This window comes from Ascaphus truei, chromosome 1 (genome assembly GCF_040206685.1).
Source record: "Ascaphus truei isolate aAscTru1 chromosome 1, aAscTru1.hap1, whole genome shotgun sequence".
In the NCBI taxonomy this organism is placed as follows: Eukaryota; Metazoa; Chordata; class Amphibia; order Anura; family Ascaphidae; genus Ascaphus; species Ascaphus truei.
The window spans coordinates 411479553-411551641 of NC_134483.1; the positions used below are offsets into that span (position 1 = coordinate 411479553).

At 41.3% G+C, this 72089-nt stretch overlaps 1 protein-coding gene across 1 annotated transcript; it reads right to left on the bottom strand.

Annotated features, from left to right (window-relative positions):
- Nucleotides 1–23871: 23871 nt before the first annotated feature.
- LOC142501587 (uncharacterized) lies at nucleotides 23872–47811 on the bottom strand. The gene is made up of 4 exons (XM_075611696.1): nucleotides 47802–47811; nucleotides 42536–42613; nucleotides 41239–42170; nucleotides 23872–24054 (listed from the first exon to the last, which is right to left on the bottom strand). The coding sequence occupies exons 1-4, from the start codon at nucleotides 47809–47811 to the stop codon at nucleotides 23872–23874; spliced, it is 1203 nt and encodes a 400-aa protein (XP_075467811.1).
- Between the last annotated feature and the right edge of the window lie 24278 nt (nucleotides 47812–72089).

Below are 72089 nucleotides of genomic sequence, written 5' to 3' on the forward strand. Positions count from 1 at the left end.
GCGGGGAAAGGCAGAGTACCAGGTCTGGAGATCAATGGCAGTCCTCCAGGATGCCACTTGTTCTGCCAGACCTGGTGAAGCCTGCCTACTGGGTGGCATTGAGATAGCCAGGGAGAGAGGTGGCAGGCTTGTGCATGTCTCTTGGCTATTTCAGATTTCCCACTGACCCGGATTTTCTAGCCAGCTTGGCTCTGATTGGCTGCTTGGGAAAGTTCCCACGCGTTGATTGGCTGCTCAGTTTTGTGAATGAAACTGAAAATACTATAAGAATCGATGAGACAATCAGATTCGCTCTCCCCGGTAGTAAGAGCACGGGCGGGCTTTTCAAAGTTACTTCTGTGCGAATAGCAGAGCAACTGGCTTTGATTTTGAGTCTGAAATGCCTGCCCGCCAGAGACTAAGTCCAGCATTTTGTGACCAAGTTTTCAGAATCGAACGTACAGTAGCGGTCGCGGCTGGGATTTATGCCGATTTGAGTTCCAGAAGATTTAGACTAACTTGCGGTCAGGAGGGACCAAGTTCTCAGAAAAGAACGTAGCGGTGGCGCATGGCATTTCATGCCGATTTGAGTTCCAGGAGATTCCGGGCAAAACTTTCCCACAGAGTTCCTTGAACCTAGGAAAGTTTACTTTTTGACACCAGTGCCAAAGTAAGTGTGTCTTTTTGTCTGTATTTTGTGTATCTGTAAGGATCCGGGAACCGCGCCCCCCTCGGCGCGCTCCCCGTTTACCCCAACCCACAACCAGGTGCTCCCCTTTCTCCGTCTCCTTCAGCACGTCATGTGTGCAAGTACTGCATCATCTGTCCTCATCAGGGATTCTCCCCACACCTGTCTCTTGCATCTAAACAGCCTACCACATTCAGCCTTACTGACGTGTCTCCTCATTGCCTGCAGCTCTCATTGGTCATTGCTTCCTATATATGCTCAGACTGCCCTCTGGCAAATTTGCTGAGCAAAACCTTTGTTGTTTCGAATTGTTCACTGCTACCCTTGCCTCCACAGTCTTGTCTTGCTCCTTGGTTCCTAGCTCTCTGTTCTTGACTTCGGCTATCTCTCTGGACTCTGCTCTTCCATATTCCTGACTCCAGCTACCAACGACGATCCGTATCTCTCCAACCCCGACCTCGGCAAAGTACCACGACGATCGGCACCTCTCTAATCCTGACCTCGGCTATAGTACCTGCAACGATCCGCACCTCTCCAACCCCTGAACTCAGCAAGTATCTTTGACAATCCTTACTTCTCCAAACCCAACCCAGCTACCTCGACCAATCTACACTCGAAATGCGGCTGTGGGTGGCATTATATATCTATCCCCCCTCAGCCCCGCGGTCATGCCTTCTTTGTGGTGAGCACTCAGTTACAGTATCATTGTGTGTAAGCGAATTGTTGCCAAATAAACTACATAACCTGGTCTCCTGTGACAATATCTTCCTACCACAACATACTGTGCAAGAGGGTGCATGAGTGAGATTAATTTAAGTGATGAGGGAGTATCAGAACTGGGTCCTTCTAGCTTCCAGGAGAACAATGATTAACACACTTTATTGTGTTGTTTCCACAAATATAATGTTCTTATTAAAATGAGAAGAGGTGGTAAAAGTGACTTGATATTAAGTGATCAAATATAAGGGTAAAGAAAAATACAACCCATTTGTTAAATGTGAGGTGCTGCTCCAAAAGAAAACTTTACAGGGTCAAAAAAACAGAATAAAGAACAAAACAGGAGCGCAGATCTCGTGAAATATGTGGAGAGAAGAAACACAAAATAGTGCAACACAATATAACAAAATGTATTGGAGATCAATTACTCAGCGTCAAATGCGCTTCACATTCTTTGAAGCATTAGGAACCAATGGTGTGTAACCCCTCTCCTTACCCGCTCAAAAGGAAGGTGTTGCACAGTAAGGTAGTGTTTGTGGAAGTGCAGGTGTGGTGCTACTCACTGTGCACGCCTCCTACCTTGAGAAAGCATGAGTCCCGAGTGCGAAACGTACGTCGGGCATGACGTCATCACGCTGACGTCTTGGAGGTTTCGGGTGAGGTCGTTCCTGTTTTGTTTGTAGCAGATAGCAGTGTGAGAGCAGCTTGAGGATAGGAAACTATACATGAGGTCTATCTAGTATTAGTATACAGGCAATCATGATACCAACTCATTGCACTATGTATATTTAACTGCACACATACCCTACCTCAGACCATTGGGTCTGTAGCAGCTATTGGTATACCTAATCACTCGCTGATATATAGTGTGTAACTTATCCACCAAGCGATCTTATTGTGGTTAGACAGGGAACATGTGGTATTAACCATAGATAGTAATCCTGTATGACCATAGCATATTTGTAGGGTGCTAAGTTAATTGCCTCATATTCTCCTCTTGCAATGCAATGTATATAATAACCATAGACATGGTATTATGCGGTTCTTGAACTTGATAAAGGAATTGTGTCTCAATTGACCATGAGACTCGTGATAATAGTGTTCTACTAGACACCTTGGCTATTTACCATTAGTCACATACAAGTAACTATTTCATTCCCACTGCATACCTACTCTAGGTGTTCCCTCACAGACAGAACGACAGAGGAATCACTTTGAGGAACCCAATAATTAATTGAATTACCTATTCCAGGTCCTCTTAGGTGTATTACCACCCCCTTTTTAATTGTTTAATTTATTTGAGTGTAATATTTGTGTTGCGTTGCCATTTTTGTTATATTAAAGCTTATTTATTTTTGAGCCATTGGGGCTTTTTATTGGTAATTGCCATTCCACAGTGTTGGGAGCGGTTACTTTATGTACGTATATTAGCCATTTGGACTATTAGGTTTGGGAGTAATTTACCCCCAACATTATCTAACAGCCCTTGAGTGCAGTTAATTGGGATCTTGGGGAGATCTTGTGATCTCCCCCTTCTTTGTGTTTGTGGTGCACTGGACTCTGTTACCTTTGATCTTAGGGCTGGTGTCCGGCTGGCTTATTATAGTAAGCTTGACTGTTGTTGGTAATGGGGAAAAAGGGCACCAGAGACTTTTAGTTGACAGACACAATAGACATACTTTATTCTTCATAACAGGATAGGTTTTCAGACATCATTGTTGCTTCCTTTGATCCCACACAGTGTTTATTCAGGGAGGTCCACATGGCTTTTGTCATCACAGCATTTCTTCTTGGCAAGGAACATCATTGACCATTTCAGTTACAAGGAGGGTACACCTCATTCAGGGCCCTCACTACCCATCATCCTATGCATACATCCCACCAGGCTCTTACGTATTAAGTAGTCTGCAGTGCTTGATATGAATGGCATGGTATAGGCACATCCAAATATGACTTGGCACACACTGTTCCCTCACACCTAGAGAGGGCACAGACTGTTCCTTATAATAGTGGGCCTATTTCTAATAGGAGCACTTTCCCTAATGTATAAAACAACAAAAGATGACTTCAGGCAATCACATAGAACAAGTTACATATTTACACATGGGACAAAGAGAGACCCTGCCTTCTTTTACCTTGATGTCATTAGGCTCCCCCTGGGGTCTGAGGCCTTGAGGCCCCAACCCCAATATGTAAAGGCCATGGTAACATCATAAATCACCATGGTAACCTGGACGGTAACTTGGACCCTTTTAACAAACACCCACTCTGGATGACACATATAGTTACATAGTTACATAGTTACATAGTAGATGAGGTTGAAAAAAGACGTACGTCCATCAAGTTCAACCTATGCTAAATTTAGACAACAGATACTTTATTCTATATCTATACTTACTTATTGATCCAGAGGAAGGCAAACAAAAAACCCCATTAAGGGGAAAAATTAATTCCTTCCTGACTCCAAGAATTGGCAATCGGATTAATCCCTAGATCAACATCCTTCCCATGTATACTTATTTGGTATATCCCTGTATACCTTTCCCATCTAAAAAGATGTCCAACCTTTTTTTGAACAAATATATTGTGTCTGCCATCACAGTCTCCATGGGTAATGAATTCCACATTTTAACTGCCCTTAAAGAACCCTTTCCTTTGTTGCTGGTGAAATTTCCTTTCCTCCAACCTTAAGGGATGGCCCGAGTCCTTTGTACTGCCCGTGGGATGAATAGTTCTTTTGAAAGCTCCTTGTATTGTCCCTGAATATATTTGTATATAGTTATCATATCCCCTCTTAGACGCCTCTTTTCTAATGTAAATAAATCTAATTTAGCTAGCCTCTCCTCATAAGTTAGAATGTCCATCCCCTTTATTAATTTGGTGGCTCTTCTCTGCACTCTCTCTAGTTCCATAATGTCTTTTCTTACGATTGGTGCCCAAAATTGTACTCCATATTCAAGGTGTGGTCTTACTAATGCTTTGTAAATGGGCATAATTATGTTTACTTCCCTTCCATCCATTGCCCGTCTGATGCAAGATAAGATCTTGTTTGCCTTTGCAGCTACTGCATGACATTGGGCACTATTGCTAAGCCTCCTAAATCCTTCTCCATCAAGGATTCCCCCAATATATCTCCATTTAATATGTAAGTCGCCTTTTTATTCTTGCATCCCAAATGCATAACCTTACATTTATCTGTATTAAACCTCATTTGCCATTTACCTGCCCACGTTTCCAGTCTCTCCAAGTCCTTCTGAAGAGAAATTACATCCTGCTCTGATTCTATTACCTTACACAATTTAGTATCATCAGCAAAGATGGAGACTTTGCTCTCGATCCCAACCTCAAGGTTATTAATAAACAAGTTAAAAAGCAGGGGTCCCAGTACCGATCCTTGAGGTACTCCACTCACGACTTTAGCCCAACCTGAAAAAGTTCCATTTATGACAACCGTCTGTTGTCTGTCCTTTAACCAGTTTTCAATCCAGGTGCATATATTATTACTGAGTCCAATTTTCTTTATTTTGTACACCAACCTCTTGTGTGAAACCGTATCAGAAGCCTTTGCAAAATCTAAGTAGACCACATCAACTGCATTAGCCTGGTCTAAATTCCTACTTACCTCCTCAAAGAAACAAATAAGGTTAGTTTGGCAAGATCTATCCTTCATAAATCCATGCTGACTATTACTAATAATTTTGTTTTCCATTAGGTATTCCTGAATATTATCCCGTATTAAACCTTCAAGTAGTTTCCCTACTATTGAAGTCAGGCTTACAGGTCTGTAATTCCCCGGGTGTGATCTAGCTCCCTTTTTAAATATAGGCACCACATCTGCTTTTCGCCAATCTTGTGGTACTGAGCCTGTGGAAATGGAGTCCTTGAATATTAAATATAATGGTTTTGCTATTACTGCGCTTAACTCCGTGAGAACTCTTGAATATATGCCATCGGGGCCAGGTGCCTTATTTACTTTAATTTTTTCAAGTCGCTTATGAACTTCTTCCTCAGTTAACCAATTGGTCATTAATATGGAGGTTGTGGCTTCCTCCTGTGGCGCTACTATTGAACTTGATTCTTCCCTGGTAAAGACAGAGGCAAAGAATTTGTTTAATACCTTTGCTTTTTCCTTATCTCCAATAATCTGCCTACTCATCTCACACTGAAAGGGTCCTATATTTTCTTTTCTCATTTTTTTGTTATTAAGGTACTTAAAGAACTTTTTAGGGTTGACCTTACTTTCTATTGCAATCCTTTTTTCATTATCCATTTTTGCTAATTTAATTGCCCTTTTGCAATTTTTGTTACATTCCTTATAATTCTGATACGATGTCTCTGTCTCTTCTGACTTAAAGAATCTAAACGCCTTCCTCTTCTTGTCCATTTCCTACCCTACCTGTTTATTTAGCCACATTGGTTTTGACTTAATTCTTTTATACTTATTACCCAAGGGTATACACTGATAAGTGTGATTTTCTAACAATGTTTTAAAGACTGACCATTTATCTTCTACATTTTTCCCTGCAAAAACATCATCCCATTGTATTACTACTAGATTAGACCTCAGTTTATTAAAATCTGCCTTTCTAAAGTTTAAAGTCTTTGTTGAACCCAAGTAATCGTTTTTTTGATCATTTATTTCAACTGAGACCATGTTATGATCACTGTTACCCAAATGTTCCAGGACTTGAATATTTGTTATTATTTCTACATTGTTTGATATGACCAAATCCAGAACTGCCCCTCTCCTGGTTGGTTCCTCAATAATTTGGGTCATATAATTATCTTTAAGCACCCCCAAAAACCTGTTTCCTTTTGTTGTAACGCTAATCTCATTGCCCCAGTCTATGTCTGGATAATTAAAATCCCCCATTATGCAAACATGACCCAGTTTTGATGCCTTCTCCATTTGCAAATGTATTTTAGCTTCCTCAATCTCACAGATATTTGGTGGTTTATAGCATATTCCCACAAACATTTTCTTTATACTTTTACCTCCACTGCTAATTTCTATCCACAAGGTCTCTACATTTTCATCATTCCCTTCATAGACATCATCCCTTATAATAGGTTTTAGATCTGGTTTAACATATAGACATACTCCACCTCCCCTTCTATTTGTTCGATCCTTCTGAAAAAGAGAATACCCCTTTAAATGAACTGTCCAGTCATGAGTTTAATCCCACCATGTTTCAGTAATGCCTATGATATCATACTGCTCCCTTGTAGCTATTAATTCAAGCTCCCCCATTTTATCTGTCAGGCTTCTTGCATTAGCAAGCATGCTGGGTGTCTCACTGCTTGTCAAACTTGCCCTTGCCCCCATTCTACCTCCATACCATCTTGTATCCTCATCTATTGCATTTAGTTCATTATCTGTATCATTCCCCTCCCCCCTCCATCCTAGTTTAAAATCTCCTCCAACCTTTTTAGCATTCTCCCCCCTAGCACAGAAGATCCCTCTGCATTGAGGTGCAATCCGTCCCTAGAATATAGATGGCACCTCTGAGAAAAGGAGTCCCTGTGCTCTAAAAACCCAAACCCCTCCTTCCTACACCACTTTCTTAGCCATGCATTAACCTCCCTGATCTCTGACTGTCTCCCTGCGGTAGCGCATGGCACTGGTAGTATTTCTGAAAAGCTTGCACAGGACACAGTTGGTCCTTTCTGGAAGGGGGGCAGAACCAGACTGGCAGTTGCTGAACTGCAACATTAATCAGAAGGTTATATGACTTACTTTAATAACAACAAACATAACCCTTGATCTCCCAAATAGAAAGCCCAACAGTGGGGTTTACAGGTAGAATACAGGATGATTGTCTGTGTATAGGCTAGGATCAAGATGTAGCTCAAAGATAACTCAGATATGAAAAAGACAGAATGCCAACATAGCATAATTCTGTAACACAGCTTTATAGACAGAATGAATAAAATCAATGTACTCACACACTGCACATTGGAATAAAGTGTTCTGAGTTCACAGGATCCACCAGCAGCAAATGCACAGATAATCTCCCCACTCAGCAGCCTCCAGCGAAGAATCAAGCAGGCAGGCACTGGAACAAATCTCAGGGGATGTGGATGCAGGCTGGACAGGGTCCTCTCAGGCTCTGAAGCACAAAAATTGCCACTCTATGCATTTCATTGGTAACCAGCTTCCTCGGGGGCTCATTAAAATGACAATTTCTGTTTAAGACATGAACAAAAAAATCAGAACTTTTAAATGTTAAAATGTTTAGAGTTTTGAAACCACGGCTATTATTAAGCCATTGGCACGTCTAAATAAGTGTCCATGTTTAAAGGCACTGTGCACAAGGTTTTGTTATGTGAATTAATAGGATCTGTAAACCTTACTGAATATAGCATTATATACATGTAACCCCCATTCCCCGGCTGTGAAAGGTGTCACATCAGATTAGTCTATAAAACAAAAAAGCTTAGTATCTCAGCCATATAGATGGTGCGTGGGTAAGTGTTGGTAGGCGTGGTTGAAAGTGCAGTATTGAAATGTGTAGTAAAAATTTAGTGTGTGAAAAGCGCTAGTTAAATTATGTTACAAATATATATATATATATTTTTTTTACTCACCATAACTTAACTCAGTATTATGGTATAGCCTATCCCATAGCCTCTTATGCATATCCAGTTAAAATCAACCCCACACTGATGAGACCCATCAAGGTCGAAACAGCTGTCTGTGGGTGGTTTTCTGGATATGCACCTTAACCCTGGCTGTGCTCAAAGCTGTGACCATGCAGCAAGCTTAAGCCTATAGGGAACCATGTTAAAAATGGTTTTTGAGGCAAAAAGTGACACTGTGTGCTCATTTGCATGTCATTTCCCAGAATCCCTTGCTGCAGTGGAAGTGCTGTATGCTGGGTGATAATGGGGAAAGGCGGGGTTGCAGACCTGCCTAAGACATGCAGATGAGCATACAGTTGTATTTGCATATTTGCTTTCCTGTGGAGGGGTTTTGTCACTTTTTTTACTCACCATAACTTAACTCAGTATTATGGTATAGCCTATCCCATAGCCTCTTATGCATATCCAGTTAAAATCAACCCCACACTGATGAGACCCATCAAGGTCGAAACAGCTGTCTGTGGGTGGTTTTCTGGATATGCACCTTAACCCTGTCTGTGCTCAAAGCTGTGACCATGCAGCAAGCTTAAGCCTATAGGGAACCATGTTAAAAATGGTTTTTGAGGCAAAAAGTGACACTGTGTGCTCATTTGCATGTAATTTCCCAGAATCCCTTGCTGCAGTAGAAGTGCTGTATGCTGGGTGATAATGGGGAAAGGCGGGGTTGCAGACCTGCCTAAGACATGCAGATGAGCATACAGTTGTATTTGCATATTTGCTTTCCTGTGGAGGGTTTTTGTCACTTTTTTTACTCACTATAACTTAACTCAGTCTTATTATATATATATATATATATACATATATATACATACATATATATATACATATATATATATATATATACTTCAATTAAGTGTAATAAACAGTGAATAAACAATATAATACAGTGTTAAAATAACAATAAATCACATAAGTCATTGATCAGCCTAAAAAGTCTAACTGGTTTTCTTCAGAAACCAGAACATGTGATAGAAAACAAAAATACTTCTATGGCGCTAGGACCAGTTAAGATAAACCATAAATGAATGAGATCAAACCCTTTCTTTCTTGTATCTCCAAGGGTTAATTCACTTGGAATTCCACTTCGGTTCCAATCAGCTCTGTTACAGGTGACTTTGCAAGCCTGCAGATGTAGTAGATGTCACTAGGTCATGCACCTGGTACATTGTAGTCTTTGCTCAAGTAGTCCCCACTCACTCCGGCAATCGCAGAACCCGTGTTGATACCGCCATCTGGCTCTGCTCTGCGGTCTGCTGCCTCCAGCTCATCAGCTTCTTAGCTTCCCCGGGTGACGTCACGGCTCTCTCAGCTTTTGGTGCTGTGCCAGGAAACACAGGATCCGCTCCTCCATGTGCTCCGTGTGCTCCGTGTGGCTCTCTGCCTGCTGCCGTTTCTCATCAGACCCAGTGCTTGGCTTCAATAGTAGCTGCTGTGTGGAATTACACCAGGGCACTGCGTCCTGCTCCTTCAAGTTAACCCTACGTGTTTCAAGACTGAAAACGTCTCTTCTTCAGGCATGTGCCAGGAAATTTATAAAAAGAAAAGGGTGTTTATTGAACAGGCGTCCAACAACAGTTCACATTGATAGTCACTTTACAATACATGTATCAAAGTAGAAGAGCTCAGGGAAATCATCCTCCACTAGGTTCCAGTCCGAGCAGACATAGGTACGTACGAAGTACGTAGGTTTATTTCCCATTGCAGAAAGTACTTAGTGAATAGCTTCCAGAGAGACACTGATGCAAGAGACGGACAGGCTAATTGGGCTAATCCAATAGGAGCATGGATTACAGTAGGGCAACCCTGTGAGGACAGTATGTCATCCTTTTCCTGCTAACTTAGACTTCCTGATCCTTTAACAGGCACTTATTGAATATCAGGGTACGTTACTTAACTGGAAGATAATAAATAGTGACAATAGACAAACTAGCTGTACACTAGACATATATAAACTATGTACACGACTTTCTTTGAGGACCCGAGTCAGAATTCTGAAAAACCTGCTTTCAGAACCAAGGGTGGAGCTACTGTATATATAACCACAGCCATGGCTGGTCCAGCTATATTTCTGCACCTCCTGTCACGTAAAGTAATTTCCAGTAGATACAGGCAGTGATAGGCTATCCTATGGGTTTTAACCCCCCCCCTTTCATGCTGACTTCATGAGTGACAGGAGTGGAAGTGACACAGGAATCTGTGTGCAGCCAATACTGGTTCAGACCCTGTGCCCACCTTTTCTGAATCTCAGGAAGGAAGTGTCCAAATTGTAGCTTGAAGTTCAGCCCCTTAGGGGTGATACCTTCAGTTCGACCTTCCCCTCTGTGGGGTGAGGAAGTGCTTCTCCAACTCCTCCTGGAGCTGGGGAGGGAAGCAAGATCCGTGCAGAAGCACATGGCCTCAATTATTAACTGCTGGCCAAGCACCATCCAAGGGCCAGAAACCTTTCTCCACGAAAGGCAACGCTGTTATTCCATCATGCAATGCTGCTATAATAAAGACCTCATTTATATACTCCTGGCTGAGTTTCAGTCTATTAGCCAGAGGTATTGGAGCAATAAGAACTGTCATGGTAGGGACTGCCTGAAGCTTCGCTGTAGCCTACCATGTCTGGAGGCGCTGTACCACCCTGAAGAGAACGTAAGGATCATGTAAGCCTGTCCTGGTCCCCACCCCATCGCGGACTGTCATCTCTCCTGAACCCTCGCAGGTATGCATGCACCATGTCATCAGTAGTAGCAACAATATGTTTCCAGAGAGGAGTTGGGACAGGTTACATACCCTTTGTGCTTCCTATGGTGACATCACTGGTCACGGGGTAGAAAGAGGATGGGCAAACCCTGAGTGATCCCACCCAGTTAATCCCTTGATGCATACAGTAAATACAATTTTTAAAGGTTTGTGCTTTCCTGTGATCTTACTGTATGGTTCACATTGGAAGGAAATATTTATTTTTCTGAAAAGTGAATTTTAAATAAGTATTATACGTGGAAAACATATTCGTTGTACTGGAGTGTACATCTAAACTAATATCTGAACTGGGGTCCTAATGAAGAATTAAGGAAAACAATTAAAAAAACACATTGCTTCACGAAAACCATGCATGTTCAACTAAACATTTCTTTTTAAATTATAAATTGGCTTCCAAGAGTTATTGTGCAAATTGGATTATGTCCATGGCAAGAGATGAAGGATGATTCATCTTTCTTTTTGTAAAATGACAATATTGTCGCCTTAAATGCAGCATTGAATGGATTAGGGTGTTTTTATGTTTTCCAAGTTAAATAAGTTAGAGAAAAAGTGTATTTATTCAATGCTTTCTTATTTAATTAATTCCACACATTTTCATTATAATATATTGCCTTGTCTTTTATACATACATATGAAGTTGTTTAGTGTTGATGGCATTGTTTTTCTGAAAGATGAAAACTTGGTGGAATACCCAGTCTTACTCTCTGTGTATTAAAAGAACATGTCACCCTCATTTTTTTTTTACAGGATTGACATTGCAGGGTCTTTTAGGGCTGAGCTGCACTATTTTCAGCACTGGACCTCCTGGTTCCCGAGATAATTACTAATAACGTTTCTGTTATCACATCCTAGTTTTAAAAGGAGATTTAAGTGGCCATCCAATAGGAAGCCCCCATGGATGATGTTGCAGCTTCCTTTTAACTAGATATTCTGATCTATTTTGTTTTTGATTTAAACACAGTAACTTTACTGATATGTATCTTGGGAAATGGGGGGTTCCGGTGCTGAAAATAGTGGTGTTTGACACAAGTGGAGCCCCTGTCCCTTCCCTGTTAAAAAAATGAGGGTAAAAAAAACAGTAAAAGGAACTGCATCTTTAACTTAGATAACCCCTTGACAAATGATATATGCTTAGCTAGATGTACTGTCGGTGCTAAATAATTAAGAACTGTCAGGCGCTGAGCCATACTTTTGTTTTGCTCTTTATATTTTACTGCCAGTGTATTTGATTTTGATTGTGATTTTATTGCCTTATTAAAATGTGTACCTATGGATTCTAAATCTAGAAAGAACTTCATTGAATTTGTTATTGGTCAGATAACTGCATCTGTTAATACCTGTAGACTGTTTTTCCATAAATGTCCTAATGAATGGGTCTTCAATTTTTTCCTTGAAATAAAGGTCTTTAACGTAGTAGTATATTACGCTTTTACAACACTTGGATTATGTAAGAAAATGGTCATGCTGTATAAAAAAGGTGCCTAATGTATTCTTTCTAGCTTTTTTCCTGCTGACACGGTTTTTTTAAACTGGGTATTTATACCTAAAAAAAAGTCTCAATGAACATGGATGCTTAGCACCTCTAATTTAGAGACTCAGCACTTTAAAGAATGTTACCTGAAAGTATTAAGCTAAAACAGATAGCTTCTCTATAAAGATGTAACTCCTAGTTGAGAGAATAAACAGCACCAGGTTACCAAGTAAACACTCTCCTGCAACCTATGGGCTTTTAAAATACAGATTCCAATAAAATCAAAAACAGCTAGGAAAAAATTACAAATAAAGTTTGGTAACCTTCTCTTAAGGGTATCTCATTAAGCTCGCTGCTCTTTTATTAATAATCTCAGATCTTGTATGTACAGTACATGGTAACACAAAACTGGAGCAAAACTAGAGCAAAATAACATCCACCAGATTTATATAATGTGCTTGCTTTGAATTGGATTCCTTTTGGTTGATAGATCTAGAGCTGTGTTTCCTTTCAGCTTTACCCAGGTTTTGAAGCCTGAAGTCTTTGATAGGTAAACCCTCAGATGTATTGCTTTTAAGGGGCAGCACCCCAGTTTTGCAACCTGAGAAACGAATACATCTGTCTATGTATCAATGTAGAGAAGCGTGTGTTTAGATGCACTGCTTTGTTTGTAAGAACAGTTTCTGATTCACTTCAGATATGGAGATTTTTTGGGGAGCCAATACAAGGCCAAAAGAGTGGCGCAGAGATATGATGACTGATGGATCTGACAAAATGTGTGTGTAATTGTATTTCCCCCACCCGGTGGGAGATTTGGCCATTACTGACCATGTATGGTGCATACAGGCAGTCCTCGGTTATCCGACACAATGCGTTACTCAAAATGGTGTTGGATAGCGAAACGTTGTAAAGCTAAACACGTTTTCCCATAGAAACACTGTTTAAATGAAAGGTTCCATTCCTGAAAGCATTTTGAACACTAAAATACACCAAATATTTTACACAGGCAATAAGATATGCAGCACACACATACATTATATAGTGTATATACTGTATTATATATATAATATAACATAAATAATATATTATATAGTATAATATTATATATATATATATATATATATATATATATATATATATATTTATATATATATATATACGCTCTTACGACGCTTTGCAGCGTTGTTTATAGACATATATATATACAGATGCAGCAACGAGTATTAGAACTTTGCCTGGGTAGATTCTGGGGCAGTCTCACAGTAAATGCCTCAACATTGCTGCTACATTGCCTCAACATTTCTGTGAGATTCTTAATGGCCCATCGGATTAACACAGCAGGGGGTCCCTGCAAACTGAATGGGACTGTAGGGACCCCCTGCTGTGTTAATCCGATGGGTCATTAAGAATTTTACAGAAATGTTGAGGCATTTACTGTGGGACTGCCCCAGAATCTCCCAGGAATTTCTCAGGTACGTGTTCTAATACTGGTAGCTGCATCAGTACATAAACAACGTTGCAAAGCGTCCTAAGAGCGTTGGATAAGCCGTTTTGGCATTGTATAAATGAACATAGGTATGCATTGCATAGCGTTGGATAAGCCATTCGTTGTAAAACTAAGCATTGTAAAACGAGGACTGTCTGTATACCTGCTGGTAACAGGAAGGCTGAGTCGTCTGTCGATGGTAGTGGGGACACAGGACCAGGCTTCTGGGGTTCATACCCACATATCGCTTTAGCAGTGCAGCGCCTCCATCTGCCGTAGGCTCCAGTAACTGAAGGTGATCTCCCACGGTAGAACTATTACCTCTACACCCCAGTAAGGTCACGCACCAGGCAGGAGGTATATAATAACAGGAACGGTTTATTGTCTTCTGTACAGCACAGTTACACGGCAGGCTTCTGCCCGATGCAGTGCTCTCACTGAAGGATGGTCCCTGGACCGTCACTACAGGCCAAGGGCACCCACAGCCATCCTAGCTCTTCCCCACGTCCCTAGCAGAGGCAGAGGTATGGTCCACACTCACTCTCCCCTGGAGGGAGAGCACAAGAGAAGGCCCCAATCTCAGGCTCCCAGTTGTGTGACCTGCCTTCTCAGTGGTGGAAGGACACTACTAAATTTAGGGTGGTCCTGCCTTTAAGTACTGCCAGGAGGAGGGCACCAGGTCTGGCTCATGATTGGTCATGCCCAGGCCTGATGTCACTGCCTCCCGCTGTCACTCAAGTGCAGCTCCTCGGAGGAGGAAAAACCAATATTAACTACTGGCAACCTGATTGTACCAGGGTTTACTGCCAGGAGTAGGGCAGACTAGTAGCAATCAGGTGACATGGCTACACTCTCCCTCTGGTGGAACCCAAACGTCCATGCTTGGGTCTAAATTTTCGGGTACCATTTTTGAAGGTAACCTGAAAACAGCATTATAACATTTGACATATTAATATCACATTACTATGCATGATATATTCAGTGAACACAAAGCATACAGTTTTATTGGCATGTATCACCCAACGTCTATATGTGCATACAAAAAGTCCCTCCCAACATGGATAACTCTTTATGTAATAGTGCTCAGGTTCTGGCTTTCTTACTAGTGCTCCAGTACTCTCGGACACTGTTACTGAAAATACCCTCTTATGGTGGTCTGCACACAGCATGATCCACCTGGCTCAAAGCAAGAGTATAACGATATTCGTGGTAGCATACTGAACACCCACAACCAGGCAATACTTGAGGCATGGATGCTATGGGTCTGGGAGTGTCATACCAGGACAATTCTTTAAAGCATTTCCCTGGGCTGTCATCCCCTCCTTCTGCACTATACCAATTCTCGTCAGAGACCTCAGAATCCCAGTTCTCTCTAGAACTATTGGACCCCCAATTTTCCTCAGAACTATCAATATCCCACCCAGGAATCGTGTGAAGCATCTCATCCCATTCCCATGTAGACAGAGTAGGCAATCCCCCTAATCCCTCATAGGACTGGTACTCCACCATGATCTCACTGTCCCAGGGCAGTTTGGGCATAGGCCTATGGGACATTACATATTCCTGATACCGGGCCAGAAAAGCAGAAGTCGGAACATCCGGCCACCCTGAGGGACTATCTGTCTCAGTGGAAAAGGCTGCGGCTGCTTGTTTACAAGCCAAATGTTAATTCATGGATTGGATAAAGGCAACAGTTCCTTTCACTGGAGCTATATTGGTACTCACCGGAGCAGGGATCGAAGGCTTCTCATCCGCTCCAATGGTCGCTAGTAGTTCAGCTTCATCGTTGGAAGGTCTTGCAGGATCCTGGTATAGATTCAGGTCCCGCAGTGCGTCTACATCCGGTGAAACCATGGGTGTGTCGGCCTCAAGGTCGTCCCCCGCATGGAAGTCGGTACCGGAAGGCACCTTTTCGACTGAATTCTCCACTGGTTCCTGCTGGGAGTAAGGATCAGGTTTCTTACCACTCTTCGGTTTTGCCGGAACTTGGGGACTCAATGGATGAATAGCTAGGCCTTCCACCGGGATCCGGGAAGCTCCACCATAGGGATGCTCATCCGTCGCTCAGGTCGCATTATTGCAGTCATCTGAACCGGACTCTGCCGTCTCAGCATCGTAGGTGTAACCCTTTTACCACACACCCCCCTAAGTGAGATTGGGGGTATGCTCTTTTCTGGCTACTCTTAGGTGGTTGGGCTGTTACCTGTTGGTGAACAGGAGGGCTGAGGGCTCCGCGGTGGTGTGGGGAGAGCTAGGACAGGAACAGGAGGAACAGGTTACCTTGATCTTTCTCATGTTGGTACTGCACCTCCAGCCAGCAAGTATCCCCTGTGGATATTCAGGGGATGGACCCCCACTGACACTCCTTCATTCATGGAGACAGGAACACACACAGCTTTGTCTTTTCTGTTGCTTTATTTATAGGCAGCTCCAGGACAGAGAATGGCAGATTTCATATCCTCCCCAACATCATCTGCTGCTTACCCTATCTCTCTTTATCAGAGCCCTGACTTGACCAGCATGACTTTCCTTCCCTCCCTGCCCAACATGGGGGGAAGGGAGAGACGGTTCTCTCTGCTATCTCCTTCTTCCAGAACTCACTCTCAACTCACTAACTGACAATTTAGGAGGATATCCCAATTTTAATATCTTTGGGGAGGACTCTGACTCTGACTCATAGCAAGCCAGAGCCGGATACAGATTGGCCCACACATACCAGAGGGCGTTCCAACCAATATCCACCACTCAGATTGACATCCTCATTGTTACTAGGCCTGCCCTTGAATACTGACACATTATTCAAGGCTGAAATACACACACACAGGCCTAAGAAAGGAATTAAGCTCTCCACTGCCTGCACTAACAGGTCTGACAGAGGAAAGGCCCAGAAAAAGAAGTAACTGCCGGCAGGCTATGTTACATAGGTATATTTCTCCTCCTCAGCTCTGGTAGTCATACCCTGCAGCGGCCAGAACACCACTGTGGACCGTCGGCTGCTGGCACAGGATGATGGATGGGACACCTCCGTCATCTCTTGCGCTGGTCCCAGTTCACTAACTGTCTTTGTTCCTTTGCGGGGACCGGGTCTTGAACATCTCAGCTTGCTCTGTGGTAAAAAGCAGGGGTCCCAGTACCAATCCCTGAGGTACTCCACTCACGACTTTAGCCCAACCTGACAAAGTTCCATTTATGACAACCCTCTGTCTATCCTTCAACCAGTTTTCAATCCAGGTGTATACATTATTACTGAGTCCAATTTGCTTTATTTTGTACACCAACCTCTTGTGTGGAACTGTATCAAAAGCTTTTGCAAATTCTAAGTAGACCACATCAACTGCATTACCCTGGTCTAAATTCCTACTTACCTCCTCAAAGAAACAAATACAAGTTACTAATGATTTTGTTTTCCATTAGGTATTCCTGAATATTATCCCGTATTAAACCTTCAAGTAGTTTCCCTACTATAGGCATACCCCGGTTTAAGGACACTCACTTTAAGTACACTCGCGAGTAAGGACATATCGCCCAATAGGCAAACGGCAGCTCGCGCATGCGCCTGTCAGCACGTCCTGCACAGCAATACCGGCTCCCTACCTGTACCGAAGCTGTGCGCAAGCGGGGATACTATAAATGCGTTATTTACATCAGTTAGGCCTATATATGACGATTGCAGTACAGTACATGTATCGATAAGTGGGGAAAAGGTAGTGCTTCACTTTAAGTACATTTTCACTTTACATACATGCTCCGGTCCCAATGCGTACGTTAATGTGGGGTATGCCTGTATTGAAGTCAGTCTGTGAACTAGCTCCCTTTTTAAATACAGGCACCACATCTGCTTTACACCAATCTTGTGGTACTGAGTCTGTGGAAATGGAGTCCTTGAATATTAAATATAATGGTTTGGCTATTACTGAACTTAACTCCTTGAGAACTCTTGGGTGTATACAGTACCGTCAGGGCCAGGTGCCTTATTTACTTTATTTTTTTCAAGCCGCTTATGAACTTCTTCCTCAGTTAAACAATTGTTCATTAATATGTAGGTTGTGGCTTCCTCCTGCGGCACTACTATTGAAATTGATTCTTCCCTGGTAAACACAGAGGCAAAGAATGTGTTTAATACCTCTGCTTTTTCCTTATCTCCAATAATCTGCCTGCCCATCTCATACTGAAAAGGTCCTATATTTTCTTTTCTCATTTTTTTGTTATTAAGGTACTTAAAGAACTTTTTAGGGTTGATCTTACTTTCTATTGCAATCCTTTTTTCATTATCCATTTTTGCTAATTTGATTGCCCTTTTGCAAATTTTGTTACATTCCTTATAATTCTGATACGATGCCTTTGTCCCTTCTGACTTAAAGACTTAAACGCCTTCCTTTTCTTGTCCATTTCTTCCCCTACCTGTTTATTTAGCCACATTGGTTTTGACTTATTTCTTTTATACTTATTACCCCAGGTACACTGATGAGTGTGCTTTTCTAACAATGTTTATAGACTGCCCATTTATCTTCTACATTTTTACCTGCAAAAACATCATCCCAATGTATTACTTGTAGATTAGCCCTTAATTTATTCAAATCTGCTTTTCTAAAGTTTATGGTCTTTGTTTTACCCAAGTAATCTGTTTTTTGATCATTTATTTCAAATGACTGTTACCCAAATGTTCCAGGTCTTGAATATTTGTTATTACTTCAATATTGTTTGATATTACCAAATCCAGTATTGCCCCTCTCCTGGTTGGTTCCTCAATAATTTGGGTCATATAATTGTCTTTAAGCACCCCAAAAAACCTTTTTCCTTTTGTTGTAATGCTAATCTTATTGCCCCAGTCTATGTCTGGATAATTAAAATTACCCATTATGCATCATGCAACATGACCCAGTTTTGATGCCTTCTCCATTTGCAAAAGTATTTTAGCTTCCTCAATCTCACCGATATTTGGTGGTTTATATCATATCCCTACAAACATTTTCTTTACACTTTTACCTCCACTGCTAATTTCTATCCACAAGGTCTCTACATTTTCATCATTCCCTTTGTAAACATCTTCCTTTATTATAGGCTTTTGATCCGGTTTAACATATAAACATACTCCTCCTCTAGTTAGATTTTTATTTTTTTTATTCATGGTTTTGTTGTTTTAATTGTTTGTTCTAGTCTTTATTTTGGATTTGATTGATTGATTAGTGGTAATTTTTTTCTGTTAACTTCTTCATTTGTTTTTAATTTGGGATTGTTTGGAATGCATTGAATGTTGTTTGTGATTGTTTATTTTTAGGTTGACCATTGACTGGCATAATGTTAAATCATGCCCATATAATATGTACCAATGAATGGGTGAAGGGTGGGGGTAGTTGCGTGGGGAGGGTGCTTAGGCCTCCTGGGTGGGTAGTGGGAGAGGATCAGTTAACCCCTTAATTACTATAGCGGTTACAAGCCGATAAGGGGTTAGGGGACATTATATTGTCTTTGTTTGATTGTTCGTATTGTTTGTGGCAACGGAGGACATGGACGGTGATGAGGATTAGGACGGCCTTCATTGTGGCAGCCTGGCAGGGGTGAGTGCAAGATTTATTTACTTTATTTATGCTGCTTAATGTATTTTAAATGGCCAAATGCACTATTATCCATATGTGGATAATAGTAATTTTGCCCATGATTGTACTGTATGTGTTAGGGGGGGGGGTGTATTTATTTCCCTTTTTTTTTTAAAGCACAGGATTGGTACCGCAGGCCAGCGGGGACCCCCGGACACCAGTGAGGACCTCCCGAGGGCCCCTACAGGCCTATAGTAACATTCCTATGCTTTAAAAAAAACAACAAATGTAATGTATGTTAGGGGGTATAGGGGTTGTTGTATCCCACTGCAGGATTTAAATCCCCCGGTCACGTGATGCGGGAGCTTTAAAAGCACAGGGGATACCGACACCCCATAACGGGGCCTGTATCTCATGAAGTAGGGGGTCCCCGAGGCTGAAACCAAAGCGGTTCAGCTCTGGAGACCCCCTTCTCATGTACACTAGTATTAAAATCTATATGTTTACAGTACGATCGCCTGTAACAGCTGTGCATGAAGACGCAGCATCTCCATGCAGCTCTGACAGGCTGCTTTTTTTCTATCAGCTATCTTGCTTTACAAGTTTAAGCATGATAGAAGGGGAAAAAAACAGCTTGCGCGATACAGCAGGTTTGTGATCGGCATTACCAAAATGCAAGGGAGGAAATAGAAAAGGAGGTTGAATTGAGAAAGATGTCAGGCCAATTTGACTCCCCCCCCCCATAAGCAATCTTAGGGTGTCCCTGTTTGGGGTGGTCCCTATGAGACCCCCTAACCATTTTCTTCGAGTTACAATGGAATTCCGGAAGGATTTGGCGGTGGCTCGAATTTCTGCAGACATACAATGGTAGGACATTGTGGCGGGGCCCCTAGCCCAAAACGCTGACCTGCAGCTCTTCACAGACGCGTCAGGATCAGTGGGCTTTGGCGCATATTTTAACGGGTCTTAGTGCGCAGAAGGTGGCCTTTTGGTGACCATTTTTTTGCATTTACCAGGCTCAAAAAACGTGAAGGCAGACGTTCTCTCTCGCCAATTTTTTGTGGAAGACAAGGCTGAGGTCCGAGAAGAAACCATACTTCCCCCATCTTGTATAATCTCTGCCAACACTTTTTATGCTTTAGAAGACATCACGCAAAGCCAGTCTGATATTCCGGAGGGTCTCGAGGTTCCAGATGATGCCTCTACACCGCACCAGCGTATCACAGAAAGGTGCTGAAATGGGGTCACTCATCTAAAAGCACCGGACACCAAGGTACTAGGAGAACTATCGACCTCCTAGAACGGACCTTTTGGTGGCCCGGGATACGTAAGGACATGAAGGAATTTGTCACTGCATATCTGACATGTGTCCAAAACAAGACTCTCCGTAACAGGCCATCAGGGTTACTTCAACTCTTCCCAATTCCGGAGTGCCCTTTGACGCATCTTTCCATGGATTTCATGAATTACTCGTATTCAAAGACAGGAATACCATTCTGGTGGTGGTCGACCGGTTTTCCAAGCAGGCTCATTTCATTCCCCTCAAGGGTCTACCCAAAGCCCACAAATTATCGTAAATTTTCGTCAAGCAGGTCTTCAGCCTTCATGGGGTTCCCCAAGTTGTGTCGGATCGAGGATCTCAATTTATATTTAAATTTTTGCGGGCCTTCTGCAAACAACTATGGATTTCTCTTCATTTTTCTTCAGGCTATCATCCTCAGATTAATGGTCAGACAGAGGGGACCAACCAATCACTTGAACAGTTCATCCACTGCTTCATTTCGGATACCCAGGACCACTGGACTGATCTCTTGCCTTGGGCCGAATTCTCCCACAACAATCTCCGTAATGAGTCGACCCAAGTCTCAACGTTCTGTACCAACTTCGGCTTCCATCCCTCGGCTCTCCCTACCGCAGGACCTAGATCCGGGGTACTAGCAGCAAATAATAGGATTCTGCATCTGCGAGCCTCTTGGGAAAGGATTCAACAAAATCTCAGAAAGGCAGTCTTGTGGCAGAAGAAACAGACTGACCGACATCGTCGTGAGACACCAACCTACATTCCTGGGCAAAATCTATGGCTGTCCATGAAAAATATTCAGCTGAAGGTTCCTTCTGCAAAACTGGCATCCAGGTTTATTGGCCCATTTCCCGTTTTCGAGAAGGCCAATCCGGTGGCTGCAGTTGCCAGCATCAATGAAGATTCATTCGGAATTCCATACTTCCTACTCAAGCCCTTCATCCAGGTTCCCCAGTTCCCTGCTTCAACGTCTCCTCCTGAGCCTCTCCTGGTTGAAGACCAGCAGAAATTTGAGGTTCAGACCATCCTGGACTCCAGTTTAACAGAGGAAAACTCTAATACCTGGTCCATTGGAGGGGCTTCGGTCCTGAGGAGCGCTCCTGGATCCCCTGGGACCAACTTCATCCCCAAGGCTCATTCGGGCCTTCTACCATAGGTTTCCCTCCAAGCCATCCCTAGACACCCGTAGTTCGCCCCTAGGGAGGGGGATACTATAATGATTGGGCGTCGGTCCCACCTCCATAATGTGACCCGTGACGAGACAGGTGATGCACCTCGCACTGAGGTTCTGCACAGGTGCCACGTGCCCTAGTGTGAAGTCACCACATGGATCAGATCCTTTGTGCACCTACGCGCAGGCGCCGTTTTGCCAGGGACACGCAAGGGGTTAACACGATTACCTCCAATTACTCCACACCTGCGGTACACTCTGCCCCTGCTTACCAGTGGACAGAATTATTAATCCCTCAAAGCCTGGTGCAGCCCTGCACCAGGCTGTCACTCCCTTATATGCTTAGCCAGCCCTCCTCCAAGTTGGCTGAGCATAACCTTAGTTTGTGACTCGTGCTTGCCTCAAGCAACCTGCTGTTTACCTTGCCTTGTTTCCTGCCTGCTGCTTTTCATTGTACCTGACCCTTGCTTGTTCCTGGACCTCTGCTTCTCTGACCCTTGACCTCGGCTTGTATTTGGACTCCGACCTTCTATATTCCTGGACCCTGGCAATGCACTACAACCATCTGACTTCTCCAACCCCAAACTACGACAAGTACCACGACCATCCGACTTCTCCAACACCAGACCATGGCAAATATCACGACCATCCTAACCACTCCTACCCTGACCCGGCTACACGACTACGACTCTGCAATCCGGACGCGGTTGTTAGTCGGTGTATTCAAACATCCCCACTCAGCCTTGCGGTCCCGTCCTGTTTGTGGTGAGCAACCATTACACCTTACTATCCCTTACCTGCTTCGACCCCAGAACTGTACCTGACTATCCCTGCATCCCAGGCCTCTGATCCCAGGCCAAGGTCGGTTTTACTCCCTACCTCTGCCCTGCGGGTCTGTATCCTGTCTTGCAGTCAGCAACGTTACACCAGTAGACTCTCCAAAGAGTTTGAGTCCGCCTTCCTCCTCTGCGTAGAAGAGGATCAGGATAGCCTCTTTCTCGAAATTTGTCACGCATTGCATTACTGGGGGATTGCTGATGATGCGTTTAGCTCTTAGAAATTGACTGTAAGTAAAACCCCTAATGGTCACTGGCGGATTATGACTGCTGAAATGGATTTGGTTGTTCCTATCTGTCGGTTTAGTGTAGATGTCAGATTCTAATTTCCTGTGTTGTATTGTGATTGTTGTGTCCAAAAATGAATAGCCTGGTTGCTAACAGCTGAAGTGAAACCAATTGTTACCATCGCACTGTTCAGGTCACCTATAGAGTGGTTAAGTAACTCTTCTGTACCAGCCCATATGAGGAAAATATCATCGATGTACCGCACCCATATACTCCCATATGCCATGAATAGTCGATGATGGACAATAAAGTCTGTTTCAAACTTGGTCATGAAGATGTTGGCGTATGTGGGTGCGATTTTGGAACCCATAGCTATACCTTGCTTTTGGATATACAGTAGTAAATATCTTCAAACAAGAAGAAATGTTCTCTCAAAATCACAGACAGTGTGTCCAGTACAAACATCCTTTCCTTAGGTGTAAGGGAACCATCTCTGTTGCGTGCCAATCTTACCACCTCAATATCGTCGTTATGGGGTATAGACGTATGCAAGCTATTTACGGCTAAAGTGACTAGAAACATATCATCTGCAAAGTCTGTGAAATCCTCTATCTTCTGTAAAAAAAGAGTGGTATCTTGGATGTATGAAGTTGAAGATGTGACTAATGGTAGCAACAATTTATCGAGGAACACTTCAAGAGGTTGCCTGGCCTTCTCTGCTCTAGAAAAGAGGCTGCTCCTGTGGACGAGTCGTTTCGGTCATGTCGTTCTGATTGGGTAGGCGTGCACTTCGGGTAAACGTCTTTGTGCTCTCCACTGTTGATCTCTCCTGTTTGAATCTCTCCATTACCAGGAGTAAACTCGCCCTTGCGTGTAGTCTTTGGCATCTATCAAGAATTTTGTTCTCTAACAACCCTCAATTTCCCTGCTTTATGTTGCTATGCACTCATCTAGCTGTGTCTTGAAATTAGCTATGTCATCTGGCTGGAGTTTCGTTTTTAAGGTCCCTTGTAGCATAGTGATTTGTAGATTAGTTTCCACTAAATCTTTCTGAATGTATTAGATTGATCATTCCCATCTCTCCCACAGACCATTCGATTTGGAGACTGTGCCATTGTCCGTGACCACGGAAGGGTGCTCCCGAGGTTTTCCCCCACCGCGCTCTCCGGTCAAAATGTTGCATCTAGTCAGAGATCCTTCCTTGACCTTTGAGATCTTCACCCACTTCTGCCCTTCTCTCAGCGTTTGGACCTACAATGTACCAATTTGGTGATAATTTTCTTCATTAAAACTTTATTTGACTATCATTCCAACACTGTAGTGTGCGTTTTTTTTTATACCCCCTATTTAGTAAGTTTTGTTTTCACACCCCTGATGCTCTGGGTTACACTTGGTTTAAACTATAGTTTGCTCTGTAAGGTTTGGTTGATTATCCTTGGTCACCATAGGGTTAACTCTGTATGGGGGGCCCTGTATAAGTTCCATCTAATACTGCATCTTCGTTGTGTGGTCCCTCTTATTATGCCATCCTCACTAAGGGCCTTATTCAGAGAGGGTTCATTAAAAAAATCACCAGGGAATTTAAAATGACTGTTTTTTGGGCGTTGCTATCACGGTATTCAGAAAGGTTCGATTACCAGTGATAGCAAAATGCCCAAAACGGGCGAGTTGCTGCCAGCGAGAGCATCGAGCCTCTGAAAAGGCCTAAACCAGCGATTCATTTCTGCTGCAGAGAGAGCTGCTCTGAGAGAGCCGCCTCTCCCAGCTGAAATGTCGCCTGAAAATTATTTATTTAAATATACATTTCTTTAATAGTGTAGAGGTGCAGGGGGTCTCCGGAGCTGAACCACGTTGGTTTTATGTCCGGGGACCCCCTGCTTCCCGAGATACAGGCCTCTTTATGGGGTGCCGGTATCTCCTATGCAAGGAAATGTCCCGGTCACGTGACGCGGGACATTTGAATGCAGAGGGATACCGGCACCCCATAAAGAGTTCTGTATCTCGGAAAGCAGGGGGTCCCCGGACATAAAACCAACGTGGTTCAGCTCCGGAGACCCCCTGCACATCTACACTATGAAAGAAATGTATATTAATAAATATTTTAAAAAACATCAATACAGGCCTCTTTATGGGGTGCCGGTATCTCCTATGCAAGGAAATGTCCCGGTCACGTGACGCGGGACATTTGAATGCAGAGGGATACCGGCACCCCATAAAGAGTTCTGTATCTCGGAAAGCAGGGGGTCCCCGGACATAAAACCAACGTGGTTCAGCTCCGGAGACCCCCTGCACATCTACACTATGAAAGAAATGTATATTAATAAATATTTTAAAAAACATCAATACATGCCCCCTCCCCACCTCCGCCCAAATCCATACAGTACAGTAATGGGCAACATAACTATTATCCAGATATGGATAATAGATTATTTGCCCATTATTAAACACTGCATTAGCAAACATAAATAAAGTAAATAAATAAAGTTATAATTACAACAACAGCAGGTCCCTCTGTCCTCCGTTGCCAGAAAGCATATATACAAAATAAATACATTGTAATGGCCCGTAACCCCTTAATCACCTTAGCGGTTAATAACCGCTATAGTCATTAAGGGGTTAACCCACCCTGACCCGATTCCAACCCGGGAGGCCTAAGCACCCACCCTGACTGACTATACCCACCCTATTCCCATTGAGTAGTATAGTGGTACATCATACCCATATAATAATAATATGGGCATGATACGCCTCTATAGCACTCAATGGGCACCCTAATGACAATACAGTAAAACACAAGACACACAATAATAAATGTAACTAACCTCCAAAAAATCACACGTCACTAAATACAAACAGTAGCCAGCTAATCCCATCAATACAATCAATAGCAACATCAACAATGAATTAATTAAACCATTAACCAATCTAAACAATTAATTCCGAAACCAACTCAAAATGAATAGTAACACTAATCAATGTAAACAATGAATTACTCCAACATTAATGAATTTAAACAGTTACTGTAAATAGAAAGAAAGAAATTCTAACAATCTCTGAAGTAACCATAAAACACATTAGCTAACATAATATAACATTAAATACAAACAAACACCAATCGCAAACCTTTAATGACATTAAGCATGAAAAAACAAACAATGACATCCACATAATACATGAAATGCCAAAAAGCAACACCAATACCAAGCGAGAAATGCCCCCAAATATTGTCATAATAATGTATTAATCTGTACCCTAAAGAGGTACCGATTAATATATTATCAGTCAATGTGCCTCCCCCCAAAAAAATCAAAAAACACATCCAAAGATTAAACCTGTAAAATGAGACATTTACAAACATTGAATATATTACTTACCATTAGAAGCGGTGTATTAAGTATTAAGAGAGTTTTGCAACATAGTGTAATTCTATCAAAAACTATGAGAGAATAAAATTAGTGCATTCACAAACTGTACACTGTGTAACTACAATATTTGTGATCTTGTGTAAAAGTTTTGCATATCTTTAATAGCAAGTGGGCTCTGGCCTTCTAAATTCATCCCAGCAGAGCCATCATACAGTACTATACATAATTCCATCATAAACTTTTTCCTGCAAGTTCATATACTGTACATGGGCAATAGGAATATTTCAGTACAAGCCTTGTATTATTTAGTTTGATTATGCACTATCCCCAAGAAAGTTACAGAAATGTAGGCTGTAATTCTGGGTGTTGCCAAGCAATCACAGAATGCTGCAATGACGATGGAGATCTTAGAGGTGAGAGTTGGAAAGACATGCAGAAGACAAGCAGAAGCTGAGCAAACTTTAGTTTTCTCATCTCTTTGTACAGTAAGTGCCTCTGTGCCCTGACTACTACCTGATAAGCTAAACTAGGGGTGCACAAACATTTGTTGCTGTGCCCCCCTGCCTGCTCTCCGGTGATCGCGCTCCCCCCCTTACCTTAGTGCAGCATTAAATGATGCTGCGGGGTCACGTGACGTCACGTCACATGGCCCTACAGCGTCATTTGTTGCCATGGAGACGCGTCCCGAAGCCGACTGAATCTCGGTAAGTTGAGTTGCAGAGGCCTCGCGTGGTCCCCCGGCATTTAATTTAAATGCCTTGGGGAAGTGTGTTGGGCCTCTGCAATCGCCGCGCCCCCCCAGAAAATTCTCACGCCCCCCGTTTGCGCACCCCTGAGCTACACCATGGAGATCTCACAAGTGTAATGTAATTAAGTAAATAAACATATATTGAACTGAAATCTTTGTTCTTAATGTCAATTGTTCCTGAATTGTGAATAATAATAAAATGCATCACATCAATGTAATTCAAGCAACTATATGGAATTTCTTATTTTTCATTTGATCATCTTAAAGTCCTTATTTAAAATAAATAAAAGCCGTCAAATGTCTTTTATCACTCAAGGAAAGAAATGATGAAAAGTAAAAAGCCTGCACCAAAGTACTTTATGTAGTCATAAATGTCATCAGACTGACAACAGATGACTTAAACATATATTCTCTAGAAATTACCTCAACCTGAAGTTATATGAAAGTGTTCACTTTGAAATTCTGCAAGAACATTTATCATTTCATTTTTGATCTTGATCTGCTCTGAAATGACGTATCCCCTTCCTTTGTTCCTGAATGATGCTATTTATTCAGTCATCTTTATAACATGTAAGTAGACAGGCCTACAACAATTATCAAAGCTGACAGTCTAAACGAATGTCACAGGAATCACAGGCAGGCGACTAATACATAGAAGCGGAAATGTATAAAGCCATGTGTATACAGATACAGCAAGACTTGCTGTCCTCGACTGACAAAGCAGGAAGTCTGGGGGGCACACGGGACAGTGTCTGTCTCGATGGACCTGCGGGGGGTCTATGTTCCTGAATGGAACTCCCGCAGCGTTAATCATTGGGTGTTGTGACCACGTGTGGAAGCGTAAAAAAAAAACAGTAAGGGGCCGATTCACAAAGCAGGGGTAAAAATCAGTGCATTTGCATCTGACTATGGGGCATATGCCCTAAGCGCCCAAAAGAAAAATGGGCTGTTTAAATAGCCAGCTCTGACAGCGTTGCTATCACGGTATGCAGAAAGCCCAGAATACCTACGATAGCAACAATTGCAAAACTGGCGATTAGCCGGTGACGTGATGATCGCATCTCTGAAAAGGCCTTACCCGGCGATTTCTTTCAGCTGCAGAGAGAGCTGCTCAGAAAGATCCAAAAAAAGGGGGGAAGTAGCACTACTCACTATCCTAAAATTATTAAATAAACAATAAAAAGTCAAGTGTAAATACAACCCAAATGTGTAAATAGAGAAAGATTAAAGAGTCCAATATACTGTACTGTAGGTATACTTAAGTCCAGCAGCCAGAGTCCAGGAGGGAGTTCCACGTCCCTCCAAATGTGAGTGGAGACGCGTTGTTCGTTGCGCGTTGACTCAGGTTTAGTTCTTGAAGATAGTCCAGATAAATGCAAAAGAACACAACATTATATCAATAAAGGTTATATACTTAATAAAGTACTTATAATAAAGTACGTGCACTTACAAATTAAATGTGGCTTGTACTGATAATTTTCATCCCATCCAGAATAGTAGGGGTTAATCAGGAAAGGCTTGCAAAGTTAGATATGGCCTGTACTGATCATTTTCTCGCCACACGGAGTAGCAGGGGTTAATCAAGACAGGACATTAAATGTGACTTAAACTGATCATTTTCATCCCATCCGGAGTAGCAAGGGTTAATCAGGAAAGGCTAGGTCTCCAATATATTCAGAGTATGCAATGGAAAGAAGAGAAAAGAGAGAAAAGAGAGAAAAGATCATGGCACAATAAATGTATTAACAAGAGATTGGTTAGAACAATATTTCACTTACTGTACAGCCAATATGTATTAAAACAGCGTTTTGGATAGCTTCCCAGCTTGTAGTAGTTGGCTTCTCCGCTGTGATGGTAATACTGCTCACACCAGATCTTATGGAGTCCACAACCCCCTTCAGTGATGTGTCAGCTGTGTCCGTCACCTCAGTTTTTAATGTGGTGAGATACTTTGCCTCTCTTGCTCCCTTGTGCCTTGCGCACGGTCAGGAGTGCCTGGAGGAGATGTTACAGCAGTGTCTCGGGAGCATCCGCATCCACACACAAGTATCCACGGAACAAACAGCCAGGAGCTTTAGCAAAGGGGAATCCACACGTCATACGTCACAGGGAGCTACAGTGGCTAACTAGTTTCGCTACTGCTTCATCAGAGGTATCAGAGAGAGACGCTTCTCCCTGTGCAAATCTCATCCAAAATTAATGTTTTTTTAATATCCATTTTATTACTAGTGTAGATGAGCAGGGGGTCTCTGGATCAAAACTGTGTAGATTTCAGGTCCGGGGACCCCCTGCTTCCCGAGATACAGGCCCCCTTACGGGGTGCCGGTATCTCCTATGCATTTAATTTCCACTGTCACGTGCAGTGGGACATTTAAATGCATAGGAGATACCAGCACCTCATAAAGGGGTTTGACCTCAAATTAACGCGGTTCTGCTCCGGAGACACCCTGCTCATCTACACTAGTAATAACATTTATATTAAAAAAGCTGCTACCGACAATAAACATTAAAAACACAAAAACACTAATAACCACCTTCTTTACCCCCACATGATTGATACCAGAGGCTGCGGGTGTCCGGGGGTCCTCGGGTGGTCCCCATGGGTGTGTGGGGGCCCTTAGGTTGTCCCTGTGGGTGTCTAGGGGCCCTGAGGTGGTCCCTGCGGGTGTCCGGGGGGCCTCAGGTGGTCCTGCTGGTGTCTTGGGGCCCTCGGGTGGTCCCGTGGGTGTCTGAGGGCCATCAGGTGGTCCCCGCAGGTGTGCGAGGGTCCTCAGGTGGTTCCCATTGATTATTGTTTTTTAGTTTTCTGTTTATTGTTTGGTTTAAATTATTTATCATTTGGATGGCTTGTTTTTATTTCATTTTCCGACTGTTTAGTGTTTTTAATTAATTATTTATTTTGTTGACTACTGGTTTTAATTGATGTGTTGGCTAGTGGTTTTATTAATTAATTGATTTGTTGGCAAGTGATTAAAATTAATTAAATATTTTGTTGGTTAGTGCTTTTATTTATTCAATTGATTGGTTGGTTATTGCTTGTATTTATTTAATCGATTGGTTGGTTAGTGCTTTTATTTATTTTACAGATTGGTTGGCTAGTGCTTTTATTTATGTATATATGTGGTTGGCTAGTGCTTTTATTTTTTTAATTGGTTGGCTAGTGCTTTTATTTCTTGAATTGGGATATTTCAGTGCTTGTGTATATCTTTTATTATTGTGTATTTTTGGTCTTCATGCTTTTTTATTAGAGTGACCATTGACTGCTATAGTGGCTTATCATGCCCATATTATATGTGTATGATGTACCACTATGCCAATCAATAGGTAAAGGGTGGGTATAGTGGTCCCGGGGTGGGTGGTTAGGCCTCTCGGGTGGGTAGCAGGAAAGGGTGGGGTAGCCCCTTAATCACTATATCTTTTATTAACCGTTACGGTGATTAAGGGGTTAGGGGCCATTAGATTGAATTTGTTAATAATAATAATAATAATAGCATGTTCTTGTATAGCGCTGCTAGATTTGTGCAGCGTTTTACAGAGACGTTTTGCAGGCACAGGTCCCTGACTCGTGGCGCTTACAATCTATGTTTTTGGTGGCTGAAGCAAAAGGAGATAAAGTGACTTGCCCAAATTCACAAGGAGCCGACACCAGGAATTGAACCAGGCTCCTCTGCTTCAAACTCTCAGAGCCAGTCAGTGTCATTACTCACTGAGCCACTCTCTCTCCCTTGTTCATTTATTCTTGCTGGCATTGGAGGACATGGACCTGCAGTATGCTGATGAGGACACCCTTCATGATTGCAGAGGTAAGTTGGAAGGTTTATTTACTTTATTTATGCTGGCTGGCTAATGTTTTATTTTATAATGGGCAAATAAGCTATTATCCATAACTGGATAAAAGTTATTTTGCCCATTACAGTACTGTATTTGTTGCGGGGGTTGGAGGGGGGGGTGTTTATTTCAATGTATTGGGTTAAAAAATTTGCCCACAGGATTGGTACCGCAGGCCAGCGGGGACCATGGGGACCACCCGAGGGCTCCCAGACAACTACGGGGACAACCCGAGGACCCAGGACACCCACAGGGACCACCCGAGTGCCCCAAGAGAGCCTTTGGGAAAACCCGAGGACCCTCAGACACCCGTGGGGACCACCCTACGGACACCATACACCTGCACGGACCTCTCAAAGACCCCCAGACATCCTCGGGGACCATCCAAGGGCCTCCAGACACACGTGGAGACCACCCAGAGTCCCCAGGACACCCGCGGTGCCACCCGTAGACCCCAGCTGGTCTCTTGTATTAAAGCTGTGCAGAAAAAAAATGTTTTCCTATTTTCAGCCTTTAGATGGTGAAAAGAAATGGTGAGCTTTTATGGTATGATTCAGTTATCACTGCTTTGTGAATAGCGCTTACTGGCAAAAAAATGGCGGGTTTGTACCCTACCCTACCGTACGACTTTTTTTTTATCTCTGACTGTTTATTGGTGATAAAAAGCCATTATAGCGCGTGACTGCACTGTTATCACTGCTTTGTGAATCGCACAGCAGTCAGTATCGCACTATAAAGGCATTTATCTCACTTAAAACCACTTATCACTGCTTTGTGAATTGGCCCCTAAGTCTCTCTACATTTACGTCTCTTTAGTAAGGGGGAAAGAGGGCTACATTAGCATTACAGGTAGAATACAGTAAGACATAGTCACTTTAAATACTTTTCCTGGGGGAAATTACTTACATTTAGGAAGGACCAATGAACTACAAAATGCATTTAGATGTGCATATAGTATACATATGAATGGTATCCCTTAAATTTGGTCTGGTGGTGGTTCAACAGGCTTGAGTATGACTGTATTCTTTAATCTAGCTGCAAGAGATTCTATTCGCACTGGAATATACATACATACTGTACAGTACTAAACCTAATGCACAGAAGGAAATAGAGAGTGTAACAAAAAAGTCATACAAAAGATGGCAACTCAGGTAGAGGTGCTTCAAGTTGCCATATTTGCACTTGTGTGTACCCCAGCAACCTAAAATTAATTTAGAAATATCTGACTTACATTGAAGGAAATATTATACTTAGGGGCAGATTCACAGAGCTCTATTAAGCTATTTAATTTAACGTTAACCGAGATTATCGTAACGCTACTCCTAACAACTATCCATCAAGGTAATTAATGGTACAGTATGTTGACTTTGAGTTAACCAGTAAAATATCATATCGTTAAGTTTAGACGGACGTTAGGCTTACTCATGTATAAATTAGATGCTAATGGGCTGTTAACCTAACATCACATATTCACGAACATCCGTTAATCTTAGCGCACAGAAATAACGATAAATGGGTTACATCAAAACTAGCTGTTTCTAGAGTTGCCAGGTGTCCAGTATTGAACCGGACTGTCCTGTATTTGGACACTCTGTCCAGTAAACAAATGAGAGGTAATACTGGACATGTATGTGTCCAGTATTACCTCTCTGGACATAGTGACCTAACTGGCTTGGGGGTCTGCGGGATTACCCCAAGCAGTGCAGTTATTAGGGGGTGGGGCAGTTTCCTCCATTCTGATTGGCTGCATTACCCAGCAGCAGCCAATCAGGGGGAGGTGTCAGGAGCCTGGGTGTGGGGCCAAGGAGAGGAGGAAATAGCATGGAGCAGAGAGAGGTGTGTGTCTGTGTCTCGATCGCGTCACATCTTTCACCATTGTGTCCAGTATTTTTGGTGATGCCACCTGGCCACCCTAGCTGTTACTCACAGCAAGACCATGATTATCATATTATTTCAGGGAATAGCCTACAATGAACATAAGTTTGACACATCTGGAGCTACTAAGAAACGCGACTTTCTGCACTGAAGTCCTGTGTTTTTCATAATACTACACATACAGTACTGTATATACAACAAGAGACAGTATTGTATGATCACAAATCAAGCCTCGTGTAAATCCAACTAGAGCGGTGCTTGGATAAATGCCAGACTTCACAGACTTCACACGTAGATACTGTGCAAACAGAGGCCACAAAGGCAATGAGGTTAGTGGGATAAACATGAATACATAACAGGTCTAGTAAAAACTATTTTATCAAATTAAATAGATATCCATCACATGGATAAAAATGTTAAGGGAAGCCAGATTAACTAAAAATATATTGTATTGCAAATAACTGACCCAGGATTTATATGCTATTTTTCTGCGCTTTTCTTAATTTTCCTAGTATTTATTTTCACAATGTGTGTATTTAAACTTTGCAATGCAATTTAAATCCCATTCCTACTAATGTCTGCTCTGTAAAGTGCTATAAACAAGGTTTCCACATAAATAAAAATATACATACATATTTAATTTCATAAAGAATTCAAAGTGCAGCCCAACATACTCAGTGAACAATTCTGCACATTTTGTATGCATTTTGTCTTTACATTATATTTTGGGATAGACACAAAAGTATATAAAAACAAGAATCTATTTTTTTTAAGCACATACTGTAGGAAAAGGGGCAGTTTGAGAGAACCAAGCTCTGCTGTCTTTGTCTAGATTTCTGTATTTTTTGGCGAGACAAAATATACCTTTAACTCACCTGCACTTTCTGTTCTTTTCTACTTCTACTGTCTACAATATATCCATTGGAGACTCATAGGTTTTTCAACACGACCACACTTAAATTGAGGCACAAGAAAACCTCTTCTATAAATACACTTTGGGCCTCATGCAGTAAGCGTTGATAAGGGAATTATCACCATTTTATAGCCAAAATTGGGTTTGAGATTCAGTAAGCGCCGATAAGTGCTTGATTTCGCCAGGTTTCGGAGCCGATTATTTTGTTATGGCCAGTCGGCTGCCGATAAGCCTGTTTTCGACACTGATCGCCACTTTTTTAAATCGGCTGGATTCAACAAAAAAAAACAGCTTATCGGGCCTGATCGGCACTACGAAATTGAGATGTTATGGCCGATTTCTCCCGCCAACTAAAGTTGGCAGTTTGGACGGGAGAACGATCGCTAAGGCTGCCGGAACGGCACTTAGAAAAAAAAAATCTTCTGTACATCAATGGAGTCAATGGAGCGGGGACGTATAACAGTATAGTACTGTTTACGTTTCATTGCTCACAATACAAACGTCATTTGCATTACAGTGTGGGGGGCATTCCCTGCATTGTGTCACGGCTGACGTGTATTATTTGCATAACATTATACTTTTACATGTTTGCAGCATTTGCGGGTCACATTACTCATCATGTGATGATGTGGCAAGGGAAAATACTATACTCAACTCTTAAAGGAGAACCTCACATCATAGCACACATTTTACTGCATTGATCGACAATTGTTTACATGATGTTACACATGTCACACATGTCACACATACACCGTATATTCATGTTCCTTTACATTACACAATGCTTGTAATGTGTCACGCATCTTTAAACGTTCATGTACATCTAAATTCTCATGTTTACATCTACGTTTGGTCCTCCCTATTTTCATGACGTCACTTATTGGACACGCAATCACATTGCATATTTACATTATAACCGTAGCATTACAAGCACTTCAACCTAACTTATACACACATGTACAGTAATTCAGCATTGGGACACCTTGTTAACTCATTCTATACCAACTATCCTCCTTACAGAAATGCATGCATATGCACACGACTATTCATTGTTGGCAACATGTCACAATAACATGGCTAATTACACATGTTACACAAAACTTTTCCCACATCAATCTCAGCCTTTTTGTCTCATTACATGACTGACTCTTGCGTTCACAAGTTTTACATGCATTGCACATGCAACTATTTATTTGCAAGCAATGTTTCTACAAAGCATCACGTCACATCATTGGCAAATATCATCATTCCCTGCAGAATACACACAACAACTGCACACAGCTTGCCACACAAGTACTTTATTATGTTCATGTAAAACCTTGCATTTTACTATGTCACCTGACATCATTATACCTATTTAAAGGACGCCCATTACCTGCTCATTCACAGCTACTCATTTCAAAATGTTGAGATTGTTTAGGAGACGGAGGAACATTCTTTTCTATGACATGCTTGATGATGAAGACAATCATATAGGGCAAGGGAGGGACACACCGAGGGACAGTGACAGGGACAGTGACGCGGATACGACAGGGACAGGGAGAGGGACAGGCCGAGGGACAGGGAGAGGGACAGGAGATCAGAGGAGAAGACAGAGGAGACAAGTTGTGCCTCGTCCGCGTCTGTACAGGGAGAGAACCCTGTTAGATGGGATGAGTGAGGAGGAGATTGTAAGTCGCTATCGTTTGAGTTCAGCAGCAATCTTAGCTCTTTATCAGGAGATAAGGGGAGATTTAGATTTTTTCACAGCCAGAGGTCGTGCAGTCCCTGGGCTTGTTAAAATGCTGTGCTCATTACATTATCTTGCTTCCGCGTCATACCAGACAACTGTGGGCATAGTGGGCGGGGTCTCGCAATCTACATTCTCGCGGGCCTTGACCCAGTTTCTCTATGCACTCAATAGACGCGCTAGGAATTATATTCATTTTCCTACAGAGGCGACAGAGTGGCTGGAAGTCAGGACTGGCTTTTATAATATAGCAGGGATACCATGTGTGCTGGGTGCAATCGATTGCACACATGTTGCTTTGATTGCACCTAGTCAGAGTGAGCATGTGTACCGCAATCGGAAGCACTACCATTCACTCAATGTACAGGTGGTATGTGATGCCACGATGAGGATAATGCATGTGGTACCCAAATTCCCTGGTTCCAGTCACGATTCCTCTATCCTGAGGAACTCTTCAGTCTTCCATGCGTTCGAAGAGGGACATTTTGAATATGGTTGGCTGCTGGGTGAGTACACATTTACATGTTATAACACAAAACACATTTTTATTTAGGAATGTTGGCATTGTAGAATTGGATCACTAATGTCAGCTTATGTGTGCTCCATTCATTATAGGTGACTCAGGATACGGAATTAGGCCGTGGCTCTTGACTCCGGTGCTAAACCCTCAAACTGAAGCAGAGGAGAGGTACAATGCAGCCCATATATCTACAAGATCTGTTATAGAGAGGACATTTGGCCTACTCAAGACCAGATTTAGGTGTCTGGACAGAACTGGTGGGGCTCTTCTATACAAGCCTCAAAAAGTCTCTGATATTATCCTTGCCTGTTGCATTTTGCACAATGTTGCACTCAGGCACAATGTACAATCAGACCTAGCTGAGCCTTTGGTAGACGAGCATCCCACCCATGTAGCTGCTGAAAATGAACAAACAGCCAGTGGTGGCCAGACACGCCAGAATCTCATCAATTCATTTTTTTCTTGTAAGTAAAAACAGATATGTTCCAAGTTCTACTTTTATACTTACATTATGTTATCTTAACAATAATTTTTTTTTATATAACCTTCTGTTAGGACACAGATGAATATGGGTTGCACACCTTTCTTTTCTCTGCTGTGTGCACAAAGGGATGTGGCACCGGTATGTTATTGTTGCACAGGTTATATAATCCCTCTTCAATTGTACTTTAGTTGTGTGTATGTGAATACAACTGGGGTAACAAAGCACTAATATTTTAGCATTGTGTTGTTCCTTATGCTAACACAATACACATATTATGCCCATACTCATTCATGCTTCTAGTATCCTTACATACAATGTTATTGGTGCAGTGTAACATGTACATCCATATGATGTGTACACCAGCCTGATTTACATTTTGAATGTCATGAAATATACATGGTGTTGCACATTTAACACCAAATACACACTTTGCTGTGTTGTTTACGGTACTGAAGATGGCATGTCAATGTTTGCAATTTATATATTGTTCCTTTGCATTATAGGTATATTTGCAGTATGACTGATCATGGTATGTATATTTGCTGACATCTCTCATAAGATGTGGCTACCTCAATCTTTCTATAATTATTTGAACTAAAAACCCAACATATTGGTTTACACACAAATGTTACATATATGTACTTTCTGTATCATGTATATGCATTTAGCTACTCTTGAGGTTTCATGTGCATTGTATTACAAAATGATTACTCACATTTCATCACATTTTATGTATGTTTCCTTATAATTTCCATTAATGTAATATAGAGGTGTTTGGAGAAAAGGGGATAACTGTACTTATTTGTTTACTTACGGGAGCACATTCATCACTAGCATAGACACACTTTTTAAGACAACTGTTTGTGTCTCTATCAATTGGTGTAGGATCCATGTATAACACCGACAAATGATAACACCAGCTTTATTATGGTAGCTTATATCATCATATTGACTATACTATGTATTTTTAAACGATTAATAAACACCGTAAACTATAGTTAGTTAGGTTAATGAAATATACACAGAAACGTACTTCATAACATGATGGTGATGTCATATTCAGAACATCATGCATTGGAGGGGACCATAACATCTGGCCAGTAACATTATTTGCTACAGTCCCAAACCATTTTATCTACATACCCATGTAACAAGAGATTTTAAATATAAATGGCTACTTGGTTGTAAGTGTCCTTTACATTGGGAGAAGGAGTGGCTCAGTGAGTAAAGACACACACTGGCACTGAGAGTTTGAAGCAGGGGAGTCTGGTTCAATTCCCGGTGTGGGCTCCTTGTGACCTTGGCCAAGTCACTTTATCTCCCTGTGCCTCATGCGACAAAAAAACATTTGTACGTTCCACGGGCCAGGGACCTCAGGCTGAAACATGTGTCTGTAAATCGCTGCGTACAACTAGCAGCCCTATACATGAACATGCTCATATTATTATTATTATTATTATTGTTACATAGTTTCGACAGTCATACGTTCCATTACACAATAGAATACACAAATGTGTTAGCAGAGTGGGAATGGTTGTTATATAAAAAACACACCATGTCATAAAATGTTAGTAGTCATTAAAGAACACTCAAGAAAAATTCAAGAGGCACTATTTTGCAACATCATTATGTTAATTAAGTGCTTATGCAATATAGGCATAAGGGTATCACTTTTTTAATTGTTTGTTAATAAGCGCTGCAAGCAATATAAAATTAGTTCCATATGTAGTATAGTAGTCGGTGGCTCCTCCTCACAATCATCTCATATAAAGGTAGACTCTTCTGAAATCATACATTGATCCGATTGTATCTTCCCCGACATCTCTGAAATACAGCAAACACATGATGGTCAAAGATGGCACCTTACTATATATGTATCCGTGACAACGCGTTACACAGCTCTATATGATTGTGTACATACACACGTCACTCATGTATATGTTACAACTACAAGTGTACATCAGAATGTAATTTTTATTATCATTTGTAGCAGCCATAACTATGTATATGAAGTGAACGTTGCCTGTATACTGAAAAATGTGCGCGCACATCTTAGTGTGCGCACGCACTTCACGCTTGGCTCCACTAACTGTTAGCGCATGCGCAAAACAAAGCGAACGTTGTGCGTTCAATACATGTAGAAAATACCAGTAAACATCACATCTTTATTTCAAATACAATGAAGATGAAACTAAAATCATTCTAAACGAGTACATCTGTATTCTTTTAAACCAGACGTGTTTGGACAGAAAGGACGGCCGATAACACAATGCGCAAATGCAATACGTGTGACGTCATGTTAAGCCAGCGTGAAACGCACGCTAACACTCCTCCCACTCAATTAACATTCGGCTAACGCCCAGGGTACGCCTACAAACACTGAGCCGCACGCATCACACACTGCAGTTACCGTTACTATAACAAAACATGACAGCCAATAGGCTTTGAGGCGCGCACGTCGCTTGGGGGCGGGACTTACATCCGTAATCCTTTTTAAGGACGCCTTGGCCCATGACAAGGGTCCCACGTCATACGTGGTGGACCCGGTTTTCAATGTTGTAGATGTTGCATGATAACAAAACAGGTATGTGTTAGAGTTATGGAAAAATGTTGCTAATATGTTTAAAGGGATAGGAAAGTACGTATATGTATACCGTCAGCAATGTGTACTACTCTTTCAGGTTCTACTATATTGTATTAGGAAACAATTTGTTTGTGATCGCTACATGTTATGCAGTCTGCAATGTTACGCTGTATCCACGCATTGAAAGTGAAAATGGTGGTTACAAAAAAAAAAAAAACGCAGAGTCAACGCATAACGATTGTTATATTTACCATTCTTCTAGAATTAACTCTTCGCCTGGCTGCAACTGGTCGCTCCAGAAATGCAAGGCATTTTCATCCACGCTTGACCCAACCGTATGACACATATCTCCTCCAGGATGCGCTCATAGGAATCGCCACTGCTTTCTTCAAATAATTGGTCGGGAGGTAGGTTCATTTCTTCGTGTTCCCATTCCAATGCATTTTCAGCTGAAAGGCTTGTTACATAATCATAGTACTTTTGTTCTTGTACAATGTGGGTTTCAGGAATGGAGGCTGCAGATATTGCAGCACGTATCGATTCAAACGGATCAGTAGTAGCGGATACATTGCTATTGCCATTAGGAATAAATATGCCTTTCACGACAATATAAGTGCCGTCTTTCAGGAGAAATTGTTTTTCCGGGGCAATCTTCCAGAAACCATAGGTGTGTTGTAGCTTATCCTGGTCACGTTCAAAAAAGTCATTACTTGATAAAGTGAATCTTATTGAGGAATTAAAATTCCGTGCATGCTTACGGTCTTGGTAATAAGGATATTTTGCTCGAATGAAATCATCGATTTGGCGTGTGCTTGCTTTCTGTCCGCGACTGTTCAAGATGGCTTCACAGATCATGTACTTATACCCTAAAAGGGGATTAATATTGGTAACGAATTCATCAGCCATGTCTGAGTAGCACAAAAGCTGTGTGCAGGTCTGTGTTATTTGCTCATCAAAATGAATGTGCTGAATGGCTAACAAACTCCTGTTTTTCCTTGTCAAGGTCAACAAAACTAACTACTTTGACTCCTTATTTCAAACGCCAATTGGATTTGTTTGTCTAATTGGGTTAACAGTTGTGGTTCGTGATATGGGACTGTGGGAGAAACATTTCTCCTTCTTTTATCTCGTTTGTGAAAAACATCCCTAGACTTTCAATGCGTTCACATAGTGTTTTTTTGACAACTAACAAAGAACACTGCGTGAAAATATTTCTTAGCCAGGCATATCAGTACAAACACACACCTGCAAAAAGAAATGTTTTTTCCCCGCTTACATTTCTGTGTGTATGTGAAAGTCTGGTTAACTCCCTGTCTGCATGAGTTTAAATACGTGTGTATATATATATATCTAAATATATCTCTCTTATAAAAATATATATATTTATATATTATATTTTATTTTTTTTAATATTGCAGGAGTACACACAACATTGATGGCAGTAAGTATACCTTGTATGAAACCTATTTAAATGGTGAGAAACATGATTGAATGAAGTAATAAACATTTGTTTAAGCACAATACTGTTAGAGTCTCATACTTAGGATATTTCTCAAACATTATGCCTGTATTATTAAAATAGTGTGCTTTCACAAGGAAGCATGAAGTGTATTAGTTTGTAAAATACATGTATACCAGTTTATATAGTACTATATATATATATATATATATATATATATATATATATATATATACACTCACACTCACACTCACACTCACACTCACACACACACTCAGTGAGTGTGTGTGTATATATATTTTTATACATTCTGAGATGTTATTGAAACAAGAACACACAAATGATTAAAGGACAAAATTAGAATGCCCAAGCAAGGCAAAGGTAAATAATAATTTACACATAATCCTGCTGTACACGTACAAGAAAGATGTTTGCAGTTACTTAGGTGTTTTTATAAATGCATGTGACTAATATGCATATGCAATTCTTACATCAATTAACACACCCAAATGCAATGTTTTGCTGCAAAGTCAATGGCAGCTTCTCTAAACTTTGCAACTGGTTCCAGGTGGACCATTACTGAACAGACGATTAATACATAAATATTTATAACACTATTCATTAATTGAGTGTTAACATTTCCAAAACTTCACGTGTACAAGAACATACTTGAAAGTTTGGAAACAACACAGTCTTCAGCATACATACAATAGTAATTAGATAATGTGAAGTCAACAAAACAAGGCCAAAGACATATTTTCTGAATTATAACATTTATTTTTTTTGTTCCTTTTGCGAGCGAGTAACAGGCCTGCTTGTTGTCTCTTGAATTTTCCTTTTTCTTTTGCCACCAACTTTAGGCACAGCAGAGCCACTTTGAGTGGCCTCTGGCACTTCACGGGCAGGGCTTGTGGGCAGTGACTCACCTACAGGGCTTTTGGGCAGTGACTGTTCACCTACGGGGCTTGTGGCCAGTGACTCACCTACAGGGCTTGTGGCCAGTGATTCACCTACAGGGCTTTTGGGCAGTGATTCACCTACAGGGCTTTTGGGCAGTGATTCACCTACAGGGCTTTTGGGCAGTGATTCACCTACAGGGCTTTTGGGCAGTGATTCACCTACAGGGCTTTTGGGCAGTGATTCACCTACAGGGCTTTTGGGCAGTGATTCACCTACAGGGCTTTTGGGTAGTGACTGTGAGCAAGTTGGTAGACACTGCACAAGTGATGGTTGGTCTGTTTCATGTGTGTCTTTTGTTGTTTTTGACCAAAAACTGGTCAGTAGTAACTGCTTGTATTTTGTTTTTGTGGGCTCCTTTGTAGGTGTCAGCTGCTGATTTTGTACAGATGGCAGTGGTAGTATGTCGTCAGGAACCTGCACAGCAATCTCTGCTACTTGACCGGTAACATTTGGGCCTGGTGAATGAATATCAGATGAATGTGGTGAAAACTGACCTGCATGAACAGATCCTGGCTGGGAGGTGTTGAATTGTGGTACATTAGTCATTCTCCAGTAATTAGCTTGTGTTTGCTGAACAACTAATGCTTCGAATGAGGTGTTGATTTTTTGCAACTGTTTCGGCACTTCAGTGAAGACTCTGTGGAGATGTGCCAATTGTGAAACTGTTTCTTCCTGCAGTGCAATCATCCTTTCCAGCACTGTCATGAAGTCAGAATGGCGACGATTTTCTGCTTCCACAATTTTTCCCTCAGAAGCTACAATTGCATCGTATGTCGTATTTGCTGGACGATTTGGCGGTAAAACAGTTTCAATTGGAACGTCTTCATGGTCACTTGCTTCTATTTGTGTGTGTATGGCGGTGGCGTCATCATCATCATCATCATAATCCTCTTCATCATGTTCTACAAATAAATGTACAAATTATTAAATGTCATGTTAATCTCTGCTGTGTTACTATGTAATTGTACTGTGTCATAAGTAACAACTAACATGTTTCCATACGTTTTATAACCTCACATTAAAAACTACCTTGACTTAAGAATAATGTTTGGACTCAGAATGAAATATGAGTGAATGAAAACTTGCTGTAAACTCCCAACTCCTACATGATAGTTAACATCACTAACACAATACAAGTTGCCTTACACTTCATTTTCACTGACACTAAGTAATCCTATTTAAAGAAGATGTGCAAAACAAATAATGAACATGACAACATAACATATAGAAGAGCACATATTATATGGCCACCAACTGATACACTCACCTTCTAGGTGTGTTGAGCTGGCTGACCCAGGTGAAGACACTTGTTCAGTCTCAGGTGACACATGTCCTTCAGGGACAACTATATATAACAATAACATAAGTTTTACATTTACATGTGTAAATATTGAACAAACAGTTATTGTATGTTCTGTATTTCTGAGTACCTAACAGCATCATTTCCTTAACCCAAAATGTGTGTGTGAAAGTGAACATAAATAGTTGTAATAACAATGTACATGCCTGTGTACTTAGAAGTTTTGAGTTCCCTAACATACAACATACTATGGTTCTGCAGTAATGCGTGAGGATAAATAGATAAAATTTGTACATAAAAATCATATGTTGTGTAGTGATATCAGTATCATAATGTACATAACTATCATGAGATGACCATTCACAATGGTTATCATGAAGGTGGTCATATTGCAAAAAGTGTTGCTTTTGGTAGAGGATATGTGTGGTACATTAATATAAGATGTGGCACACATGAATGTGGCTGTGACTAAACAAGACAACACATGCAGTGTGTGATAATGTGTCGTTGATAGTAGTTCAACTATAGATATGAGTGAACTAATGTGTGACGTACGGTTTGATAAGTAATGAGTTTTTGGGGCATTTAGTAGCTAAAGTGAAGCTTTCAAATGAGTGTGATTAACTTCAGTTGTGCTAGTCAGGTTGTAAGAACGGTATTCCCTTCCCCAAAAAGCCTAATGAGCCACACCTTTCAATTACTTGAAACAGGTGAAAATGGTGTGAACTAAGTTGCCCCTAAAATGAGGCTGTAATTAGTGTGTGTGCTGAACCCCACCCCCTCTGTTGAAGTGTATGCTGTGATGAGATATTAATTGCAGCTGCTTTAACACAATGGTAGATGAGCTAAATAGTCGTGTGCAGTTTTGAAGTTATGAAAACAATGACATAAAATATGATACGTGTGCCTCATTATGCTGTCTGTATATGACTTAAAGCAAAAATGGACCTTTTCATAAACAACTATAGATGTGTTAGTGCAAGTGATGTTTGTAGGCCGTTGCATGCAATATATTTGATGCATGCTTAAAATAGGCAGTAATGTCATGTTTGTCGGAGTAAAATAAATAAATACACAATAATATTCTACATATTTCTGTTCTGTACCTGTAGCTAGTAATAATTTCTGATTAACATGTGTTACACATGTGTACTACCCTGTTGTTCCCCATCTTCGCCCACCATCAATTGCTTCCACTGCAGCAATGCATTTTGGGAATTCACATGTAAATGAGCACGCAATGGCACGTGCTATATTAGTTACTGCTTTTAGTAGGACTACAACATATATGTCTATTTTGAGATATATATACATACAGAATCAGACATATACATATATAGATGCAGGTATGCTTATATTGTGAAGACAGTATAAAAAGCAGTGTAACTATGCAAAATAACTGTAAGCAACGACACGCCTAGTACAGTAATATTTCTCACCTGGTGGAAATTGTGAGGGGTAAATTCCTATATCACGGTCACCAGGTAAGCCTTCCACGACGACGGGAAGTAATTTTGCCCGAAGCAGCTCCTCCAATGGACTTAATATGAGACGTTGTGGTGTGGGCCCACCTCCAGTGCCAGTAGCATGCACGCGTTGGTGTCGTATTTTCTTTTTCAATTTGGACCTAATATCATCAAATCTGTTGTGACAATTCCGCTTGTCCCTCACATGATTCCCACACGCATTGACACCAATGACTATTGTGTCCCACATTTCTTTTCTGCTTGCTGAACTTGTCCGCCCTTGAAAAACATATCAAATATATGAGGTAAATGAATAATAATATAAGCACCAGTTTCCTACACTGCTAGCTGTTCCAAGAGATAGCAAACATGCTGTTTTATGTGTAATATGTGAAGCACATGAGCATTCACTACTAAACCTATACATGTAAGCAAGGTTGCATTCATATTGTATGCAGTTATGGCAAATTGACCGCCTGTGTTTAGTTGTCCTTGTAAGGCATGCTAAAAAGCTGTGTTTCCAGACTAATTAACATAGAAAGATATTGTGAACCCATATTTGCATATGAACAAAACTCAGATGACCTAGGATCACATGTATTTGAATAATAAATGTAAATGTACACTTACCTAGTAAATGTCCATATATACTGTCATAGTGCTCCAGAATGCCAGTGACAAGAGCTGTATTTTCCTGGTCATTGAAGCGAGGATTACGTGGCTTCTCCACACGTTTCTTCCGAGCAGGTTTAGGGTCAGAGCTTGGCTGGTGCTGACTGGACTCTCCTTCTTCCAATGGAAGAGCCTCCAAAAGCTGCCCACCAGCAAGCACGCCACCACCATCCACCCCATCAGCAACTGCGCCACCAGCAGCACTCCCAGCACCAGCACTCCCACTCCTAGCACCAGCACTCCCACTCCTAGCACCAGCACTCACACTCCTAGCACCAGCACTCACACTCCTAGCACCAGCACTCCCAGCACCAGCACTCCCACTCCCAGCAACAGCACTCCCACTCCCAGCAACAGCACTCCCACTCCCAGCAACAGCACTCCCACTCCCAGCAACAGCACTCCCACTCCCAGCAACAGCACTCCCACTCCCAGCAACACCACTCGCAGCACCAGCACTCCCACTCCCTGCAACACCACTCTCACTCTCAGCAACATCACTCCCCTGAACAGTACGTTCACTCCGACGCGTACTCGCACGAGTAGCACTCCCACTCCCACCAGCATCACTCTTCCCACGCTTTGCGGGCATACTTCCAGCACTCACAAAAAACAGACAACAAATGTACAGGCAATCACACGAAACACTTCCACATATAAAACAAGACAAAGATGTAAACAAAACAACAATGGACAAAGCTCACCCAATACACAACAAGTCTCTCAGTCAATATGCAAATCTTCAAACAGCCAGCTCTGTGCGTCTCTCTCTCTCTCACTCCCAACAACACAGAGAATGATTAGCAGTACACGTTGCCTTTAAATATGGCGCGCAATCCAAAACATGCTTGTTTCGCCTGATTCAGCAAGATTTGTGATTGGGCAACCTATCAGCACCGCGCCACGCACGCCGATACACCTGTGTGTGATCGGCTAATCATCGTGAGAGTGGGCGGATTTGTTTTCGGGTTGATTTTGAATGTATTCGGCACTTACTGCATACGGAGAGGAAAAAACGCCAATAACATGACTAATCGGTAAGATTGCCGATTTCACATAATCGACGCTTACTGCATGAGGCCCTTTGTCTGTTAAGATCTTATTAAGTGGCAAAGTTTGATGCAAAGCATTGTAACGATTTGAAAAGATCATGCCAAAATTGCTTTTTCTTTTTAACTTTGATTACATGTTTCCTTATGAAACTTTCAGTACTATTTTATTTTGCTGAAATATTGATACAAAACAATTTTTCTTTCAACATCAGATAGCATTTGGATATTATCCAGGGATATGTGATTAAAAAAAAAAAAATCCAAAGTAATGATCGTACATTTTGACGTCAGATCTTAACTGTCTGGTTTGTATTGCAAGGCACGTTACTGACCCTGTGATGTTGTTGAATGATGTACTGTACAACACAGCATCTTTGATGTATACAATATTTAAGGTGTTGCAGCCTTATTGTCTAAATATGGAACAGGAATACATTTCCTAATTCTATAGTAAACAAAAAAGCTGCACCAAAACGTTACCAAATATTGTTTTTTCCTTCCTAAAATATTTATATGACATTAAAATAGCCGGTTCAAACCCCAGAACTGGTGCTTCATCCTTCATTGCATTGTAGATTTTCTGTCTGTCAACAATCATTGTATAATGACAACTGAAATGATGCAATTGTCTTTGATGTTTAAAGATGAAACACATGCAAGATTATTCTTGTTTTACAATACAGAATGTGTATGAAATTCCAATTTACAGTCATTTTTCGCTCCAGATCCATGTTAAATTCTAAACAGTCCTGGGTTCCATTGCAGCCTGGCACGTTATCTCTTTGAAAGTTTGTTTAACTTAAATGTATTTTCTTCTCTCAAATGATAGCTATTAGTACATGTTACATTTTATCCCGCCATAAAAAAAAGCAAAACCCTAGGAGACTTAAAAACAACAGTTGTAAAATATTGATCTCCATCTCTGGCCACAAATGCCTTGCCTAGACATATATCTGTAGATTCTCTTTCTTAACAAAATAATCCTCTATTTAGTTTGGACTCCACCAAGCTCTATTTTTTTTCTCAACAAGCCATAAACTTCTGAACTCAGACAATCTAGATTTATATTTGGCTCTAACATCAGCTATATGCAAAGGCCCAATTCATTCCTGTCTAAGCAGTGTGTGCGGACAGAACACCCAAAGTGTCAAATTGCAGCTTTGGTTTCTCTGATATACAGCCTGTTGGTCAGAGTGACTAAACATAACTCTGCTTATCACAATACTAGCATTTGGGAGGGTGGCATTTCAGTGACAGGAAGCCAGCACCATACAATTCAGACAGACAATTCATCACATTCTTTTACACAGAGTGCCTTAGCAACACTGGAGACATTGTAGATAATCACATGGAGAAGTAGCTCCACTTTATCAAAATTCCAACCTGAAAGTTTTGCATAGTAATCAAATTTTGAATTTTGTATAAAAATGAACTACTCTTTTCATAGCAAAAATGTTTTACTTTGAACTTGTACAGCTGTAGTATAAAGGAACAACGTTTTAACACAATCAGAGTTCTTCTAATCATAAGGAACATTTCCTATTTACCTGAGAGTTTTCCTGAACATGTAAAGTGCAGACCGACAAGTTGATGTTATTAGTTCAGTTCCATTCAGAAAAAGGACCTTTTTTCATGATTTTACAACACATACAGTAGACATGTATATTTTTCGATTATGGGTTATGTGTTCTAAGAAATGTTACTTCGTACACCTTATGGCCTATTCAAAAGAACGGGCCCAAAATGACCATATTTACTAAGCGCTATTACTCCATAAGGCACCATCCATGCTGGAGGACTCCTTCCAGACAATTACATTGAATGTGCTGTAAAGGACCATATGTACTAAGCGTTGCTAGAAGGTGCCTTATGCAGTGGCACTACTTAGTATATACAGCCCTATGTAGGAAACCGGTCTTCGGAAAAGCTGTTTATAAGTATAATGCAAAATTGAAACATGAGAAATCATGCCATTCACTTTTTAAGGACCCAACCATTTAATGAAACATAGATATTTCCTACTATACTGTATCTATATTTTACCTGGTACCATTGATGGATAAAACCGATCCACATTGAAGGTGTTGGCTCAATAAACTGCCATTCTCGACTTTAGCACAGCCGCTTTCTGTACATCATGGAGACCCAATACAGCTACAGTGTTGAAGTTGATGTGAAAGGCATCTGAGGTAGTGTGCTCTGAGTCCTACTCACATACGATGCAGCGCCTCCACCCCATCAGGTTCTCTGCGGCCGCAGGGGGATGTATCTGATGGGGACCTCTTCTGTGCTACCTTCTTCTGTAGAATGACTCCACACTCACACAGAAGGGTTGTAGTGAACAAGGGCATCTTTATTAGCATCTCTCCAGGCAGACTGCCCCTCATTGCGGTCGTGCTAGCCGCTCACCCTAGTTCTTCCTTTCAGAAGGTTCCTTCTCTCTCAATAGAGTTGGTTCACCTCTCCCCTAAGGGAGATCACCATCTGTGTCAGGTCCCTGAACATAGTGTGTAGTCAGCTAACACCAGAATCTAACAGCCTTGAACTGCTGCAGACACTCTTTAACCTTGAACCCTTGCTAAGAACCACTAACTTTTGGCAGTTCTTTGTCTTGTATAGACTCAGAAACAGACAGCCCTCTGTGTCACTAACAGTGGACACAGAGCATGTTGTCACTTCCCTTGTTACATATGGCACCTCACCAGGTTGTGAGGGCAAACGTCCATGATTGTTGCTGGCAACCCTGCATACTTACCAGGTTTACTGCCAGCATGAGAAAGAGCTGTATACCATTTTTATACATGGCCACATAAGTATCTCTGTAATTTCTAGAGTGCGGTGGGGTTAGGTTCATTTGAATCCTGATGTATCCATTTCTGGTAGCAATCTGTGCATTTTGTAGATTAGGGGTTTGCAATATAAGTGCTAAGATAAAGGTCCAGCTTCTGTACCAAACTGTTGACTGATATAAAAATTAGCTTTTTATGGCCTGTGCCTGACCCCCCATTTCTGAATAAGTTCCTCAAACCTACAACACGCAGCACTTATCACCTGAGATCTGACACCAAGGTATTTTTCATGGTCCGAAGGTTCAACAAAGTCTCCGGCCGCTCCGTCTTCTCTTACCGTGCACCCCAAAACTGGAACAATTTTCCTTAGACTCTCAAACTACCACCAGTCTAAGTTCTTTCAAAATTAAAGCTGTCTCACATTTTAATCTGGTCTGTAACTGTTACACACGCCTGTAACTTATATTATCTTTAACTGTTCATGCAATGCCTTCATATTTAATGTATAACCCTGTACACCAAATGTAAGGCAATGTCTTTATATATAATGCATAACCCTGTTCACCTAATATACCCATGTATTTGTAACCATGTACCTATCATCATAACTCTATGCCCAGGACATACTCTCAATGTATTACTTCCTGGTAAAATATTTTATAAATAAAATAAACTTAATATGCTGTTTTCTCAACTGTTGCATGGCTAAGTTCTGGAGGAACAATTTTCAGCTTACTGTAGGTATATACTGTAAGTGTCTGCTTTCTAGTTCTGCTTCAGATCCCCAAGTCAGGTTGAAATAAATCACATCTTTTTTCTTCTTGATATTATGCTCGGAATTTGGATACAATACAATAGAAATTGAATATGCAGTCAATCCAACTTAAGGAATGTGATGGTGTTCCCTTCTCAGTAATCATATCACTAAGGTCAGATCAGAGAAAGTCTTCCACCTCTACCCACAGATTTCAGGGAATGTTGACTTCCATCAAAATAATAGTTTATTTTATTTGTGAAGGAAAGGGGCCCTGGGACCAGCATAATAAAGGGTAAGCCCAGTCCATGCCTCCTGCCCATCCTTACCTGGGGCTCATCTGGCCATCAGACGCTGGGGTTAACCAATTTTACTGTGGTTCTCTAGTTGCCGGAGAAGTAGAGAGCAGGGTTTTTGAGTGGGGAATTTGAAAGTGTTCCACTGCGGTGTACCAAGAGATCTGGAGGGTCATTACCCCAACGGAGTGTGGAAGTAAACCCTGGGTAAGCCTTCAATGTGGTGCTCAGTGCCTACTTATCTAAGATTCCCTCCATATGCCCCTGTTTTAGTGAGCATAGATCTGATCTGTGTTTTGTGTTGTGCTTGCAGGCATCTGGCTGTAATAAATTATTTTTATTGAATTGCTTTGTCCTGTCTGGTGCCTTGATCCCGGTGTTAAGTTCTGGTCTCCCGTGGCAGTATTCTAGTCAATAACACAATTGCTAATGAATAATAAAAACCTTCTTAGTGAGCAAAAATACATTTGTACTTTTATTCAAAAGTGGTAGTATTTATTCCTTCACAAACTATTCAAGAACTTTCTGCTACTGCATATTTTATAAGCGCAATACAGTACATAAACATTTAAGTGTTTATCAAGGAAAGTTAATTTCAATAATTATGTTCAATAAGTGTCAAGTAGCTAGATTTTTGTACTAGCATAAATTCCAGGTCTTTTGCATTTAGACAAAATAGCCTCCAACAGCCCAGAGAACATGTGATTGTTAGAGCAGAATAACTAATTATGAATATACAGTGTATATACTGTATATACATAAATACATATGGAGCATATAGTAAGCATACCCCAACAACATAACTGGGAAAACAAGTGCACGTGTCATATCAATATAATATAAAAATACTTCACCTTAACAAAGTTTGCAGAAGAAGACTCAACACTGTAGTAATCGTGATCAAAAAGATTGTATTCATTGTCCATTAAAAAAAAGCAATATTTCGTCCTGTGGGACCTTCCTCACACAGTGGACCACAGTGTTGGTTATTTATAGATGATTAGTACAATCTTGTTTTATCACAATTATTGTTCTGGCCTTGTATGTTTTTTCCCTGTTCTGTTACTGCTGTCACTCTCCAGTGTTTAATGTTGTAACATTGTAACTCCTTTGTTGCCTTTTTTGACTGTTGCCCATCAACTTTTCCACTGGCTGATTGGTATGATCCAAGGGCCCTGGCTGTTGGTCTCTCTCTGCTCTTTATCCTGCATGTCAGGTCATATCCCCTTCCTCTTTCAGCAAGCAGCCATTATGAGCAGTCACCTCACCTATCCCTTGGTAATGTTAATGTTATTTAACTTTCCCTGATATTTGCCACCTACCAAGTCCCCCCCTTTTTGTTACTGTTGTATTACAATAAAGTTTATAGAAGGAAAAGACTCTGTGTGCATCAACAAGGAATTAGTTTAGCTGCCTGTCTCTACTCACTTGCCACAGTGAATTTAGGACAGAACAATTATTACAGTGCTGAGTTTTCTTGTGCAATACCTAGCATATCTGTGGGACTCAAAGTAGTATTACATTGATAGTATTAGACAATCTACTTATCTCTGTTGGGGGCACATTGGACAGTCTAGCATAACCTCCCTGAACATATTTGTTGAAAAGTAGGATGTCCACAGCACTCTCAGTTAAACAAAATATTTATTGAAATAGAGGTACCATCTGCTCGACCAAAGTGGCAAACTGAGCGCACTAGTGTAGTGTAAATATCAGATGACAGAGGAAAGAGATGTCTCTCTCCACAGACGGAGAGAGACCAAAATAACAACTTGTATGCACACACAGTATATGCCTGAGTAGTGAAGGACCAGTAGAACATTAATGTGAAGAGACTAGTTTATATGAGATATCACCACAATGTGATACTAAAATAGCGGATAAGATAGTTTTAGTAACCCCTGGACATGATTGGGTGATAATATGAATGGAATAAAAAACTAAACTTTATTTATATAACTTTAAATAAAAATAAAAGGGCTTAAACGTATACACCAACATTGGTGTTAGAAACCACCATGACTATGCAGACTATTACTTTGTGGTCAAAGATAAAGGGTAAACCCAGCCGTGTATGGTCTATGCGGAGTTGGCTGAGTGTAGATGCAGGTGGTATTTACAAGAAAAAAAAAGAATGACCAACTAAAGGCCAAACCTGCAGGGATTTTTAATTTACGCAAATTTGAGTTGGACACAGACTATCTATCTATCTTGAATAAAAGGTTAAAATTTGCACCAAAAACAGACCAAATAGATTTTAGACATATGTAAAGTAGACCTCCAGAAGCGCATTAGAAGACTAACATTAAAACATTATATTTTTAAATCAAACACTGAAATTAGGAATGAATGCCAAAACCCTGTTGTTACGGGGCTGACTCCAAAATCAAACATACATCTCTCATAATTACCTCAAATTGTTTCCCAGTATCTGTCGGGTGCCTTTGTGGAAACATTCCAGGAATTGGTGGAAGACAATATTGAGGAATTGGGAAACAAATCGAGGACATTAAAGAAAGTCAATGTACAGTAACGAAATATGAACGAAAAGCTTTAAAAGATCTCTTAAACAACTCAGAAATTGTAATAAAACCTGCTGACAAAGGAGGGGGTATTGTTATTCTAGAGAAAACAGACTATATCAAGGAAGTATATAGATTGTTAAGTGACACCTCAACCTACAAAAAATTAAATAAAAACCCAATCAAGAATTTTCTAAAGACATGTTGAAATTACTAGATGAAGATATACTAGCTAAAAAGGAATATGAGTTTAATAAAACTGAACACCCAAAAACACTGTGTTCTATCACATTCCCAATATCCACAAGGATATTAAAAATCCCCCTGGTAGACCCATAATTTCTGGGATTGGGTCCCTCATGTAAAATTAATTTGAATACATAGACACATTACTATAACCTTATGTCAAGAAAATGCTGTCTTTCCTCATGGACACAACACAAGTACTGCAGATTTTGAGAGTTTTGGAATGGGATGAGAATTTAACTGAACAGTACAGTAGCTTCATGTGACATCAAGTCCCTGTATACCTACATTAACCATCAACAGGGATGTAACGCCATATTATACAATCTAATCAAACACAAAGACCTTGACAAGGAACAAATACAATTCATAATTATTGGATTTCTGTTCATATTACAGCAGAACTCGTTTTGGTTTACTGGGGACCATTATTTATAGATTCAAGGCACAGCCATGGGCAACAGGTTTGTGCCGTTATGCCAACCTATCCGTGGGTTGTTGGGAGGACCAATTCATTTGGTCCAATAACATCTTTGGCGCGAACCTGGTACTCTGGCGTCACTATAGCGATGATGTCATTATCATTTGGAAGGGAACAGAGAATGCGCTAGTGGACTTCTTTAAATACATCAATGATTAAAATTCAGCTATAACTATAGCAAAACAAAAATTGAATTTCTAGACCTAGAAATCAGAGAAGAGAACAATGTCCTCCAATACAAAACCTGTTCCAAACCTGTTCCAAACCTGTAAGTTGTAATAACTTCTTACTGGCCCCAATCAACCATAAAAAAACAGTGGCTGGATAACATTCTGTATGGTGAGATTAGAAGGATAAAAATAAATTGATCACAAAATAAAGACTACTGATATGATATACTGATATGCTGACATACAGTACAGAGATAAAAATGATCAACCGAGAGCAACAAAATCGCAAACCTTTGTACCATTCATCACTAATTTCAATAATGAAGCAAACCAGATGTAAATTTTTTTTACAAAAAGATGATCTCCTTAAAACAATTATACCAGAGAAACCGAAAGGGATATTCTCAAAAGCTCCCAACTTGAAACAGCAGTTGGTATCAAGTTTTGTGAAAGAGAACAAGGGGGAGAGCCGGCTACAAAAAGGGTCTAAAGGCTTCTTCAAATGCATGAATTGCAGAGCCTGCCGTTGCAATTCAAAACAAGAAACAAAAACAAAAGAATTTACATCCAAAACCACAAGCGAGAAAATCATTATCAAAGACAACATCTCCTGTAACAGTGAGGAAGTGGTCTATCTATTGGAGTGTGACTGTGTATGTTGGGTGAACGATCAGAACTTTGAAAACAAGAATGGTCTAAAATGTGAGAAATATAGAAAAAGGATTGGAATCACACAACGTGTCCAATCATTTCAGACTTAGGGCCTCATGCAGTAAGCGTCGATTATGTGAAATCGGCAATCTTACCGATTAGTCATGTTATTGGCGTTTTTTCCTCTCCGTATGCAGTAAGTGCCGAATACATTCAAAATCAACCCGAAAACAAATCCGCCCACTCTCACGATGATTAGCCGATCACACACAGGTGTATCGGCGTGCGTGGCGCGGTGCTGATAGGTTGCCCAATCACAAATCTTGCTGAATCAGGCGAAACAAGCATGTTTTGGATTGCGCGCCATATTTAAAGGCAACGTGTACTGCTAATCATTCTCTGTGTTGTTGGGAGTGAGAGAGAGAGAGACGCACAGAGCTGGACGATTGAACATTTGCATATTGACGGAGAGACTTGTTGTGTATTGGGTGAGCTTTGTCCATTGTTGTTTTGTTTACATCTTTGTCTTGTTTTATATGTGGAAGTGTTTCGTGTGATTGGCTGTACATTTATTGTCTGTTTTTTGTGAGTGCTGGAAGTATGCCCGCAAAGCGTGGGAAGAGTGATGCTGGTGGGAGTGGGAGTGCTACTCGTGGGAGTACGCGTCGGAGTGAACGTACTGTTCAGGGGAGTGATGTTGCTGAGAGTGAGAGTGGTGTTGCAGGGAGTGGGAGTGCTGGTGCTGCGAGTGGTGTTGCTGGGAGTGGGAGTGCTGTTGCTGGGAGTGGGAGTGCTGTTGCTGGGAGTGGGAGTGCTGTTGCTGGGAGTGGGAGTGCTGTTGCTGGGAGTGGGAGTGCTGGTGCTGGGAGTGGGAGTGCTGTTGCTGGGAGTGGGAGTGCTGGTGCTGGGAGTGCTGGTGCTAGGAGTGTGAGTGCTGGTGCTAGGAGTGTGAGTGCTGGTGCTAGGAGTGGGAGTGCTGGTGCTAGGAGTGTGAGTGCTGGTGCTAGGAGTGTGAGTGCTGGTGCTAGGAGTGGGAGTGCTGGTGCTGGGAGTGCTGCTGGTGGCGCAGTTGCTGATGGGGTGGATGGTGGTGGCGTGCTTGCTGGTGGGCAGCTTTTGGAGGCTCTTCCATTGGAAGAAGGAGAGTCCAGTCAGCACCAGCTCTGACCCTAAACCTGCTTGGAAGAAACGTGTGGAGAAGCCACGTAATCCTCGCTTCAATGACCAGGAAAATACAGCTCTTGTCACTGGCATTCTGGAGCACTATGACAGTATATATGGACATTTACTAGGTAAGTGTACCTTTACATTTATTATTCAAATACATGTGATCCTAGGTCATCTGAGTTTTGTTCATATGCAAATATGGGTTCACAATATCTTTCTATGTTAATTAGTCTGGAAACACAGCTTTTTAGCATGCCTTACAAGGACAACTAAACACAGGCGGTCAATTTGCCATAACTGCATACAATATGAATGCAACCTTGCTTACATGTATAGGTTTAGTAGTGAATGCTCATGTGCTTCACATATTACACATAAAACAGCATGTTTGCTATCTCTTGGAACAGCTAGCAGTGTAGGAAACTGGTGCTTATATTATTATTCATTTACCTCATATATTTGATATGTTTTTCAAGGGCGGACAAGTTCAGCAAGCAGAAAAGAAATGTGGGACACAATAGTCATTGGTGTCAATGCGTGTGGGAATCATGTGAGGGACAAGCGGAATTGTCACAAGAGATTTGATGATATTAGGTCCAAATTGAAAAAGAAAATACAACACCAACGCGTGCATGCTACTGGCACTGGAGGTGGGCCCACACCACAACGTCTCATATTAAGTCCATTGGAGGAGCTGCTTCGGGCAAAATTACTTCCCGTCGTCGTGGAAGGCTTACCTGGTGACCGTGATATAGGAATTTACCCCTCACAATTTCCACCAGGTGAGAAATATTACTGTACTAGGCGTGTCGTTGCTTACAGTTATTTTGCATAGTTACACTGCTTTTTATACTGTCTTCACAATATAAGCATACCTGCATCTATATATGTATATGTCTGATTCTGTATATATATATATATCTAAATAGACATATATGTTGTAGTCCTACTAAAAGCAGTAACTAATATAGCACGTGCCATTGCGTGCTCATTTACATGTGAATTCCCAAAATGCATTGCTGCAGTGGAAGCAATTGATGGTGGGCGAAGATGGGGAACAACAGGGTAGTACACATGTGTAACACATGTTAATCAGAAATTATTACTAGCTACAGGTACAGAACAGAAATATGTAGAATATTATTGTGTATTTATTTATTTTACTCCGACAAACATGACATTACTGCCTATTTTAAGCATGCATCAAATATATTGCATGCAACGGCCTACAAACATCACTTGCACTAACACATCTATAGTTGTTTATGAAAAGGTCCATTTTTGCTTTAAGTCATATACAGACAGCATAATGAGGCACACGTATCATATTTTATGTCATTGTTTTCATAACTTCAAAACTGCACACGACTATTTAGCTCATCTACCATTGTGTTAAAGCAGCTGCAATTAATATCTCATCACAGCATACACTTCAACAGAGGGGGTGGGGTTCAGCACACACACTAATTACAGCCTCATTTTAGGGGCAACTTAGTTCACACCATTTTCACCTGTTTCAAGTAATTGAAAGGTGTGGCTCATTAGGCTTTTTGGGGAAGGGAATACCGTTCTTACAACCTCACTAGCACAACTGAAGTTAATCACACTCATTTGAAAGCTTCACTTTAGCTACTAAATGCCCCAACAACTCATTACTTATCAAACCGTACGTCACACATTAGTTCACTCATATCTATAGTTGAACTACTATCTACGACACATTATCACACACTGCATGTCTTGTCTTGTTTAGTCACAGCCACATTCATGTGTGCCACATCTTATATTAATGTACCACACATATCCTCTACCAAAAGCAACACTTTTTGCAATATGACCACCTTCATGATAACCATTGTGAATGGTCATCTCATGATAGTTATGTACATTATGATACTGATATCACTACACAACATATGATTTTTATGTACTAATTTAATGTATTTTTCCTCACGCATTACTGCAGAACCATAGTATGTTGTATGTTAGGGAACTCAAAACTTCTAAGTACACAGGCATGTACATTGTTATTACAACTATTTATGTTCACTTTCACACACACATTTTGGGTTAAGGAAATGATGCTGTTAGATACTCATAAATACAGAACATACAATAACTGTTTGTTCAATATTTACACATGTAAATGTAAAACTTATGTTATTGTTATATATAGTTGCCCCTGAAGGACATGTGTCACCTGAGACTGAACAAGTGTCTTCACCTGGGTCAGCCAGCTCAACACACCTAGAAGGTGAGTGTATCAGTTGGTGGCCATATAATATGTGCTCTTCTATATGTTATGTTGTCATGTTCATTATTTGTTTTGCACATCTTCTTTAAATAGGATTACTTAGTGTCAGTGAAAATGAAGTGTAAGGCAACTTGTATTGTGTTAGTGATGTTAACTATCATGTAGGAGTTTTGAGTTTACAGCAAGTTTTCATTCACTCATATTTCATACTGAGTCCAAACATTATTCTTAAGTCAAGGTAGTTTTTAATGTGAGGTTATAAAACGTATGGAAACATGTTAGTTGTTACTTATGACACAGTACAATTACATAGTAACACAGCAGAGATTAACATGACATTTAATAATTTGTACATTTATTTGTAGAACATGATGAAGAGGATTATGATGATGATGATGATGACGCCACCGCCATACACACACAAATAGAAGCAAGTGACCATGAAGACGTTCCAATTGAAACTGTTTTACCGGCAAATCGTCCAGCAAATACGACATACGATGCAATTGTAGCTTCTGAGGGAAAAATTGTGGAAGCAGAAAATCGTCGCCATTCTGACTTCATGACAGTGCTGGAAAGGATGATTGCACTGCAGGATGAAACAGTTTCACAATTGGCACATCTCCACAGAGTCTTCATTGAAGTGCCGAAACAGTTGCAAAAAATCAACACCTCATTCGAAGCATTAGTTGTTCAGCAAACACAAGCTAATTACTGGAGAATGACTAATGTACCACAATTCAACACCTCCCAGCCAGGATCTGTTCATGCAGGTCAGTTTTCACCACATTCATCTGATATTCATTCACCAGGCCCAAATGTTACCGGTCAAGTAGCAGAGATTGCTGTGCAGGTTCCTGACGACATACTACCACTGCCATCTGTACAAAATCAGCAGCTGACACCTACAAAGGAGCCCACAAAAACAAAATACAAGCAGTTACTACTGACCAGTTTTTGGTCAAAAACAACAAAAGACACACATGAAACAGACCAACCATCACTTGTGCAGTGTCTACCAACTTGCTCACAGTCACTACCCAAAAGCCCTGTAGGTGAATCACTGCCCAAAAGCCCTGTAGGTGAATCACTGCCCAAAAGCCCTGTAGGTGAATCACTGCCCAAAAGCCCTGTAGGTGAATCACTGGCCACAAGCCCTGTAGGTGAGTCACTGGCCACAAGCCCCGTAGGTGAACAGTCACTGCCCAAAAGCCCTGTAGGTGAGTCACTGCCCACAAGCCCTGCCCGTGAAGTGCCAGAGGCCACTCAAAGTGGCTCTGCTGTGCCTAAAGTTGGTGGCAAAAGAAAAAGGAAAATTCAAGAGACAACAAGCAGGCCTGTTACTCGCTCGCAAAAGGAACAAAAAAAATAAATGTTATAATTCAGAAAATATGTCTTTGGCCTTGTTTTGTTGACTTCACATTATCTAATTACTATTGTATGTATGCTGAAGACTGTGTTGTTTCCAAACTTTCAAGTATGTTCTTGTACACGTGAAGTTTTGGAAATGTTAACACTCAATTAATGAATAGTGTTATAAATATTTATGTATTAATCGTCTGTTCAGTAATGGTCCACCTGGAACCAGTTGCAAAGTTTAGAGAAGCTGCCATTGACTTTGCAGCAAAACATTGCATTTGGGTGTGTTAATTGATGTAAGAATTGCATATGCATATTAGTCACATGCATTTATAAAAACACCTAAGTAACTGCAAACATCTTTCTTGTACGTGTACAGCAGGATTATGTGTAAATTATTACTTACCTTTGCCTTGCTTGGGCATTCTAATTTTGTCCTTTAATCATTTGTGTGTTCTTGTTTCAATAACATCTCAGAATGTATAAAAATATATATACACACACTGAGTGTGTGTGTGTGTGTGTGTGTGTGTGTGTGTGTGTGTGTGTGTATATCTATATATATCTATATATATCTATATATATCTATATATATATCTATATATCTATATATATCTATATATCTATATCTATATATATCTATATATATATATATATATATATCTATATCTATATATATCTATATATATCTATATCTATCTATATCTATATATATCTATATATATCTATATATATCTATATCTATATATATATATATCTATATATATATATCTATATATATATATATCTATATATATATATCTATATATATATATATATCTATATATATATATAGATATATATATATAGATATATATATATATATAGTACATATATATATATATATATATATAGTACTATATAAACTGGTATACATGTATTTTACAAACTAATACACTTCATGCTTCCTTGTGAAAGCACACTATTTTAATAATACAGGCATAATGTTTGAGAAATATCCTAAGTATGAGACTCTAACAGTATTGTGCTTAAACAAATGTTTATTACTTCATTCAATCATGTTTCTCACCATTTAAATAGGTTTCATACAAGGTATACTTACTGCCATCAATGTTGTGTGTACTCCTGCAATATTAAAAAAAATAAAATATAATATATAAATATATATATTTTTAGAAGAGAGATATATTTAGATATATATATATACACACGTATTTAAACTCATGCAGACAGGGAGTTAACCAGACTTTCACATACACACAGAAATGTAAGCGGGGAAAAAACATTTCTTTTTGCAGGTGTGTGTTTGTACTGATATGCCTGGCTAAGAAATATTTTCACACAGTGGTCTTTGTTAGTGTTCAAAAAAACACTATGTGAACGCATTCAAATTCTAGGGATGTTTTTCACAAACGAGATAAAAGAAGGAGAAATGTTTCTCCCACAGTCCCATATCACAAACCACAACTGTTAACCCAATTAGACAAACAAATCCAATTGGCGTTTGAAATAAGGAGTCAAAGTAGTTAGTTTTGTTGACCTTGACAAGGAAAAACAGGAGTTTGTTAGCCATTCAGCACATTCATTTTGATGAGAAAATAACACAGACCTGCACACAGCTTTTGTGCTACTCAGACATGGCTGATGAATTCGTTAACAATATTAATCCCCTTTTAGGGTATAAGTACATGATCTGTGAAGCCATCTTGAACAGTCGCGGACAGAAAGCAAGCACACGCCAAATCGATGATTTCATTCGAGCAAAATATCCTTATTACCAAGACCGTAAGCATGCACGGAATTTTAATTCCTCAATAAGATTCACTTTATCAAGTAATGACTTTTTTGAACGTGACCAGGATAAGCTACAACACACCTATGGTTTCTGGAAGATTGCCCCGGAAAAACAATTTCTCCTGAAAGACGGCACTTATATTGTCGTGAAAGGCATATTTATTCCTAATGGCAATAGCAATGTATCCGCTACTACTGATCCGTTTGAATCGATACGTGCTGCAATATCTGCAGCCTCCATTCCTGAAACCCACATTGTACAAGAACAAAAGTACTATGATTATGTACCAAGCCTTTCAGCTGAAAAGGCATTGGAATGGGAACCCGAAGAAATGAACCTACCTCCCGACCAATTATTTGAAGAAAGCAGTGGCGATTCCTATGAGCGCATCCTGGAGGAGATATGTGTCATACTGGATTCAGCGGTTGGGTCAAGCGTGGATGAAAATGCCTTGCATTTCTGGAGCGACCAGTTGCAGCCAGGCGAAGAGTTAATTCTAGAAGAATGGTAAATATAACAATCGTTATGCGTTGACTCTGCGTTTAAATTTTTTTTTTTTTTGTAACCACCATTTTCACTTTCAATGCGTGGATACAGCGTAACATTGCAGACTGCATAACATGTAGCGATCACAAACAAATTGTTTCCTAATACAATATAGTAGAACCTGAAAGAGTAGTACACATTGCTGACGGTATACATATACGTACTTTCCTATCCCTTTAAACATATTAGCAACATTTTTCCATAACTCTAACACATACCTGTTTTGTTATCATGCAACATCTACAACATTGAAAACCGGGTCCACCACGTATGACGTGGGACCCTTGTCATGGGCCAAGGCGTCCTTAAAAAGGATTACGGATGTAAGTCCCGCCCCCAAGCGACGTGCGCGCCTCAAAGCCTATTGGCTGTCATGTTTTGTTATAGTAACGGTAACTGCAGTGTGTGATGCGTGCGGCTCAGTGTTTGTAGGCGTACCCTGGGCGTTAGCCGAATGTTAATTGAGTGGGAGGAGTGTTAGCGTGCGTTTCACGCTGGCTTAACATGACGTCACACGTATTGCATTTGCGCATTGTGTTATCGGCCGTCCTTTCTGTCCAAACACGTCTGGTTTAAAAGAATACAGATGTACTCGTTTAGAATGATTTTAGTTTCATCTTCATTGTATTTGAAATAAAGATGTGATGTTTACTGGTATTTTCTACATGTATTGAACGCACAACGTTCGCTTTGTTTTGCGCATGCGCTAACAGTTAGTGGAGCCAAGCGTGAAGTGCGTGCGCACACTAAGATGTGCGCGCACATTTTTCAGTATACAGGCAACGTTCACTTCATATACATAGTTATGGCTGCTACAAATGATAATAAAAATTACATACTGATGTACACTTGTAGTTGTAACATATAAATGAGTGACGTGTGTATGTACACAATCATATAGAGCTGTGTAACGCGTTGTCACGGATACATATATAGTAAGGTGCCATATTTGACCATCATGTGTTTGCTGTATTTCAGAGATGTCGGGGAAGATACAATCGGATCAATGTATGATTTCAGAAGAGTCTACCTTTATATGAGATGATTGTGAGGAGGAGCCACCGACTACTATACTACATATGGAACTAATTTTATATTGCTTGCAGCGCTTATTAACAAACAATTAAAAAAGTGATACCCTTATGCCTATATTGCATAAGCACTTAATTAACATAATGATGTTGCAAAATAGTGCCTATTGAATTTTTCTTGAGTGTTCTTTAATGACTACTAACATTTTATGACATTGTGTGTTTTTTATATAACAACCATTCCCACTCTGCTAACACATTTGTGTATTCTATTGTGTAATGGAACGTATGACTGTCGAAACTATGTAACAATAATAATAATAATAATATGAGCATGTTCATGTATAGGGCTGATAGTTGTACGCAGCGATTTACAGACACATGTTTCAGCCTGAGGTCCCTGGCCCGTGGAACGTACAAATGTTTTTTTGCCGCATGAGGCACAGGGAGATAAAGTGACTTGGCCAAGGTCACAAGGAGCCCACACCGGGAATTGAACCAGACTCCCCTGCTTCAAACTATCAGTGCCAGTGTGTGTCTTTACTCACTGAGCCACTCCTTCTCCCAATGTAAAGGACACTTACAACCAAGTAGCCATTTATATTTAAAATCTCTTGTTACATGGGTATGTAGATAAAATGGTTTGGGACTGTAGCAAATAATGTTACTGGCCAGATGTTATGGTCCCCTCCAATGCATGATGTTCTGAATATGACATCACCATCATGTTATGAAGTACGTTTCTGTGTATATTTCATTAACCTAACTAACTATAGTTTACGGTGTTTATTAATCGTTTAAAAATACATAGTATAGTCAATATGATGATATAAGCTACCATAATAAAGCTGGTGTTATCATTTGTCGGTGTTATACATGGATCCTACACCAATTGATAGAGACACAAACAGTTGTCTTAAAAAGTGTGTCTATGCTAGTGATGAATGTGCTCCCGTAAGTAAACAAATAAGTACAGTTATCCCCTTTTCTCCAAACACCTCTATATTACATGAATGGAAATTATAAGGAAACATACATAAAATGTGATGAAATGTGAGTAATCATTTTGTAATACAATGCACATGAAACCTCAAGAGTAGCTAAATGCATATACATGGTACAGAAAGTACATATATGTAACATTTGTGTTTAAACCAATATGTTGGGTTTTTAGTTCAAATAATTATAGGAAGATTGAGGTAGCCACATCTTATGAGAGATGTCAGCAAATATACATACCATGATCAGTCATACTGCAAATATACCTATAATGCAAAGGAACAATAAATAAATTGCAAACATTGACATGCCATCTTCAGTACCGTAAACAACACATCAAAGTGTGTATTTGGTGTTAAATGTGCAACACCATGTATATTTAATGACATTCAAAATGTAAATGAGCCTGGTGTACACATCATATGGATGTACATGTTACACTGCACCAATAACATTGTATGTAAGCATACTAGAAGCATGAATGAGTATGGGCATAATATGTGTATTGTGTTAGCATAAGGAACAACACAATGCTAAAATATTAGTGCTTTGTTACCCCAGTTGTATTCACATACACACAACTAAAGTACAATTGAAGAGGGATTATATAACCTGTGCAACAATAACATACCGGTGCCACATCCCTTTGTGCACACAGCAGAGAAAAGAAAGGTGTGCAACCCATATTCATCTGTGTCCTAACAGAAGGTTATATAAAAAAACATTATTGTTAAGATAACATAATGTAAGTATAAAAGTAGAACTTGGAACATATCTGTTTTTACTTACAAGAAAAAAATGAATTGATGAGATTCTGGCGTGTCTGGCCACCACTGGCTGTTTGTTCATTTTCAGCAGCTACATGGGTGGGATGCTCGTCTACCAAAGGCTCAGCTAGGTCTGATTGTACATTGTGCCTGAGTGCAACATTGTGCAAAATGCAACAGGCAAGGATAATATCAGAGACTTTTTGAGGCTTGTATAGAAGAGCCCCACCAGTTCTGTCCAGACACCTAAATCTGGTCTTGAGTAGGCCAAATGTCCTCTCTATAACAGATCTTGTAGATATATGGGCTGCATTGTACCTCTCCTCTGCTTCAGTTTGAGGGTTTAGCACCGGAGTCAAGAGCCACGGCCTAATTCCGTATCCTGAGTCACCTATAATGAATGGAGCACACATAAGCTTACATTAGTGATCAAATTCTACAATGCCAACATTCCTAAATAAAAATGTGTTTTGTGTTATAACATGTAAATGTGTACTCACCCAGCAGCCAACCATATTCAAAATGTCCCTCTTCGAACGCATGGAAGACTGAAGAGTTCCTCAGGATAGAGGAATCGTGACTGGAACCAGGGAATTTGGGTACCACATGCATTATCCTCATCGTGGCATCACATACCACCTGTACATTGAGTGAATGGTAGTGCTTCCGATTGCGGTACACATGCTCACTCTGACTAGGTGCAATCAAAGCAACATGTGTGCAATCGATTGCACCCAGCACACATGGTATCCCTGCTATATTATAAAAGCCAGTCCTGACTTCCAGCCACTCTGTCGCCTCTGTAGGAAAATGAATATAATTCCTAGCGCGTCTATTGAGTGCATAGAGAAACTGGGTCAAGGCCTGCGAGAATGTAGATTGCGAGACCCCGCCCACTATGCCCACAGTTGTCTGGTATGACGCGGAAGCAAGATAATGTAATGAGCACAGCATTTTAACAAGCCCAGGGACTGCACGACCTCTGGCTGTGAAAAAATCTAAATCTCCCCTTATCTCCTGATAAAGAGCTAAGATTGCTGCTGAACTCAAACGATAGCGACTTACAATCTCCTCCTCACTCATCCCATCTAACAGGGTTCTCTCCCTGTACAGACGCGGACGAGGCACAACTTGTCTCCTCTGTCTTCTCCTCTGATCTCCTGTCCCTCTCCCTGTCCCTCGGCCTGTCCCTCTCCCTGTCCCTGTCGTATCCGCGTCACTGTCCCTGTCACTGTCCCTCGGTGTGTCCCTCCCTTGCCCTATATGATTGTCTTCATCATCAAGCATGTCATAGAAAAGAATGTTCCTCCGTCTCCTAAACAATCTCAACATTTTGAAATGAGTAGCTGTGAATGAGCAGGTAATGGGCGTCCTTTAAATAGGTATGTGATGATGTCAGGTGACATATTAAAATGCAAGGTTTTACATGAACATAATAAAGTACTTGTGTGGCAAGCTGTGTGCAGTTGTTGTGTGTATTCTGCAGGGAATGATGATATTTGCCAATGATGTGACGTGATGCTTTGTAGAAACATTGCTTGCAAATAAATAGTTGCATGTGCAATGCATGTAAAACTTGTGAACGCAAGAGTCAGTCATGTAATGAGACAAAAAGGCTGAGATTGATGTGGGAAAAGTTTTGTGTAACATGTGTAATTAGCCATGTTATTGTGACATGTTGCCAACAATGAATAGTCGTGTGCATATGCATGCATTTGTGTAACGAGGATAGTTGCTATAGAATGAGTTTACAAGGTGTCCCAATGATGAATTACTGTACATGTGCGTATAAGTTAGGTTGAAGTGCTTGTAATGCAACGGTTATAATGTAAATATGCAATGTGATTGCGCGTCCAATAAGTGACGTCATGAAAATAGGGAGGACCAAACGTAGATGTAAACATGAGAATTTAGATGTACATGAACGTTTAAAGATGCGTGACACATTACAAGCATTGTGTAATGTAAAGGAACATGATTATACGGTGTATGTGTGACATGTGTGACATGTGTAACATCATGTAAACAATTGTCGATCAATGCAGTAAAATGTGTGCTATGATGTGAGGTTCTCCTTTAAGAGTTGAGTATAGTATTTTCCCTTGCCACATCATCACATGATGAGTAATGTGACCCGCAAATGCTGCAAACATGTAAAAGTATAATGTTATGCAAATAATACACGTCAGCCGTGACACAATGCAGGGAATGCCCCCCACACTGTAATGCAAATGACGTTTGTATTGTGAGCAATGAAACGTAAACAGTACTATACTGTTATACGTCCCCGCTCCATTGACTCCATTGATGTACAGAAGATTTTTTTTTTCTAAGTGCCGTTCCGGCAGCCTTAGCGATCGTTCTCCCGTCCAAACTGCCAACTTTAGTTGGCGGGAGAAATCGGCCATAACATCTCAATTTCGTAGTGCCGATCAGCCCCGATAAGCTGTTTTTTTTTGTTGAATCCAGCCGATTTAAAAAAGTGGCGATCAGTGGCGAAAACAGGCTTATCGGCAGCCGACTGGCCATAACAAAATAATCGGCTCCGAAACCTGGCGAAATCAAGCACTTATCGGCGCTTACTGAATCTCAAACCCAATTTTGGCTATAAAATGGTGATAATTCCCTTATCAACGCTTACTGCATGAGGCCCTAAAACTCAACTGTAACCCCAGTAATCTTACTTTTCAGGGTATCGAATTAGTAACAAATAATTGGAGAGGGGGAGATTTCATAAAGAAAATCTCCCAAAGGGAATCCTATTGGATATATACCCTTAAGGCTGCGTCCACGCTGCAGCTGACCGTGCTTGGAGCTTGGTGCGGTCAGCATAATCAATTTAAGTCTGTCTGGCCATGCTCACGCGGCGCGAGCATGCCTGTGAGCGTGCATGTAATCTCGCAGGCGCGGGGTGCTGGGCGCTTGCCGAGACAAATTAAATTGAATTTGAGGCACGCTCACTGGTCACATGACATGCTCAGCCAATCAGCAACACTCCCTGTTTAGGCCACGCCCCCCGCTCATGCTCACTGGAAAAGTTGCAGGACAGTCCAACACTCATGCTTAGAGAGTTGGTGATGTCACCACTCACAAGCATGACTGTGGTACTCGGCAGGGGGGTTTCAGCCTAAAACTCTGACCCCTCTAGGTCTCAATGTAGAAATTTATTTTGTCTCATTTTTGAAAGTATTCCTCACATGTTCTGGAATACCCAAGCCGACATAGGAATGAAGCACAACACAGTCCCTCCAAAAAATGATGGACCACCCCTTACCAAATGTCATATCATTACAAAAGTGCTTCTGTTATGTACTTATTATGTCCAAATATATACTATGAGCTTTCAAAACTTACCCATCATTAACGTGATACTTATATAGGTCTTCCTAAGTCTGAAGTGTTTATCTGTTTATGCATTTGATATAAATAGCAACATAGAAAATCTTGGTATAAATAGGAATCCCCATTTCTGATAGCACCAATTCAACCAATAGAATATTTACAATGCCAAGGCTAATACTGGTATATTTTCGATATACATTTACAACTTAGAAAAGATGTTACAATTCTACAATCAATGAGGCTTTGTATACATTGAATCTAGAGATGGCCACTCAAACATACAATCTATGGGCTATGTCCCTTCTTTTATCACTAATATCAGTAATTCATGAGTCAAAATAAGACATACTATTTAACCTCTAGAAATTAATCTCTCATAAACAAGAGTCGGTGTTTCTCTCTTCTCTTATTCCAACTAACAAAACTCTTATTCCAACTAACAAAACTCTTATTCCAACTAACAAATCTGGTTTACACATAAAGACAAATGTCTATATCTACAGTATATGTGTGTGTTACCAGGAAGTAATACATTGAGAGTTACCTCTCGTTTTCAAGTATGTTTAGGATACAGTTATATCAATAGATGGTTTCATTTAATGAACAGAGTTTATACAGTCAATTTATAGAGATTTCATGGAAAGTTAGACATGATTATTGGCGTATGTTCAAATTGAATACAACCTAAACCAAGAAGTGCTCGTGGCGCAAAGTGACAAAAAGTGTACAATTAAATTTGCAAATAAACCCAGTGATAAATAGCACTGAAATACACAAAATACTGTTTCTCCACATAGTTAAATCCTCAGGTCTGCGTACTCCTATGAAGACAAGAACACAAATGCAGAGGGTATAGTGTATTAACATTTACTCATGAAGACAAACAACACAGAGGGGAATGGTAACAAACTCACCCTAGTTTAACGTAACGTTTAATTATGATCCCCTTTTACAAGATGCAGGTCCACCTGTGCCACCGCAGACAGACAGTGACACATTGGAAGGAGAGTTGGACCTGGTTTAAAGAGGATGGACCAAATGGCGAGGGACATCTCAGGTCTCTATTCTATTCTAGGCTCCCAGCAGCAGGACAGAGCAAGACATCTGAAGGAAAGCCCCCTCCCCCTATGTCTCCATGCCATACCCAGATGATACCACCCAACATCCCAGACGAGGAGGAAATTGTGGCTAAGAGCCACTGTGATACAGGAACAGACTTGCAGGAACGTGTAATTCCAGAGCAGCTAGGTGTGACTGCATTCCAAAGGACACATGCGGCACGACACAGGCAAAGATCCGAGATGACCTGTGGAATGCTGGGAATGCAGTAGGTGACATTCAGCTTTGAAAATTTTGGCGAGATAACTTCAGAGGACTCCTGCATGAATATACCAAGCTAATCTTCCAACACCATTGTAGAGGGAGAGAGGGGGTGGCCCGGTATTAAAGGGGTTACACCCCATTTGGCCATCCCCTGACCTCACCAGGGAGACAAGGGGTTAACTGGGCTGAGACCCAGAACTGTGATTTACCTCCTGTTATGACATGTAAATGTGTATTCCCCTGTTCCCCCTGTTTATTGTAACATCTGGTTAATCAGTGTCTGCATCACACACACACTGGGATCCATCCGGGAGCACAAGGGTTAATAGTTGTATAGTGATTATAGCCCTTTGTGTAATTTTCCCGCCTTTCAGGCATCATTTTGCAGGCTCCCATAGGCCGCCATTGGAACTCCATGTATTTCAATGGCAAATCTTGCTGTGGAGTCCTGTTCCTGAGAAGACCAGCAGATGGCGTCCGAGAGGGAGAGCGGCGGTTTCCCATTGTAAGTCAATGGGCTCATTGACTTCAATGGGGAAATCCTCGAAAGAGCTTTCCAAGAACGAGTTGGCTGCCGTCCAAACCGCTTAACCGCAAAGCGGATACATTTTCAATAGGAGAGCTTTGATCACTGATAAGTCAAGTTCAACGACAAGTGGCGTGGGAATAAACAGGGAAATCCTCCCGCAAACAGGTAAAGGTCCTACGGGCCGAAACGCGTCAGAGGACCTGACAGCACGCTGTTTCAATAAAGTCTGCTTTAACCTATCATCAGCCTCTCTTCATCCATTGCTGTGCTGCCGTTTACCTGTCCTGTTTGCGGGAGGATTTCCCTATCTACGATTCACTGCAGGCACGCCGGGTTGGTGCTGAGCCTAAACGGTGGTCCCACGCTGTTCCTCGTCACTCTGGAGCGACGCCTGAGCCGCCGGTCATGTGACCGCCCTCTGCGACTATACTGTTGCAGGAGGGTTGGCGGCGGAATCATCCACGCTCCATACGGGAGCCAAGGCTTCCTTTTGCTGCTTACATTTCATCTGGCCACGCGTGACAGAAGACAACGAGGCACAGAGGATCACAACTACTACAAAAACCACACCACCAACTAACCGTGAGTCTTTCTATCTCGGCGTTTTTGGAGCTCATTCTGAGCCAGCCGCTGGGAAAGACATTAGGTTATACATTCATGCTGCTTCATATAGCAGTGTTGTGTGGAGCTTATGACATTATCTCTCTAAGGCTCACAGCACCACCCGCTTTTTCTCTACTGAGCACCTAAGGGGTTAAAAAACTGTTTTTGACCTGTGTATACAGTGGGAATAAACAGTTCTAGGGCACCTAGAAATAAAATTCTTTCTGTCCCTAGTCCTAGACCTCCCCCCATCGACCACAACCGGGTCCCCGTATCCTGGACCCCCGATAAGGGTCGACCCGAGAAGAGCGGGCCGCACCATAGGTTCCAATGGCGGCGGCAGAAAAGCTCAGAAAAACGGCTAAGTGTCAAAAGCTGAAATTTGGTAATCCATAGCTCCGGTTCCGGAGGGCCCAGAGGATCAGGGTTTGGGGTATCTGTAGCCAGTGCTCCGGCATCGCTGCAGAACCATCCTTGACCCTCTTGGACCAACCCGACGGAGTATGGACCCCCTTGAAAGTTTGGGATTTTCCCCATAGACTCCAATGGCGGCCAAACCCCATTGACCGGCTACGGCGGAAAAACCCCATTGACTTCAACGGCTGCATCGTCCCGTTGAAAGTCTATGGCGGGGATTCCCATAGCCGCCAGCGGCGGCGGTTTGCCATTGAAAGTCTATGGCGGCGAAGCCCGTTGTTTTCAATGGGGATTTAGTGAAAAAACGTGATTTAAGTTACAGCGGAGATTTGTGTATTAAAATGTGAAACGGTTTTAAGTGTATTTGTGTATCTCCGGTTCCGAAGGTCGTATCAAGTCGCAAATTGGACCATAGGGTGTCCCAGTTCCGGCATTGAGAACTAGGAAGTTTGGACCTGCTGGGCCTAACAGAACCGGATATTTTTATATGTTCATGTTTTATCTAACATACTGTGTTTCTAGGTATGAGTAAAACCCAGAGGAAATTCCTTTGCATACCAGGGTAGCATATGGCCAGAAAGATGACCCAATGTCTAGGACTTGAGTATGTTTCAAAGGATTTTGTTACCTCCACTGTTTGCATGAGGGCGGAGATTACTCAAACCAGAGCAGTCTTCAAGTGTTCCATTTCACACCTCACAACAAAGAATATCCTGCCAGGATCCAAAACAGGTAGACTAGCTGGCATTCCTGAGGTAGAGGAGGGGTTATAGAAATGAGACCCCAGAGCTCTACTGCGCATGTACCAACTAGCAGGGGGGCATGTGTCAAAAAGTGTTCCCACGTTAATGAGTGGCTAGAGGTAATTGAAAACCAATCCACTGTACTCAATGTTAAGGATAGGGCACAAAAGGTTTATAAACTGATGTCCACCCTGTATCCTTTGTCTTCTAATATCATCTGTATGCTACCTGATTGCGAGAGAATTGCTATGCTTCATACTTCTCATTCCCCAACCCCAAAGTAAGTGTACTTCTTGTTTGTTACTGTATTATTTGTGTGTTCACCTATCCAAAGGAATAAATATACTTTATTATATCTAAGACTCGTTCAGTTCAACCCAGTGATTTGTGTAACCTTTAATACCTGTGACAGGCTATCGTCACAACCATGTGACTAAAAGACAAGTGCCGTGCATATGGACTGGAATATGTGGACCAGGAGGGGTGGGGGACATGATTGCCGCAATCACAGCATATGAAGCCGAACGGGCAGAGTCTCAGGATTTGGCGCAGCTTGCCCTTGTACAGCCGCCCGGAGATCAGGGACAGAACCCAGTGCCGGAGCGGCAGGATCCCGGGGAGGGGACAAGTGCACCTCCCGGGACAAGTGCGACAAGAGGAGCACTGATGTCTGCGGCCACCAGTCCGTTTACCCCTGAAATGTTGGCACTGATTACAACGTGGGGAGACCGAGGGACAGCGGAGGAGCGGCTAAAGTTTCTCTCAATGGCAGTGAACAGACCCGCTTATTGCCCCCCGGTCCAAACCTGCAAAGAAGAACTCCAACTGGACAAGCACAGTCTCACTAAGTACGTGGAAGGCACTGATAAGATCGACATGTTTTTAACGAACTTTGAGACGCAGTGCCGGCGGTACAAGGTGCTTCCCGAGTATAGGGTTGCACGCTTGGACCCGCTACTCTCCGGCTTGGCTAAGCAGACCTTGATGGCGCTTACAGAGGAGTTTGCTGATGACTATGACCACCTGAAAGAACTTTTGCTATATCTGCACGGTTTTACCCCTGAAGCTTACCGGGGTAAATTACGGCTGGAGGAGAGGCACCCTCAGGAGATCTACGTCACTTATGTGACCCGCATGGCTTTGTACTGGCTACACTGGGTGGAGGACTCTGCGGCCAGGACTTACCATCGCCTGCTGGACCTCATCTTTTAGGAGCAGCTCATGCAGCAGTGCCCGCCGGCGGTGAGAGCTTGGGTGTATGAAAAAAAACCAAGACCTACACAGAGGCGGCGAGGATGGCAGATGACTATGTGGTCAGCCGGTCCCAGATGACCGCCAAGGTACCAGCCAAAGCGGTAACCACACCGGTGCCGGCCAAGAAAGCTGTGAGTACCCCCCAGTGGACCCAAAAGCCGCCTACGGGCAGCGGTTCACAGAAGGCGGGAGAGCTCCGGCATGAGCGCCGGTGCTACAATTGCAACAGCACTGGTCACCTCAGACCAGATTGCCCGGAACCCCTGCATTCCAACGGACCCTATCGGGGGCAA

Excerpts from the sequence above, each read along its gene's own strand:
- LOC142501587 (XM_075611696.1), bottom strand. Across the intron at positions 42,171-42,535 it reads CAGCTCAACACACCTAGAAG|AACATGATGAAGAGGATTAT; the intron begins GTGAGTGTATCA and ends ATTTATTTGTAG. Across the intron at positions 24,055-41,238 it reads AGTCACTGCCCAAAAGCCCT|GTCCAAACGCTGAGAGAAGG; the intron begins GTAGGTGAGTCA and ends GGTACATTGTAG.